This window comes from Natrix helvetica (genome assembly GCF_964273705.1).
Source record: "Natrix helvetica genome assembly, chromosome: 2".
Classification (NCBI taxonomy): Eukaryota; Metazoa; Chordata; class Lepidosauria; order Squamata; family Natricidae; genus Natrix; species Natrix helvetica.
The window spans coordinates 215,285,595-215,357,683 of record NC_138552.1 but is presented as its reverse complement, the minus strand read 5'-3'; the positions used below and the strand labels follow the sequence as shown (position 1 = coordinate 215,357,683).

General features: G+C 36.7%; 3 protein-coding genes across 6 annotated transcripts in view; 1 reads left to right on the top strand and 2 right to left on the bottom strand.

The window, feature by feature from the left end:
- Nucleotides 1-6,568, bottom strand: part of LOC309386748 (monocarboxylate transporter 10-like) — a 21,375-nt gene extending 14,807 nt beyond the window's left edge. The window contains exons 1-5 of the mRNA XM_081942500.1: nt 6,337-6,568; nt 4,853-4,906; nt 3,335-3,577; nt 2,897-3,112; nt 2,426-2,639 (exon numbers count right to left, since the gene is read on the bottom strand). Coding sequence (XP_081798626.1) covers nt 2,426-2,639; nt 2,897-3,112; nt 3,335-3,575 — 671 coding nt within the window. The 5' untranslated portion in view covers nt 3,576-3,577; nt 4,853-4,906; nt 6,337-6,568. The remainder of the gene's footprint in view (nt 1-2,425; nt 2,640-2,896; nt 3,113-3,334; nt 3,578-4,852; nt 4,907-6,336) is intronic.
- Nucleotides 6,569-13,057: 6,489 nt separating this feature from the next.
- Nucleotides 13,058-45,646, bottom strand: CEP43 (centrosomal protein 43). 2 transcript variants are annotated; one of them, XM_081944734.1, is made up of 13 exons: nt 45,439-45,646; nt 40,339-40,392; nt 38,893-38,947; nt 36,338-36,426; nt 34,604-34,741; nt 34,103-34,186; nt 27,039-27,095; nt 22,202-22,416; nt 20,680-20,789; nt 18,886-18,948; nt 17,996-18,029; nt 16,122-16,215; nt 13,058-13,901 (listed from the first exon to the last, which is right to left on the bottom strand). In XM_081944734.1, the coding sequence occupies exons 1-13, from the start codon at nt 45,532-45,534 to the stop codon at nt 13,827-13,829; spliced, it is 1,164 nt and encodes a 387-aa protein (XP_081800860.1). In that variant the 5' UTR covers nt 45,535-45,646; the 3' UTR covers nt 13,058-13,826. The 2 variants fall into 2 exon arrangements, with proteins under 2 accessions (XP_081800860.1, XP_081800859.1); XM_081944733.1 differs by lacking the exon at nt 27,039-27,095 and having other exon boundaries at nt 45,439-45,635.
- Nucleotides 45,647-49,943: 4,297 nt separating this feature from the next.
- On the top strand, nt 49,944-68,625 carry RNASET2 (ribonuclease T2). Of its 3 annotated transcripts, none has more exons than XM_081944730.1 (10): nt 49,944-50,099; nt 55,169-55,274; nt 57,118-57,178; nt 60,654-60,709; nt 61,268-61,325; nt 61,913-61,977; nt 64,824-64,937; nt 66,528-66,573; nt 66,929-67,003; nt 68,220-68,625. In XM_081944730.1, the coding sequence occupies exons 2-10, from the start codon at nt 55,186-55,188 to the stop codon at nt 68,424-68,426; spliced, it is 771 nt and encodes a 256-aa protein (XP_081800856.1). In that variant the 5' UTR covers nt 49,944-50,099; nt 55,169-55,185; the 3' UTR covers nt 68,427-68,625. The 3 variants fall into 3 exon arrangements, with proteins under 3 accessions (XP_081800856.1, XP_081800858.1, XP_081800857.1); XM_081944732.1 differs by lacking the exon at nt 49,944-50,099 and adding an exon at nt 50,125-50,425; XM_081944731.1 differs by lacking the exon at nt 49,944-50,099 and adding an exon at nt 50,126-50,449.
- Nucleotides 68,626-72,089: the final 3,464 nt, after the last annotated feature.

The window sequence follows — 72,089 nt, the reverse complement described above, 5'->3', positions numbered from 1 at the left end:
AATGCCTTAGAATACTGATTAATTTCACCAGAAAGCAATAAATACAACAGTTATGTGCAACCCGGATAACATAAAAAGTGTATCACAAATGAGCACAGGACAGATTTGTGTGATGTTTAAGCAATTATTTTGAGGATGATTTCAGGGAATGATTTTATATACCACAAGAACCTCTGCTAACATGTCTTGCTGGACACAGCTGGAGCAGGTACAGGCATTAGAGAGAATGAGTTCCTTGTACACAAAAAGTTTACTTTTATCATGAATAGGAATCACACTGGGTTGTTTTTTCTACGCTGGTGCCTACAATTTCCAAAATGCAGCCAGTATGTTGGGTGGGAAAGGCATAAGGGAATGGCCTAGAAAAACATGAGGAAAAGCCATTACCAAGGCAACCATCAAACAAGCGTGGCATACTTGAGATCTAGGGGGAGGGGGGGATAAGGATCAAACATGCTGACTTCCTTAAGTTCTAGCTATTGCCAGGCCATATGGGTCTGATCTTGCATTTATATTCAGCCTCTTTAAATAGCTTTATCCTAAAGGAAATCAACCCTGACTGTCCTTTAGGACAGATATTGAAGCTGAACCACAAATATTTTAGCCATCAAATGAGAAGAGAGGACTGATGCTGGGAAAGACTGAAGGCAAAAGAGAAGGAGATGGCAGAGGATGAGTGTCATTGATGCAGTGGGCATGGTTAGACTCCGGGAGACAGTGGAGGACAGGAGAAAACAGGGAGGTGCGATAGGCCATGAGATCACCAAGGGTCAGACGGGACTTAGCGACTGAACAACCTGAAATAATCCCTGATAGACAAGTGTCACTACAATCATTAATAACCAGAATCTGAATTTAATAAATACATGGTTGTGAAACTTACTTTTACAGAACACTTAATATGTGTCAAGTTCTTATCTACTCACATGTCCAATGAATTTATGACTTACAAGACATACATTTTCTGCTCTATTCCATATTATTAGCTGCTATGTCACACCCACATCCAGATGCAGAAAATTTGAATTAGATATTACAAGATGAGGGAAACTAAACATATAACTACCTTTTCAAAACAGTCCTAGGATGCATTTGTAATCCATCCTTTCGAGGTCGGTAAAATGGGGACCCAGATTGTTGGGGGCAATATGCTGACTCTGTCAATAGCTAAGAGATCTTTTAAAGCACTGTGAAGCAGTATCTGAGTCTAGGTGCTAGTGCTATGATTTCATCTATAGTCAATGGTTATATATTATCTTATTAAAGACTTGCCCAAATTTAAATAAAATAAAATAAAATTAGAAAGGGTCTTTGGAAAACAGTCTATGAAAGGAAGCAGAGATAATATAAGTCACTGATGGCGAACCTATGGCACGCATGCCACAGGTGGCACACGGAGCCATTTGTCAGGGCACGAGGCGCTGCCCTATCAGCTGGCCAGCGCGCATGCATGCACTGGCCAGCTGAGTTCACCCCTTTTTAAAGCCATTTTTCGCCCTCCCCAGGCTCCAGAGGCTTTATAGGAGCCAGGGGAGGGCGAAAAGAGCCTCCCCGCCCCCCCGGAGGCCCTCATGATCTTCCCTGAAGCCTCTGGAGCACACAAAAACGGCCCTACGGGCAAACCGGAAGTTCTGGAATGGACTTCCTGTTTGCTCGGAGGGTCGTTCTGACTGCTCCGGAGGCTTTAGGGAAGCCTCCTGAAGGTCCCTGAAGCCTTTGGAGCGCTCAAAACGACTTCCGGTTTGCTTGGAGCGTCGTTTTGACTGTTTCGGAGGCTTCAGGGAAGCCTCCTGAAGGTCTCTGAAGCCTCCAGAGGGCTTCTGGGGGGGCGGGGGGGCTGTTTTTGCCCTCCCCATGCTCCTATAAAGCCTCTGGAGCCTGGGGAGGGCGAAAAAAGCATGCAAAAATGGGGGGTGTCACACCTGTAGTGTGCGCATGCGCACTGGGTGGTCGTGCATTGCATTATGGGTACGGCACACCTGCACATGACCCCCCTGTGCTCCCCCCTATGGCATGCGAGCCAAAAAAGGTTCGCCATCGCTGATATAGGGACACATTTTAATTTAAGCAATGCACCATTTGATGTACCTTCCATATAATTTCCATTTGCTGTATGACACTGTCCATTGGGGCATTCAGTCTACAACTAGCATCCCAGATTGAGATCAAATTGCAAACATGGTTGCAATAGTTGTCCTAAATGTTGGATTTACTTTCTTTTTATTCCCATGTTGTTACTTATTTATTTTGGGGGGGGGGGGAGTATAGCTGTGTTTTGTCTGAGTCATTGTGTAGAAAAATTCAGAAGCCTGAAAACAACTCTTTGTGTTACTTTGTATCCGTATATTATCCAATATGGATTCTCTACCCCCACACACACACAGGAAAAAGGTGTTATTTAATTTAAAATGCCCAAAGCAGTTACATACGTTTTTGAAGAGGCTTGTATGCAAATCCAGCAAAAATACATATGGATAGAATTCCACTATATACACGCATACTATCTCTCCATCCAAGTTTCTGAATTAGATAATATTGAAGTTTATTCTGTACGAAAGTTCCTGCAGCTCCTCCAGCCATCACTAATCCAGTGGCAAATGAACGCCTTGTAGTAAAGTAAAGGCTAACCATTATCAGGCCTATCAAGAAATAAACAGTAATTTAGAGTAGTTGTTTTATATTGACGTCCAGTCACATTACACTCTGTTTTATTTAACATGAGAAAGATATCTGGGAAAGGAGAAAGCTTACACATTGCTTTTCATCTGACACAATTAAAAACCATGCTACTATTTTTAATGAGTTTTCTTGCTGAAAAGCAAAGCAAAGGCAAAGCAAAAATGTTCAAAAACAAAAGAAATGTGTGACAAAATTTGATTTTAATGTAAAGCATTACCTGGAGTGTAGGCCAGACTTGATCCCACACCAACAAGGATTCCATGAGTGAAAAACAGCATTGGTAACTTTTGAGTATATGATGACCATACTAGACCACCTATGGTCACTAGATTTCCAATTATCGCCACTTTTATAGCTCCATACTTCACCAGAAGTTTTCCAGAAACAGGACCAAAAATCATAATGAAAGCATAGCTGATAGATCCAATCCAAGCTTAAAAAGACAAATGTGTTTAATTAAACATATAAAAAATATTATCAAATCACTTGTATGTTTTACTGATGTAAATGACACTAATTCTTATGGATTTCAAGAGCATTGACATATAGTTTAAACCATTTGCTGAAAGACTGTTAAGCAAGACATAATTATAAGCAAAACTGAAGTACAATATATCAAAGCTATGCTGGAAACCTTAATGTAACAATGACCTACCTATCTGCGAGTTACTTGATTTAAAAGTGTCAAGAAGGGGCATCATGTAAACACCAAAGGCACTATGAAATCCACTGACAAACAAGCAGTGAGTAGCAGCAGCTAAAACTACAACCCAGCCCCAACCCCCATTCGGAGGGGGATGTAAAAAAGAGACATCTGTCTTGATCTCATCCAAAGTACATGTTCTTCTTAATCTCCGTTTATTCATCATAGCACGAATTTTATTTAAGGCAGGCATGACTGGGAACAAAGAATTGTAGAGAACAAAAAAAAAGCATTATTAATCTCTCAAATAGAAAAGATTCAGCACACCTGTCCAATAATCAGAAGTTTCTTACCAAAGCAGCATGCACATATAAGCATTATGACCATGTCAGCAACAGTTCAAATTTGTGACAGTGCTCAACAAGGGACACTTACGATTGGTCTGCACTCTGCAGAGTTCCAGCCATCGCACCGTCTCTGCAGTTACACGATTGAGATCTGGGTTCTTGGCACTTGGTTTGCAATTGCAATGTTGCAATTGCATAGCAAGCTGCTATGTTGCAGCAAGCTGCTATTGTGCTAGTGCAATTTCTGAAGTTTCCTGCTGACTTTCCAGTAGGAAAGTAAATGGGGAAGCGAGCAGGAAGTTGGAAGTCACTGTCATGTAAGGTCCGTGTTTAATGATCCACACAATGGTCTCTTAATGACGACAACTGGGATTGCCACCCCTAAGCAGCACAGTCACATGAAAATGCACCACTGCATTGCTTACCAATGGCAATTCCAGTCCCAATTGTCTTCATAACCCAAAAAACTACCTGTACTGCCCGCTGGCAAAGTCTTGACCGTTTATTTACAACTTTTCATAAGTGATCTAAAAGATGTTACAAGTGTCAATTCCTAGAAACGTAATTTCACAAATAATTTTATAAGACTATAAAAGCTATTATATTCATCAGTGAACATTTGACTATTTGACAAATGCAAGGTACAAGAGAATTTTTTTTAATACATGCCTTGTTTTTGCTAATATTGTCAAGCAGAAATCAAGACATTCAGGAAGTTCACATGAGTAATAAAGATTTATTGCAAGTTTAAGCTCTCTACAAACCTGACCCACTAACAGTCAAGGGAAATGAATAGAAGAGAAGCATTCAAGGTGGGCTGGACTTGCATGTCTTGTGGACATGCAGGGACTCGTAACTTATAATGCATTTGACCCTTCCCTCGGGCTCAGCCTGATTATCTCCTACAAATATTTCTGATACCAGACAAATGTTCTAAAAGCATACATTGAATCTAACTAAAATATCTTCTACTTCAATTTGCTAACTTTAAATATTTTAAAACTATAAATTGGTTTTTGATAAAAGTAGAGAATATAATTCTGAGAAAAATCTGTCCCTTAAGAAATCTTCTTTCTGATATTTTTCCCCTGAAACTTATGGATCAATATGCTTCTAAATATTTTGTACACATATACTCAAGATAAAAAATAGGGTTATAGTTTTAGTATATCAAGGCACTTACCTGGCTCAGCTTATTTACAGAAAAAAATATTTAATTTTATTATATATAGAATATCTGTACAAGGTGGAAAAATACAGAGATTATGAAATCATTCTAGTGCAAATATTGGGTCCTGCTTTTTCTTAAAATTCTTCTTGCCTAAAAGCAGATACGAAAAATTATTGAGGGAATAGATTTTATTAAAAACACACAAACACGTTCATTATCATGTTGTCTTACAATTTAGAAAGATGCAGCAATTTTATGCTCATTTAAAGTGGAAAAAGTATGGCCGCGCAGGCTTTTGAATAAAGAAGTGCTCTAGAATATGCCAAGGATTAAAGGGGCACTAATGCAGCATTGGTTTGCAAGTCCTTAAAACAGCTACACTTTATTCAGGAATCAATCATACAGCTGCTGCACAAAAATGCATTTAATTTGAAGAAGTTGCCTGCCTTCAAAAATCTGCATAGTATTTTTAAAAGAAAATTGTAGCAGTTTATTGTTTATTTAAAACCATCTGAACATAAACTACATTTAACACGTGGTCTAATTTTATACAACCCCCAAAGTTATCTTTCTTTCTCTTCTTTTCCAAGTAATTCATGGAAAACAAAGAGTACCAGCAGGTTGAAACTAGGATGCCTGTCCCAGATTGTAGTGCTTATATTGTTCACTGTTTCATGCCCTGCATAGTTTAGTCTTTCCAAAGAGGTATTCAAATTCTTTTCTCTACCCATATTCCTCACCCACACAATATTCATAATTTCAGGCATGTTCCTATACAAGCCTGCAAGCAATCATTATTACTAAAAAGCAAATTGACAGTCCTACAACCTTCACACCAAAATTAGCATTTGAATTTTTGAATATTCCAACTGCAGTTCAACAATAAAATCATAGTCACATTCTCTGATTTAGATCATAGACTAATAAGGTTGGAAGGGACCTTGAGTATCTTCTTGCCCAACCTCCTGTTCAAGGCAGAACTTAATTTACCTAATTAACACATTTTGTAGGTGCTCAAAAGCATCTTGTTTCAGTTTTCTGAATATGCTACTAGTTTAAAAGTATCATGGAAATAATCAACTGAACCAACTTCTTTCCCTTTCTAATCAAAGTATAGGAATATCCAATAATCCTTAACAATGTTAACAAACAAAAAAGCAATTGGACTTTGCTTTTCGTTTACAAAAAGCAATTGGACTTTGCTTTTCATATCTCATCCAAGAGGCTTCTTCAGTTTTGACCATGGATGAGAAGCGAAAGATCTTCAAGGGAAAAACAAAAGGCAGCTGCCTTTTGAAAAAGGACTTTGGGGACAACCATCACCTGGATGGCCGAGAATCTCCAAAGCCATTAAGCGTTAACAGCAGCATTTTTTAAATAACACATGCTTAAATAATGCCAAAAGCTCTGTGGCCAATCAGTTCACTTTCTCAATAAATGTGCTTCAGCAGAATGAATCCAGTGATCGTACGAAGTCCAATTCAGTTCCCATATACCTATTGTGTGCCTATCTTAATACCTCTTTTCTTTTCGTTATGCCCTACGATAACGCCACCGCTATTCTCCTTCTCTTGAGCTATTCCGTCTCTCTCCTTGTCCCAACAGTTAGCCTAGACGACGGTGGGTGGCCCCATTATTATGGGATACACAGCCCTCCAGCGCCTCCTCTGAGGAAGCTCGGGTCTCCCACCGCCCAATTTTACACTCCCTTCTCCTAGCCCAGCCACCAAATCCCCCAGCGGAGGACGCTGACCCAGAAAAAGACCACGGCTCCAGTTTTTTTTTCAAAAGCAAGCAAAAGCGTTGTGACGTGTCACGTATGACGTCGAACTCTCCGTTAGAACGCTCGCTGAAAAAGATGGGGGGGGGGGGGCGGAGGGCAGGAGAGCCTCGAACTTAAGCCGCGCCGCAGTTCCATAGTGAAGGCAGAAAGAAATAGAGCGGGAAACTGTGAAGGGAGGGGCGGGGCTTCTCCCGGACTTGCGGCCACAATAGAGGAAGACTCGAGGGCGCCACTTTTCGTTCTGAGTCCAACGATGGCGGGTGTTTCAAAGCGCTGAAGTGGAAGCGAGAAAGTGACCACCGTCCATATCAGTATTTCCCAACCTTGGCAACTTGAAGATGTCTGGACTTCAATTCCCAGAATTCCCCAGCTGGCTGGGGGATTCTGGGAGTTGAAGTCCAGACATCTTCAAGTTGCCAAGGTTGGGAAACACAGGTCTATATGGAGATTCTCAGTCATGGTTCTCCCGAAGGAGCTTTTTTTTCAAGAGGCAACTGGACTTTGGGGTGGGGGGAGGTGTTTCTCCTTTCCTTTGAAGACTTTCACTTCTCATCCAAGAAATGAGCTGAAAAAGCTTGGATGAGAAGCGAAATGTCTTGAAAGAAAATAACCAACAACAACCAGAAAGTCCAGTTGCCTCTTGAAAAGCAGCCACCATTCTGCAACGAGGGTGGTTTTGTGGAGGCAGCTTATATTCACTAGCTTGGCCTCAGTGGCATTCCAGGCGTGAAAGGCTGTCGGAAGGGCGAAACAACTGTGAGTGGGAAGTAGCTGGAGGTTTTGAAAGCTGCCTTGCAATATTGAGCCGGAGCGAAATTGCAAGGTCGGAGTGAACTGTTATAAAATCCGTCTTTCCAGGTGTTGCTGCTGCTGGCACCGTATCAAGCCTGCCGTAAGAATGATGGTGTAGACACCCAGCCGGAGGGTAGCACGAGCCTGTCAAATGCTCAGAGTGGGAGATAAAATAAAGGCCTTAATGGCAATGATATTCCACAAGAGTAATTTTGAGTTCCATTTCTGGAGAGCCACCAAGATATTTAAAGTCATAAACAGTCATCAACTATTATTTCTCAGTCCCCCCCCCCCCAATTTCTGTTCTTGCAGTGGGGATAATCATGAACTTTATTGCAAAGCTGTGGGTAAATTATTTACTTTTAGCTGGAGCTTCTTGGGGTGATAGAAATAGACAGCTTACAAAGCAATTTCTTAAGTGCATACACTGCCTTTATAAAAAGCCCAACAAAATCTTTTGAGAGGCTGCTTTGTACAGTCACAGTTGCCTCTTTCCTAAGCACTGCAAATGCTGCAGGTATACAGGAGGTCCTCAACTTACAACAGTTCATTTAGTGACCGAAGTTACAGTGGCACGCAAAAAAATGACTTATGACCATTTTCCACACTTACGACTTGCAGCATCAACATGGTCATGTGATTTACATACAGATACTTGACAGCTGGTTCAGATTTATGACAGTTGCTGTGTCCCGGCATCATGCGATCATCCTTTTGCGACCTTCTGACAAGCAAAATCAATGGGGAAGCCAGATTCACTTAACAACCATGTTATTAATTTAACAACTGCAGTGATTTACTTAATAAACGTGGCAGGAAAAGTAGTAAAATCAGGCAAAACTCACTTAACAGATTTTTCACTTTACAACCACAGTTGAGCCCAGTATTTATGTTGCTAAGTTTAGGGCTCCCTAGACATGTGTAGTCGAGAAGGCCCCTCTGTAGATAATCAACTTGTCAATTGAGAAATATGTCCTAATTATGTGCAAGTATTTGGTAGCACTTGTGGCAGATTGGGAGAAATGTGCTCAAACTGGTCCCAATCTTATCATTTACAGAAAACACTGCATGTGACATGGTGGGCAGGGTGGACTCAATTCTACACTTTCTCTGTATTACTGAAAAGGTGTTATGTGAGTGTCTTCGTTCACCAAAGCCATGATGGGCAACTGAGATCAATATCTGTGGGCCCAACTGTGGTATGCAGAATGCTTCATACAATATAGAATGTAGGAAGAGTAAAACGATAAATGACATGGATTAACATATGGAATGGAAAAAAGAAAGGGGAAAGATTTAATGTTTCTGATTGAAAGTGGTCTGATCTTGTGGAGCAGAGTTGATGTGGTGGCACAGTGGTTAGAATGCAGTATTGCAGGCTCTACTTCTGCTGATTGTCGGCTGCCAGCAGTTCGGCAGTTTGATCCTGACCGGCTCAAGGTTGACTCAGCCTTCCATCCTTCCGTGGTCAGTAAAATGAGGACCCAGATTGTTGGGGGCAATATGCAGACTCTGTAAAGTGCTTAGAGAGGGCTGTAAAGCATGGTATATAAGTCTAAATGCTATTGCTATTATTAAACTGATTCCCTGACTCATCAGCTTGCAGAATGCAGTAATAATTTAACAACAGTTAAAGCATCTACAGTAACCTATAATCCATATATTTGAAAATTCTAATGAAGATATAGACTTAATATATAAAAGATTTAAGTTGTTTTCAAAATTCAGCTTTAATGCAGGTTTTTTAAAGGAATTATAGGTTGATACTTGATGTTCCAGTGAAAAGTGTGAAGTGTTGTGGCACCTGTTACCATACACAAAGTCAGCACAGCATACGTTGTAGGAATATAAGGTTTGATCATATGTAATAGATTATATAAGCAGAAAAAATACCTTTTATTGTAAGAGGTATCAGTGGCTAGCTTACTAATTTATAAAAACTAAAGCAGGGTCAAAATTGGAGACCATCAGGAAATCACATAACTGTAAGTCAAATTACAAAATTGAAAACATACTCTTAAAGGAGGCAATGCCAAAACACTTCTATATTGTTACCAAGACCACATGGATATGTCTATGAATTTGAAAAAGCCTTATATTCATCTTTGTGCAATCCTTGGGCCACTTTTAGTTACCACTAAAAATAGCAGAAGTGAGGTAAGCCAAATCATGTACCAGGACAGGGCCTGCAACTGCCTTGGCTGGTTCTTCTTGTTTCCTGAGCCCTTTTGGGCTGCTGTTGTAGCAGAAAAAGGAGCACCTTTGACCTCCTTTTTCTTATAAACACAGTAGTTTAGATAATCACTGCTTATCTGAAAAGGCCACATTTCCCCCCAATGTTATTTTTTTAAAATGAGAGAATCATCTGAGATTGAGTGAGAATACAACAACAATCACAGTAGATAACTTGTATGTTTAAATTTCCTCCAGGTACATAAACTATTAATCATAGTTTATTTATAATTTTAGCATTGGCAAACATCTTTGTAAAACTCCTGCTGATTGAGAGAACTGCAAAAAGATAGCCTGGAATTGTTGAAATGGTGTCATGAAGATTAAAAGCTGACATTAGCCATAAATCTCAAAAAAAGATCTCGTCCTTCAAAGTGAAATTGCTGGAGCAGAAAAATGTTAACATTCAATGATTTCCCCCTAAGCTTAGCCAACAATGTGTAACAGCCAGCCGGTGGTGTTTACATTCATTTTTTATGCATAAGACAGTTCAGTTTCTTATTTGTAGTCGTCGTCTTTTCTAAGCTAGTACTTATCCCAGCACCAAAAACTGGATGCTTTTAACAAGTTTCTTTTTGCTACGGCGAGACTAAAGAGATAATTGGTATAGGAAAAATGTCTACTACATTTATTAATTGTTGGTTATTTTTCTTAAAATGAAAAATAGCTGTTAGAAAACGATTACTGAATCAGAAATACTGATTTCCTACTCCCCCAGGAGGAATGGACTTCCAGGTCCACAATGCCTTTTTATATGTTCTGAGAGTGACTCCACATTTAGTTTATGCGGTTGTAAAAAGAAACTAGCACCTCCTTGCAGGACATGACTACCAACTTAGACACAGACTAGAAAAGTAAGACTACAGCATTAGTGCTGATAAGACCAGTCATGTTGATTGGGAGTCACCCTCCTAACAAATTAATCACAACTGGTCAACATGTCTGACAGTTTTACTTCCGGTTCCGGCAGCTGACGGCGACAGGCAAGCTTTGCTCGCCGTGCGCTTTCCCGGTGGGCTCCCCACTCCTTGGGGGGCACAGGACGCCCCGTAGAGGCTCCTGCCGGAGGAGCGGCACCGCAGGGGATCCCCTGGATCGGCGGCGTCCGGGGGGGCGCCTCGCTCTAGGCACTGGGGAGCATGATGGGGAGGCGCTCCGGCGCCTTCGCTGCGAGGCTGTTGGAAGAGTAAACAAGCAGAAGGACGCGGCTGCGGTGTGGTGAGGCGAAAACTCCCTTCCATTCCCTCTACTAAGCTGGAGAAATTGCCAACAATTTAAATCTCTTGTTTCGGCTTCACTTGGAGGGAGGGGGATTTCCCCCCCCCTTGGACAGGCGGCTTGAAACAATTTTGCTCTCAGCCCCAGGAGAAGGAGGAGGGAGAGAGCCAACTAATGATGTCACGCCCTTACTAAAAGTGAATTTTTTCTGGACTTAACTTCATAATGCAATGATGATCTGGAAACTTTGGAAACTTTGAAAACTTTGTTATGCCTCTAAACCCGAAGCTGGCAGGGCAAGATGGCACACTTCCGTTGTCTTTATGAACTGTGAAATCTGACTCCACCTTTAAATCTTCAGGCTTCCGGTCTTTGTCTCCGTGCTACTCAGACAAATCTCTTGTTGATTGCTACCTTTTGGACTCTCTGGAGTGAAAAACTTTACTCTATTGCCAGGATGACTAGAAAAATTCTCTTCTGCCTGGACCTCCTGTCTCCTGGACTCTCCTGGCTGTTCTACCTCTCTGACTGATCATTCCCTGTACTGACTGAACTCTTTATTCCATAAACAATGTCTCCTAAAAAACCACCCCCTGGAAAGCCTGGCTTTGCTGCCTCTGCCCCGACATCTGCAACATCCAGTCCTAGTATACAATCAACAATAACAGCTTTGATGCAACCTAAAACTACAGAGACTGAGTTTCAACAAATGTTTCAGCAACTTCTACAGGGACAAGAGGAAATAAAAAGACAACTAAAAGAGATGAAAGAAGAAATTAAAGAGAACCATTCATCTTTTCCTAAAACCTAATAGCTAATGAAAGCATGCTCTATAAAACTCGATTATTTTTTGAGAGTCCTTTGTAGATATTCTTCTCATATTTACCATCTAACTATAATAAATAGTAGTCTAGGTAGGAATAGATCTTTGAAATTACTATTTATAAAAGGAGAAAATCGAATGAAAACACAATGTCTGCAAGTCTCAACACATTTTTTTTTGTTTTAAGTTAAGTAGGGACTCTTGTTAAACAGTATTTTATCCCATTTGACTCCAACCCACCAAAGCCCAAAACAACACTAGTAACAGTTGCATGGACTTCAGCACCGTAGTTGTATTAATTCATGAAAAACGACAGAAATCTATTGTTGGATTCACCAACTAAAGTGGCAAAACAGTACACTCAAGTGTTACCTTCTCTAGAACTCAGTCAAAAACAAGGCTTGGGGGGAAGGGGCAGGGAGCCCAAAATTTAGATTTTCACAATGTTTGCACCACAAGTGCTTGTATTGAAAGGAATCACTTTGTTATTTAATATACTCAACAAGTAGAAAGCAGACTGAAACTAAAACAGCCTTTCTTACTAATACCTTCCTCAACTGCTTGGCTATAATTCATATGAATTACAGGTATCATGGCCTAACAAGCACCAGAGTGGAAGGCAACCTTAAAAATAAAGTGCAAATCACAACCAATTTCAGTTTACTGATAGTAATTGGAATAATTTTAATAAAAAAAAATATTTCAAAAGAAAGTGGTCAATTTTTATTAAGGTGCACTAAGATGCTCGAAAAATGGTCAAGGATTAATATAACTATATCACAGATAATATATTGCTGAGTATCAATTAAAACCCCGAGTATCAATTAAAGCTTATGTGTAAACACTGTATTTCTATATGTATTTAAACGTAAGCATAGCCATATATGATGTTCAGACCACTTAAGATAGTTTTATAATTTAAGGTGTCTAGAAGCAGGCTAAAGAAGGTTCATACCCTCCATTAAAAGACAAGAATCTATGTGTTCCTTGTGCATTGATTTTACATCTCTTTTCGAGCCACTAATTCCATATATTGTAGTACTCTGTTTCCTCTCTATCTCTTAGTTCCATCCTAAACACAATGAAAAGAGATGGCATATACTTAGAAAGCAATAGAGCTGGAAATATTGTATGTAGATGTATATATTGTAAAAATGAGAAAGTATGAAACAAAGAAGAATATGTATAAGATAATAGAATGGAAAATTGAAAACCCAAAATCAGAAAAAAGAAATACCGATAATGGAAAGCTGTAAAAGTATAATTGTGATTTTAATGTTTGGAAAATGTCAAATAAAAAACACTTTAAAAAAATAAAAGACAAGGATCACAAAGAGAATTATTTTAAATAAAGGACTCATCACAGAACTTTAAAGTTTTTTGGAAATATTTTTATTTTGCATTCACCTGTGTTTCAAAGAAAAAAACATGCTAATAATCATTTCTAATTTTCATTAAATTAAACGAAATGGTAACAATGTTTTAATATATATAAAAATAGGTTTAAAGTTAAGGCTCATATTTCAGCGGCAATATTCAGAAGTACTTAGCAATCTTGGCCACAAAACTAAACACTTAAAGCTGCAAAAAAGGTCAACTTGCTAGAAATCCTGAGGGATTCAAAATTCAGAACATGTAATATACCTCAAGTTAGGTATTCTATTGCCATTTTGAGAATTTTGTGAATTATGCCCTGTCAACTAAAATAACTTCAGTAGCTAAAAGATAAATTATACTGAAAACTGAGTCAACAAAATAGCAACCTTGCTGAATTTTCTTACTTTCTTCAGCTAAAAACTAGATAGTTGCCATAACATCAAACCATGTCTGCCATTCTTCATATGCTTTATGGATTTCTTCCCTTATGAATGTTTATAAATCAAATGGTGGTGTGTCTGTCGCCTGCAACAGACATCTCTCTGGGACCTAACTACTACCTTAGTTGAACTAGTCAGCAGTATTAAACTCCATTCTTTGCGAGCTTAAAATCTTTCCCCTCTCCAGCTTTGTTGGGTTGTTTTATTTTTTCTCTTGAAATAAAAGGCACGATTTGTGAGGGGTATTTCAGAAGATTGATTGTCTCAAAATACAGTCTACAAAGGTCGACAGTCCCACCATTTAAGATTTCTGCTCTCTGCTCATGCAACATCCTCTAGGTAATCTGCTTCAATGCTTAACTGAGAAACAGTGAAGTCTTGTGTGAGGTCTTCAAGCTAGGAAGAAATAAAATGGGGAAAAATTTACTAATATTAAAATTTAGGCTAATGTATGTTGTCTGTTAAATACATTATTTTCTTTTTTAAAAGGCTGTATCAGAGACTTTAGGAAACATGCAGTGCAAAATATATATACAATAATACAATAGCAGAGTTGGAAAGAACTCCCTTTTCTTTGTGGCAACCCCCGAGATATTAGAACACTGATATGTTATTGAACAAAGGTCCTGTTCACAATGTGGCATAATCCAATCTTGATTCAGTTTCAGATTAGCTTCAATTTTGTTTTCGAATTGGCAGCCAGAAATAAACTAAACTAAAAGACTCATGCCTATTAGCAGCCATGGTGGTGCAATGGTCGGAGTGCAGTATTGCAAGCTAATTCTACCCACATTCTGGTTTTGATCCTGACAGGCTCAGGTTGACTCAGCCTTTCATCCCCCCAAGGTTGGTAAAATGAGGACCCAGATTGTTGGGGCAATATGCTGACTCTGTGAACTGCTTAGAGAGGGCTGTAAAGCACTGTGAAGCAGTATATAAGTCTGAGTGTTCTTGCTATTCTTCAGGTAAGTTTATCATACCCTGCATATCTTGAATATCTGGCCATCAACCACTTCAAATATGTTATTCTAGAATCTGGGACTGAGTTAACAAAATGAAATTCTGTCACTTGTGGCCAGGTTTTTCGGTGCAGCTTTTTCCTACTTTGTCAATGGAAGAAGTATGACTAGATTTTGTATTTGTCCCCCACGCCATGCCTTTTAAAGCAGCAGGGTTTCTTTTTCAAGCACTATATTAGAGCTGTGATGGCGAACACAGGTGGCACACGGAGCCATTTGTCAGGGCACGCAAGTGGTTGCTCTGTCAGCTGGCCAGCGCACATGTGTGCGCTGGCCAGCTGACTTCAGCCTACGGTTTGCTGGTTTGCTTGTAGAGCTGATTTTCGACCTCCGGAGCCTTCAGGGGACTTCAGGAGGCTTCCCTGAAGGCTCCGGAGGGCAAAAAACGGCCCTACAAGCAAACCAGAAAGATTTCTGGTTTGTCTGTAGGTCCGTTTTTTGCTCTCTGGAGCCTTCAGGGAAGCCTCCTGAAGTCACCATTCCCGAACTTCCGGGTTCCTCGTAGGTCCGTTTTTCACCCTTCAGAGGCTTCAGGGAAGCTCCTGAAGCCTCCGGAGGGCGTCGGGGAGTGGTGGGGGAAGGTTGTTTTCGCCCTCCCCAGGCTCCTACAAAGCCTTTGGAACCTGGGAAGTGCAAAAAAATCGTGGCAAATGCGGGGTGGGGGTGTTGCTGGTCACGCACATGTCCGCAGGTGGTGGTGGTGTCGCACGCATAGCATTATGTGTGTGGCACGCTAGCGCACGACCCCCCCTTGTGCTCTTCCCGCTTTTGGCAGGCAGCCAAAAAAGGTTCGCCATCACTGTATTAGAATATACAGATGATACTTTCGTGGTCATTGTTCTCATTAGCTTTCTCCCTATTGCTCATTTTGTTCTTTGTGAGCTTTATTAAAAGCTGCAATTGTATAGATCACTGCAAAAAACAGTGCATGCATTGTGTTCTCTTTTTCTCTAGCTCTTCCCATTCATGCCAACAGTTTTACTAATCAAAGATGAAAAATGTATGGTGGTGTTCAAACCGGAGTTATTACACTTAAGATCATAAATGAGGATTTGCTTTTTGCTTATAAATTGTGGATTGAAAATAGTAAAATCACCTAGGATCTTAGACCTGTGCATCATATTAATATTTGAGTTTCTGATCATTTAACACTGCTTGCACTAATGCAAAAAGCCACACAGAAGCAAACAAATGCAGTCCATATGCATTTGTAACAATTAGTATTTCTGCAATTCCTACTTTATATTTTTGTACAAACTTCACAAACAAGTATGGGAATTATTCACTTATCCTGGGGTAATATTCTCAATTCAGCTACAAAAATATCATCTTCCTTCCCTTTTCTTTACCATAGATTGTCTCAAACCTTTGTTGTTTTAAAACATATCCTATATTGAGATCTGCTAATACTCAATAGCCACCTCATATTTTATTGGGAACAGTTCTGGATCAAAAGCAATATATTGACATATATATATATATATATATATTTCAATTTGTGATATTAATTCCTTTGCAAGTAATGGTTTATTTTGCTATATACTACACAGATATATCATCAACCCCAATTAGAGTGTTAAATTAAAGCAAATCATACTTTTTCATTAGTAATGAAGTCTTCTAATTCCATAGAAATATCATCTATTTCTTCACCAATGCTGACTTCACTTTTCTCTGACCGATGACTGGTGCTAATAAAAAAAGTTAAAATATGAAAATTAAATGATCATATTACATAAGTATTACTGCACTGAAATTTGCCTTGAAACAGTACAATATATGATTTATAACATTACAATAAACATGGAGGGAAAGAATATTTAATCCCATTTATTCTTTTTTGAAACCTCTACAAGAAAAATCTGTAATCCAGAGATATAAGAAGCCAGAAGCATTTATTACACAATAACATAAATTCTGATTTCCTTTTGAAATGATTTAGTACTTGTGCAATGAAATTTAGTATAAAGGATTTATTCCTACATATAATACTGTGCATATAAAATGATACATGGACTACTTTAAACAAAGTTCATAATTTGGCATCAAATCCAATTTGATATTGATTTACAAATAATTTGCTCCTAAAAACTCATCTAAGCATTTAATCAGATGCAATGTCAACTGACGTTACAGTTAATGACATATGAATTGCCAGATATCAAAGAATTTATAAAATTAACCAAGCTTATTTATTTATTTATTTATTATTTATTACTTGAACTTATTAGTCGCCCCCTCTCCCCACAGGGACTCGGGGCGACGTACAAAGGTATTATATAGCGTATAGAGGAGGTAAGAATAAATAAATAAGTTACAATACTTAAAAAGTTAAAACCCCCGTGAAATTAACCCTTAAAAACTAAAATTACAATTAAAAATGCCCTGGGCTGGGGAGGTTGTAGAGTTATGCCAGGTCAGCTAGTCGAAACAGGTAGGTTTTCAGCTTCATACGGAAGGAGCGAAGGTCGGTTGTAGTTCTGATGTCTGGGGGGAGGTCATTCCAAAGGGTGGGGCCCACTACAGAGAAGGCCCTACTTCTGGGCGCTGCCCTCTGGCACTCTCTGGAGGACGGCACCCGGAGTAGTCCCTCTCTGTGTGAGTGGACGGGTCGCAGGGATGTATGGGGCAGGACGCGATCCCGCAGGTAACTAGGCCCTGTGCCATGGAGCGCTTTGAAGGTGGTAACCAATACCTTGAAGCGCACCCGGTAGACCACAGGAAGCCAGTGCAGCTCGCGCAGGATAGGTGTTATATGGGAGAACCTCGATCTCCCCATAATTACCCGCGCGGCTGCATTCTGGACCAACTGCAGTCTCCGGGTGCACCTCAAGGGGAGCCCCATGTAGAGAGCATTACAGTAGTCCAGGCGAGACGTCACCAGCGCGTGAGTGACTGTACGCAAGGCCTCCCGGTCCAAAAGGGGCCTAATTTTATAAAATGTTTAAAATATTAAACATAAAACAAATTTCCCAGCCCCCCTTTTTAAAGTGTAAAGCACTTTTAGAGTAATTGAATAGTGCTACTGCAGAAAACAATTATAACAATGAAGAGATTTAGGTGAGTTTTCCTGAAAAAAATGATCTCTATTTTGTATTCCTGTGCATAGCATGGCCAAGTAAGATTAGATTTCTAAAAGCAAGCTTTTCCTCCAGCTGCTTCTCTTAATTAGCTGTTTCCCCATCCAGTTTAGCTCAAGTGTTATCTCTCTCCTTTGGAAATACTTAATCAGGACCAGATAGGTAAAAGGGTCTGATTCACATAACATTTTTGATAATTTCTAGAGAGGAAAATATAAACAACGTAAGCTTAATTAGAAATATGTGAAATTATAAAGAGAGTATCTCTACTATAGAGTATAAGCTGGGAAAGTCCTCCTAGGGAGTGACTTCAATATAGACCTATCCTTGAATGATGCTATTTATATCCATCTTCCTGAAAATTAATAGTTTTAAATATTTTTCCTCTTACCTGTTGAAATCATCAATATATTCATCTTCCTCTCCTGTTTGTAAACAATTAAATGAAGAATTAGAAAACTTGAAATTGAACCTTACAATATACATGTATATTTGACATCATTAATAGTTAGTGTGATTGGAAGATATGGCTCTTTGCCCAGGCTTTGGCTGAGGAACATCTTTTCCTTGCTCCTCTGCAGGATCTTTGTTCTTTTTTTGTGTTGCTGCAGTGTGTATTGTTCTGTTTTAAAAGGTTTTTAACAATTGTGAACCGCCCACAGTCACTGAGAGTCAGGCAGCATATAAATGTAATATTTTAATAATAATGAAGTTTGAGAACAACATGTTTAATGTATAATGCTTACCGGTAATCCTTGACTTATAACCAGTTGCTTAGCAACCATTCAAAGTTAGGATAGACTCCCAGAAGGCACTTATGACCTGATTCTAAAGTTCCAATGGCTGCCTTTCAGTCATGTGATTGCACCAACCTGCATTTGTACAACCATCTGCAGTATCTCATATGACTATAATGTATTGGCAAAAATGTCATACATTATAGTCATAAATGTATGACATTTTTGCCAAAACCTTACATTTATTTCCAGTTTTTGGCAAAAATGCTCCATAGAAAATAATGGGTTTGCTTAACACCTGCAGAGTCAGTTAACAGCTATGGTTATTTGCTTAATAACCACCTCAAAAAAGGTAATAAAATCAAGTCTGCCACACGATGACCCATTTTATGAACATCATTATTTAACAACCATAATGAGCAGTATCCATTATATCTGTTAATTGAGGACTATCTAAAAGGGAAAACCATATTAATTCCTAGAAAAAACATTCTGCAACTACATATGCAAATGTTAACTGTGCTTCTGCAGACACGCTACTTGCCCAGTTCAAGTGATCCGAGTTTAGAATTCACCATCTTTACATCTTTCAAAACGGAATTTGCATCTGTAAAATAAAAATTAGATTAAAATGATGCTTGCACTTTACGTAGACCTGTTAATCAAAGTAAGAGTTTGAAAACATTATTAATATTAAATCCTATTTTAGGTGAATATATTGCTATTATGACTAGTAATGGGTACAGAAATCTATCTTTTACTTCCCTTTTCTCTACGTTTGTAAAAATCTATTCCAGAAGGGGTTTGTGAATCTTTTTAAACAATGGGAATTGTTCAAACTGGACAGTGATCTTTGCTTGCTCTTTACCACCTGCACTATTTGGGTGCGGAGAGCTGTAGTGGTAGAAAAAGAGAACCTACAAAAGGACTTTTCAAAGATTTCAGGCTGCACAATGTGATAAATAAAAATAATAATAATCTGGAAACTTTAATCAAGGCAAAGCACTAATGACAGAGCTGCATGAACTTTTTTCCTCTTAAGTTTATCACAGAATCCCGTCAGGTTCTCATGGAACCCTAAGGTTCTGCAGAACGCAATCTGAAAAACCTGGCCTAGAAAAGGGACTTTTTATGCGTACAAAGACTTGTGAAAAAGAGTTTATATGTGAATGGAAATTGGAGCATTGGTACCATAGAAACAGAAGGGAAATTATATTGGATGAACTTTTACCCATTGGGATGTCTCTTCCGACTGGTGGTACGAGGCCTCAAATCTGCTTGCTTAGGACTATCCATTCCTGCTTTTGGAAGGGAAGTATGCAGTGGGAATGGGAAAGAAGAAGGAATCCTAATGCATAAGTCAAAATCCACTCTTATGTCTTTGGGTACATCTAAAGGACAAATAGTACATTTTTGCTATCCTATTAACAACACTTAACCTAGCTTTTGGAGGAAAGCTACCGTATTTTTCGGAGTATAAGATACTCCTAAGACGCACCTAGATTTTGGGGAGAAAAACAAGGGAAAAATATCTGCTTCTCAGCAATTTGCCTGCTTGCAACAAACAGTACCGACAATATGCACTGTTTGTAGTGTTATATTTCAGACTATACTTGTACAGATGCTGCTAAAATAGTTATTCTCTGCTATTTAAAAGAATAGCACTTTTTAAAACAATAGCATGGGGCCTCTTCAGATCAAGCATTTATTTTAAAAAGCTTCTTCATTTTGTTAAGTTGTGTAGAATAATAAATCAGTCTTTAAAAAATAAATCTAATAATAGGCATTTATAGTTGTTGACTTACCTCCTTGCAGCAAACAGCCTGATAAGCATAAGAAAAAAAAATCTGCCTCCAAGCAATTTGCCACAGGGAGCAAACAGCAAGTTTCACTTTCAATTTCTCCCGATCATCAGCTGTTACAGGCTGCAGGGATTGCTATAGCTTATTGAAGCCTCTGCAAGCCCGTTTGCTGCAGAGGAAATTGGAGGCAGAGGCCAAAGGGTTGGGCCCGGTGGGTGGGGCTACATTCAGTGTATAAGACGCACCCAAATTTTCACCATCTTTTAGGGGGGGAAAGGTGAGTCTTATACTCCGAAAAATAGGGTACTTCAGTTCAGCAGTGAAACAATACATCTTGTTGCCAGCTATCAGTTCTGTATTTTTGGAATGCATTAGCTATCACAGGTCATGTGTATCCCATTCTCTCATTTTTCTTATAAAATAGGAATGACAAATGGTTTAACATCTGATCGTGTAACACAAGCTAACCAAGAAACTTAGGCCAATTCCCATTATATTGTGTTTACTACAGCCAAGATATCTATGTAAATACTTACTTTCAGACTCCTTTAATGGAGGTACTCCACTCAAAGAATTCAGACCACTCTTTATGGGTAATGAATCAGAAAGAGATGCAACATTTGCTGCTTTGTTGTAATCATTTTTCCTTTAATAAAAAGAGGTGGGGAATGCAATCATCAGCCAACTACTTTTAGCATTCACTTATTAATACAATATGACAACTAGCAAAATGAATAATGATTTTTGCTACAAAGTGAGGAATGCAAAGTTCTGTATTGATTTCTTACTTAATCTCAGACTTCTGCTGCTTTTACTTATAAGAAGATTCTTTAAAACAGTTGTTACAGAATTATTGATCACTAATATCAATAATTCTATGAAAAAAGAGATTACATTGTAATATAACCTGCATACAACTAAGCTAGAATTCTGGATTTAGTTACACATTTTCTTAACACAGAAGGCAATTCCGAGGGAACATAGTGTATAGACAGATTAATTCTCTGAATTTGTAAAAAAAAGTTTTCATTAACAGCCTTTTGACTGTTTCAATATTTAGCTGAAATTGAAAAAACTGCATATACAAAATGGAATCACCACAATAAAACTGCAAAATGAGAGGACAATTTAGTGTATGAAAAGGTTTAATAAGCATGCTTCATGGCGTATCATTCTGAACATATATTTTACACCGTGTAGATTGCTGTTCCAAGTGCCAAACTAAATTTCTAGAAAAGTTTAAATAGTCAGGTTTATATACAGGTAGTCCTTCACTTACAACTGCAATTTGATCTGGCAAATTCATTGTTGAGCAGTGTGGTCATTAAGCAAGAAATCATGTGACCTTGTTTTATGACCTTTCCTGCCAGCTTTCCTCTTTACTTGTCAGAAGGCAGCTGGGAAGTTTGCAAATGGTGATCATGTGACTTCAGGATGCTACAAGTATTATAAGTGTGAGCCAGTTGCCAAGTGCCTGGATCATGAGCATGTGACCATGGATGCTCTGACTGTCTTAACTGTAAGGACTGATCATAAGTAGCTTTTTTCAGTACCGTCATAACTTTGTAAAATCACTAAAGAAATCATCCTATATCAAAGAGAATCTGTATAACATATTCTGAAGATGCCTTACAAGTATACAGCTTATTACAGGATCCTCCAAGCTGGAGCACTAATGTGGCATCTTTTGTATGAAGAAATCATAGCTTCACTATGTTCAAATGTATTTCCATATATAATGTAAAAATTTCCAAGTCAAAAGATTTTTACTACAAATAGAAAATACTGTATATTTTCTATTCCTTTAAAAATGTGTTCAGTACTTTATTCAGGCAGGAAAACACTAGAAAGATTTTAGCAGTATAACCTATAGGTTGGATAATTTAAGAAAAGATTTTGCAGTGCAAAATAGGTAGTAGAACAAGCTACTCATCATTTGTTTTGAGCAGAAGAAAAGCTTCTAAAAAGCCTATCCTTTATTTACTGTAAAAGTAAATTCACTATCTTTCAACTAAAAAATATTCTAATAAATACATTAGATCAGTATATTTAACTTACCAACTATATGACTGTTCTGGTTTTGGTAATGGATCATCAAAGAAAGAATCACCCTCTGCATCCTCTTCTGTTGCTAGATTATTTTTTTCTTTGGTATCTATTTCTTTGTTTGGTTCAGAAATTATTTTTATTTCATTTGGTAAGAAGTGAATGCTGTCTTTGCTCTTTGCTTCTCCAGACAAGATGCTTGTATCACTATGACTGTTTTCAATAACCTTAAAGAAATTACGCATTCTCTTAAATAATGCCACATAATTTGTTTCCTTTGAATTGTTTATAATTTTTCATAACAGAATAACACAGATCTAACAATAGATCAATAATTTATATGTTATTAGGACTATGGTGTCACATTAATTTATATATATATAAATATATATATATGAAGGAGGGAGGGAGGAGAGAATTTTTTGCTGATAAATAAATGAAGGGATACTAGTATAGATCTATTTCAAGCTATTTAGCTCTCATCAGCTAGCCATACCCTTACTGGGATTTGAACATGGGCTATTTTACATTAGGCAGTTATAATAACCTCTAAGCCACAAACTCTCCTCCCTTATCAGATTAGATGTTTTGTCAAGGCACCTGGTATGCCCTCCCATATTTGGGGCATACCAGGTGCCTTGACAAAACATCTAATCATTTCCCTGATTCAGCTGATAAGGGAGGAGAGCTTGTATATATGTGTATGTACACACACACACACAACACACACACACACACAAACACACACTCAATACATTGCAGGTGTAAGAAGTGATCCCAATTACAGAGTCTTCAAAATAGTTTTCTACTTATTGCTATTATTAAGGTATTCAATACTCCCACAATGAATATAAACAACAATCTGTAATACTAAACAAATTGACATGTAAAATAAAAAACCAAATTAGTAGTACAAGAATAACAAGTAGAAGAGATTAAGCATTCTTTCCCACTCCCTTGTTAATTTTTCTCCATTATGATACTTCAATGGTAAACATAATGTCGTAAAATGTACAATTCTGCTTTGAATACTGGAGAGTCTGATTACTAGCAAATAGAAAAAAACTATTTCTAGATAAGGGAAAAAAGCAGCCACTGAGCGCCCGTTGCTACAAAATCACTTCATAAATAACCTTAAAAAGTTCTAAACTTCAAAAAAAAAATACCCATAGTCTTATTTTTTCTTTGCAAAGGGTATTATAAATTAGAAATATACTGCTTGAATATATTCCCTATTTTTGCTCAAGAATACCAAAGATGTAAAATTATTATTAACTATAGTCAGGCATAGCAGCACTAAACACCATGTTCAATTATTTCTACAAGTTATCACATCTTCATTGTTAAATTAAATTCAGCAAATATGTAATTTGCTGCAAGGAAAAAAGGGGGAAAATATTAACTTTATATACTACCAAGAATTGTGTGAGAGTGAGATGATTACAATATGGAAAATGTAAATAAATAATAAATAAGTTAAAAAATAAAATCCATAATCATATACCTGCTAAATATATCATTTCCCCCAACATAGATGTGTCAACTATTTTTTTTACATTAAAAATTACAATAGAAAAAGATAAATCTCTCCTTCAAATTGCAAGTTCAATGATAAAAGGTATTTATTTTATATAATATGGAGTATTAAAATGAAAAAATATTACTGTTAAGACATTCTTATCACTTAAAATGATGCATATCCACCATAACTAATATTCTTCAACTATTGGTAGCCCTTGACTTTCAGCCACAATTGGAACTGGAATTTTCATTGCTAGGCAAGTAGGTTGTTAAATGAATAATCAATTTTAACACTTTTGCTGGGGTTGTTAAGCAAATCACTGTGGTCATTAAGTGAATCACACTTCCTCCATTAATTTGGAGGTGAATCAGGCTTCCTCCATTAATTTGCTTGTTGGAAGCCAACTGGGCAGGTCACCAAGGGCAATTATGTGCTCCCAGGACTCTGCAATGGTCATAAATCTATACCAGTTGCCAAGTGTCCAAAGTTTGAATATGTGGCTGTGGGTACGCCGCAATGATCATAAGTGTGAGGACCAGCTGTAAGTCACTTTTTTCAGTGGCATTATAACTTCAAACAGCCACTAAACAAATGATCCTAAGTCAAGGACTTTCACTTGTGAAAAATGGTCAGTGAAAATATTCAGATCCATTAGCTGGATGGATGTTGTAGCTCCATCCAGTCACCCTGACTCTACTCCAAATTAAGGGATTACAGGATCATAAATAGGGAGCAAAAATTCAGTTTTAACATCTGAGAACAAGAACAGCATGAAGTTCAGTTAACCATCTGTTTTCATTTCTTCAGGTTATTACAACTAGATTCAAGGAATTGATTGGATAAATAAGAAAGTAAGATTTGTTTTATGGTCTTAAGGAGATGGTATTATAAGTATTTTTGATTAAATGTCTTTTGGGAAGAAGCAAAAATTAGAACAGGTTAATCGCCCACATTCTCTTCCTGAGCTTGCAAAGCCTCTCACTATAGGAAAAAGTTTGTATTACAGGTTCATTCCTTCAAGAGATAAGCCTGGTTTTGCTACTACATTTCATCTTTTTATTGGTAAGATCAGGCAACACTTAACCTTACTTTCCCAGGTTGATGAACTAAGAAGGAAACAATCCTGATACCAAATCCCTGATAGCTACTACCTGCAAAAATGTCTGCAGGCTACATTTTGCATATTGGCCATTTGAGCAGTTTTTGAAATATCAGAGAAGGATACAGTACAATTTAAAAAACACGCACACAACTGAAGAAAAACAACCCAAATTGCATGCCAGATCTTTTTGGGTGAGTGTTATCCCATCTAGAGTCAGAGATAGCAACTCTCCTGACACTAGGGAGCCAAAAACTCACAATCAATCCATCTTGATAGAGTTGAAACACAGTTAGTTTTCCCCATCCAGGCTCTTACAGCTTCTGGGCACAGAGCCAGCAACTGAACATCACCATTTGTTCAACATGGATTAAAGATGTGCAACTGGTAAAATCAGTTTACTGAGGATCTCTCCTAGAAGCTTTGATGTTAAACATGAAGGGACGGAACGTTGGTCCTACCTGAATGTTTTTCTCAGCGTGGCGCAGGACGGTCCAGGAGTAGGTTGTTCAATCTTTATTTGCCCAAGAGACTGAGTCAGAATTTAAGCCACGCCTCCAGCTTCCTTGCTGATATCCAATTCTGAAGAGGCGCAGCAAAATGGCTGCCGACCATATGACTCCCCCCGGAGGTTCAACAAAACGGCTGCCGCTGCATGGCCACTAACAAAATGGCCACCACCACGAGGACCTTCCCAAGATGGCCACCACCCAAGAAGCTCTCCCAAAATGGCCGCCCCCAGGTCCCCATACTCACGAGGGAGAAGCCTCCAGACAAAAACCAATGGTGTGGGTGAGCAAACGGCCCCGAGATCATCCGGTTGGCATGCAGCCCTCCGCAATTAATAGCCAGTGCCGATCGTGCCCTCCTGTCATTCCGGACCGTTTGCAACTATGTGGGAATGCCGGCGTGCCACACACGCGCTCCTTGCACTCGCAGTCTCAATGTCCGCCCGCTGCAGCCCATGAGAGCCAGTGGCAACGTAAGGTAACTACCCTGGCCTGCTCACGAGCCAGTAATCAGAAGCAATTTAAACGGAGCCGCAATGGACTCCGATGGCTGGCCCAGCCAGAGCTTGCCTGCGAGGAACCTGGGACCTCCAGCAGGGCCTAGCCCATACAATTAGCTAGTCTAGCACAAGCAGGTAGAAGAAAGAACTTTTGAGCCAAATTTAAACACCTTCCATCCAGTAGTGACATCAATTTATTTAAAAGAAAAAAAAATCAAACTATTCTAGGAAAGAAAACCAATTTTCACTAACAGCAAAAGTTTTTTACATCTCTTTTTGGGTAAGATTGAGTCAGAATTGGATATCAGCAGAGGAAGCTGGAGGCGTGGCTTAAACTCTGACTCAGTCTCTTGGTCAAATAAGGATTGAACAACCCACTCCTGGACTCTCCTGCGCCATCAGCTGGAGAAAGAACCCTGATCTCTGAGGTACCCTTGGTAACCTAGGAGTGCATATCACTTCTGACATCACAACTGACTGGTACAAGCCACAGAGAAAGGAGAACCACCACAAAATAGTGCCTCCCAATTTGCAAAGCCAGTCCAAAAAGTTACCATGGTCAGTGATATCAGAAGCTGCCAAGAGACTCAGGACAGACACACGACCTCTATCCCAAGCTTTCCAAAGATTACTGACAAGTGCAACCAATGCTGTCCCACTACTATAGCCCATCTTGAATCCTGATTAAAGAGGCTGTTTATCGAATCTGCTTCATTCAAGGCCCTTCGCAATCTGGAGCTTTCCTATCTCATTTCTAGGCCAACCTGCAAACAAGATTGGGGAAGTATTTCAAGCTTTTCCAGGTTTCTCTGCATTTGTTCATAATAAACTTCATACATGAATTAATTTACAAAAATCAAGAACTGATAGTATCCCTGAACAATATCAATTAAATTATATAAATATAGGTGTATGTTAAGGATTCAGATGTCAAACGGAACCAGCATGTAGAAACACTTAACTTATTAAGTTATTAGGGAGCCAGACAAATGGGCACTTCTAAGTATTTGTCAACCTAATTTAATTATAGACATTTCATTAAATTTTATATAATTGTGATTATTGTGTGTTTCAAAATACATGTTACACCTGTATATATGTAGAGTTAGTTTACCAGAATGCAATTTTGCCAGTTGCATTTACTTTTTAGTGCAAGCTGCTCTTTTATTCAAGTTAGAAACAGAGGTACTTGCCAGGTTCTTCTGCTCATGCATTTTACCTGTTCAGTTGTGTTCAAGCACCTTTTCTGTTTACAATGTCCTTTATACCTTGGTATCTGAACATAAGAATAAAATAATGGCATAAAAATGAAAATAAATCGTATTTGGGGTATATCATGTAAAACTAAATACTAATATAACAAAATTATATTGTGTTTACTAAGAAAAACCTTTAAAATGCTGGTATTAAAAGTATTGTGAGTTTTGTGGAATAGAACATGAACTTTAAATGAAATGTGCCATTTCTAATTCTCTTTCACTTGGAAAAACAATTGACTTCTTCAGTTGCAGAGTTTATTAGATATGGAATGAAACATGCATTTCGTTTTTGGCTGGTGATAGTCTCTTATCTAGTCAAATTTCTAATTTATTTTACTGTCCAGAGCACTTCAGTATTTCTATTAGACAGTGTCATGTTTATCTAGGATGACCTTCTGTAAGCAAAAATGAAATTAAATCCAGTATTACTAAAAGATAATTGACCATTCTCCATTTCTTTTTACATTTCATTATGGTATGCTGCTCAGAGTCAATTTATATGAGATGGATGGCCATATAAATTTGATTAATAAAGTAAATAAAATAAAATAAATCCATCATGCAAACTGGATATTACTTTTAATTAAATATTTTAAAAACGATACCATGTTTCCCCGAAAATACAACCTGTCCCGAAACTAAACCCTTGCCACATTTTTCGCGTGGGCAAAAATATAAGCCCACCCCCGAAAATAACCCCCCCTCCGGCCAGGCAGAGCACCGCTCACTGACCTAGCGTTATTTCGAAAGCGCCAAGTCGCAGGAGCCAGGGGGGGGAGCGCTCACATTGCTTGCTGCCTTTGGGATACCGCTAGGTTGGGGAGTGGCGTTCTGTCTGGCCAGAGGGGAGAGTTGCCAGGCGGCTGCTCCCTTGTGAACTGGCTCTATGGTGGGCCGGCTGCCAGACAGAGAGTCTTCCGGACAGTCTTCCAGCATCGGCCGCTCTAGGAGTGCTCTCTATGGTGGGCTGGCTGCCGGACAGAGAGTCTTCCGGACAGAGTCTTCCAGCAGCCGGCCCACCATAGAGAGCACTCCTAGAGGGGCCGATGCTGGTAGACTCGGCCCCGAGTTTTGGAGTTTGGAAGTTATGCTCGGAGCAGGGAGGTGGCGGGCGGCAGCAGCGGACAGCGGCGGTGGCCTGGGAGAGCTGCGCAAGGGCTTGGTGAAGCTGCGGGCGGAACAGGCGCTTGCGCAACCCACTTCTCCAGCCAGGCAGAGCTCCATGCACTACCCTAGGGGGTATCCCGAATGTGCCAAGCCACGGGAGCTGGAGGGCGGGCAGAGCGCCACATGGCTTGGCACCTTAGGGATTACCCCCTAGGTCAGTGAATGGCGCTCTTCCCGGCTGGAGAGGGGATTTGCCGGGCGGCTGCTCGTGGGCATGGTTACCTCATGGCTGCTTCGCCCTTGAGGCTGTGCCCGGCTCTTCGAGAGCCAGTTCACAAGGGAGCAGCCGCCCGGCAGCCCCAAAACAATAAGCCCTCCCTGATAATAAGCCCAAGGGCATATTTCGTGGGGCAAAAGAAAATAAGCCCGTCGCATTTTCGGGGAAACACAGTATTGATAATTTATCTTCTATATAAAGTGGAATGTCACTGTGATCTCTACTCTTTTATTACCCCAAACCTTTATAATATTGCTGCCATTTCTGGCAAAACACTGTAATGCTAGTTTGAGAGGGTTTTAAGTATATGATGTTTTGTTTTGTTAAGGATTTAAAATATTGTCCTGGGTCCACCACTTTTTTATTTGACTTTACTTTTCTATCCTGACTGTACCCTTTTTTGAATAGAATTTTCAATGTGCAACTCTATAATAAACTTGAGGAGAAAGGTTTCAACACTGAAATAGAGAATATGTATATTTTTCTGCCACAAAAACATACTGCTTCATGTTGCATTATATTAAATGTCTTTGATTACAGAGCTTCTATTACAATTTACGAAGTTATCCTTAAAATTAACATAACGTATACAACTAAGAGTTGAAAATTCAGACAGAACATCCAGGCTAATCAAACATGATTTGAATAAAACTTATTCATAATTCATTATGTAATGCTACTATACATACATTAAAAGCACCATTTATTTGCTTAAGGCAGCATAGGTAAGGTTAGCTTAATTTAGCAGTTATATTTCTTAAATACAAACATCCCTGATCATCATTGATTATTTAGAGCAGTTCAAGTAGACGTCATTTTTAAAGTGTTCAGTATCTTTCAATAAGTTATCAACCAAAGAAAGTAGGAAAAACTGAGTCATAAAATCTGAAATCCAAAAGCTCCCTGTCAACCAGCATTGCAAATGTTGCTGTCACAATAACACCAAGCATTTTATATGTAGAAAAAACATTACAACCATGCTAGATAATACAAGTGTTGCTACATAACTCTCCAATCAATGGAACAGACTTCTGCATTATGAAAACATTTCACATTAAAATGTATAGGTCTTCTTGAAAACTGAAACAAGCGGCTGATAAAAAAAATCTGGCTGAATTTCATAGGGTATAAGTGCCATCTTGCTTTCTTCTCTGCTAACATTTGGCTGACTGGAAAATGGAAACAGATACTATCATTTTTAACTGATTTTGATTGCTCAAGGCTTCTTTGCAGAAAATATGTTTTTCATGTAGACTGAAGGAATAAAAAAAAGGTTCCAATGAATTTCTCTTTCCTTTCTGCACTACAGAAAAGTGCTTAAAAACACGAGTTAAGTCTGGGAAATGAGGAAAATATAAAAAAGAAACTCAAATTGGCTCTATCTTAAGTACTTGGAATATAAATTGGAGGGAAGGGAATACACATTCAGGCTCTCATGGAGTATTAGGGTTTCTTTCCTTTTTTGGCTATTCCATGCTACAGAGTATTGTCGGATTTGCAATTACAGGTAGTTTTTGACTTACAATCACAATTGCACCCAGAATTTGCAGTTGTTAGTTGCAGTTCTTGCAGTTGTAACTTGAGTCATCACATTACCAAACTCACTTTTATGACTATTTTTATGGTGATTATATGGTGATTATAAAGCAAGTTATCGTGGTTGTTAAGCGAATCGAGTAAATACAAATCCAATTTACTCAATGGACATTTTTTCCCGAAACATCAAAAAAAAAAAAAAAAAAAAAACCCAGCTGGTTGACAAGTGCCGAAAATGCAATCTAATGACTATATGTGGTAAAAGGCTGGTGCAGCAGTTGTAACTTCAAGGACAAATAGCATTTTTCAACTCCACCATAACTTCAAAGAGTCTTTAAGTAACTAGTTGTAAGTCAAGGACTACCTATATACAGCTCAATCATACTTAACATATTAGTGGCAAATTCTGATCTATAGTATTGATTCTAAACAGTCACTGGGATCTATGTTCTCCATTCCCAAGCAAAAACAAGGTATCATTTGTTTCTCTCTTCAGAAATTCTCTCTGTTTTACATACAGAAAAAATGCTTCTGTGTATCCATCAAACAATGAAAGTTCAGTTATCTGCAATGAGATTTCTCGTGTCGAATTTAAGTTTCTCTATAGATTCATAGTAAGTCCCTCAGATAAAAAGGCCCTAAACCATTTTTATGCACGGAATAAAATCAACAGCTAAAACAGCAACTAACCCTGGTCCTTCAGTACAAGCATGACTTCTGTTATTATGCACTACTAGTGAGCAACTCAGCTATCATATACTGCACTAACTGAAGCTTCAAAGTACTCTTACATACGGCCCATTGGATTAGTCTGATATAACCAAGTTTATATAACTGTCAACAGCTGGAAATTGAGAAATATTCCTGGTCTGCTTTTCTAAGAGGAATGCAATCCCACATGTAACTATTTGTGACTATTTATCTCTTGTCTAGATTTCATTTGAACTTTTTCCCTTATACACATTATCCCTGAACATGATAATAGTGATTACATCCTTAGAGCCAGATGGTAAACATTAGTAAAACTAACTGTTAGTTATACATCTGTATTTTATATTGTGTGTGTGTGTGTGTGTGTTCTTTTTTTTCAAAAAAAACCCCTGCATTTTCTATATTCTTTTAAACCTATATTTGAATCAACATTAGGTTCCTCCCCTTTTTTTCTTCCAAATAAATAGAGAATGACTTGTTGTCAAGTTCTTTTATTCTAGATCATTTCACTTTGCAATTTAAGCAGATACAATACAAGGGCAAGAGAAAATATTGCAGGATACTAAAGGCCAATGTATACATAAAGCAGCAGGCTCACAGCAGCCATCACCGTATGAATATGGCCTGACCTAGAAAACTACACCTCAAAATAATATTCTCAAATTTCAGAAAATACTATCAAAACTCCCAAATACATACAGTTGTTTAGCTAACAAAATTGTGACTGGCAATTCGGTCATTAAGGGAAGTGGTACCTAAGTAGGAAATCACATGACAGAGACTGTGCTTTCCTTTTCCTCACTACCCACCCTTTGGAGCTAGCAGCACTGGGATAGCTGGCTCAAAACTGACAAGACTAATCAGTCTGACCCTTCGACTTTTGTTTGCCTTGTAACTACTCCTTGTCATTTGGAATGTTCCCCTGCACTGTGATAATGAACAAGAATGAGATTAATGTTTGTATTTACATTTATTGGAAAGGAAGCCAGCACACAATGTAGAATCATTTGTTTTTGCTAGTACATTGTTTTCAAAATGTATTCCCCATTATGTGCTTGCTTACAACAGGTCAAGCAAGCCCAGGGCAACAAGCAATGAGTACAATGGTGAACATGTTTCTGTGAGATGCTGCAAGGGTCACAACTGTGAGCATTGGTCATAAAGAAATTTTTTTCAGCACCATTTTAACCTCAAATGGTTGCTGAATAAGGCAGGTAATAAGCAAGGACTGAATATACTGAAGAAAATTAAAAGATAGAGTTCCTCTCATATAGATTCTGGTATATATCCCCCACCAAGGCAACCAAAACAAACTCAATCCAATATCCTGGCTAAAAGGCAGACTGCAATGGATTCAGATACTGGTAGTCAGTATCTTCTAAATACTATACATCTGGGCTTATAACTATTTCTTTTTTAAACACTTTAACTAGAATTGTACACTTGAGAAAGCAACCGCTTCATGATCAAAAGAAGGTTTATTTAAAAAATAAATTCCAACCCAATAGAATCATGGAATGAAATTACATAAACAAGGTTGGAATTTTTCTGTCTTGTGTGTCTATCCATACTCTAGCAATATAGGTTTCTGAAAATAAAACAGAATGGGGCAAACATTTGGTGGGAAAAACTGTGAAAAGGAAGATCTAGCTTTAAATAGCCCAAATTTGATGGGGGTTGTGGAAAAAACATTCCAAAAAACCCCTGTTCCATGCATCCCTATGGAACGAACAAAAAACTTCAAAAGAATTCCAGGAGCCTCATCTTCACATTTGCCCCATTTTCCTTTAATAGTATCACTTTTTATTTAAACATATGGGCATCACTCCCTCCTAAAGGGAAGCATTAATTAACTCTTAATCATATAATTAAGTATCCATAGCCAATTTAATATTTATTCAATGTTTATTTTAATGTTATACATTACTGGCATATTTTCCGTTTGAAAATCCTGTACTTGTTTTTTTAGTAAACCTACTAAACATATAACACTATTAATTACTTGCTCAGACATCACTATCAAAATCTGCCCCACTAAGTTTCTATGTATAATGCAAAACAGTATGCCCTAGAAAGAACTTCATCTGTATAATTAAACAGTGTCTGAATATGAGCATTGGAAATTTTAAAAAAGCTCAAGAATGGTTCAACAAGATAAAAATTAAATAGGAGAGAAATATGAAATACAGGTAGTCTTCGACTTACAGCCACAATTTAGCCTAGAAGTTGCTAAACGAAACATTTGTTAAGTGAATTTTGCTCCATTTTATGACCTTTCTTGCCACAGTTGTTAAGTGAATCACTGCACTTGTTAAATTAATAACACGGCTGTTAAGGGAATCTGGATTCCCAATTGACTTTGCTTGTCGGAAGTTATAAAAGGTGAGAAATATGAGTCAGTTGCCTAGCATTTGCACTTTGATCATTGTAAGGATAGAGATGCTGCAATGGTTTAAGTGTGACAATTAGTCACTTTTTTCAGTACCATCGCAACTCCAAATAATCACAATATGCATTGTTGTAAGTCGAGGACTACCTGTAGAGTGAACTTGGATAAAATTACTGAATAATTCTTCCAATAACATGGTACTTGAGAATCAGAAATAATTCTAAATTAGGGTATTTTAACAATCCAAGTTCACTCTACAGGTAGTCCTCGACTTACAACAATGCAATTGAACAGTCCATACCTGTTTGGTTCACATTTAATAGGAAGCTATAACAGGTGCTTTCTACCATCAGTTCTGATATTTGATTGTATAAAAACCCATTCATATGTTTTCTGCTAACTATACCTTAGTTTGTTTTGCTTTAAAATAGCAGGTTGACCCAGAAATATTTTCCAAATCAAACCCATTAAGCAATTTCTGGCAAAACTGTCTTATAACTTCATCCCTAAAAGAAATGTACAGAACCCAAAGCTTGAGGCAGAATAATTTTAACTTTTTAGAAGAATCTACCAGGATAGTTTCTGATTAAGCTGGGTGGGAGGTATTGAAGAGAAGGCGGAGCTGCAATTACAACTATGAAAATCTCTATATTAGGCCTCAAAACAGCTTTAAGCAGTAGGGTAGTTCAAATAATTTAAAAATAAAGATTTGCTAGGCTAAAAAGCCTCGCAAAGCCCTTCTCGTGTCCAATTTTGACAACCACAAGTCAGCAATTTTATGAAAACAGTGAAAGATCCACCAACAATTGCTCTATATGTGCATATATAAAGTTCCATAATTATTTCTATAAAACCATGTTTCTAGCTTTAATATATATATTAAATACTTGTGGTATTGCTATTATGGTAATATATGTTATATATTACAAATAATGTGTGGACTAGCATTAGATTCTAGAAATATCACTTTTAAAGATATGCTTTATTTTACTATTCCAGCTTACCTTACTTGGCACTGAAAGTATGTTAGACCTTTCATCTGATGATTTTGGAGGTGAATGTACATTTTCAGATATTACTGGAGCTACCTAAATAGAAATGTAGAAAATCAGTCAATATAAAATATGATTTTATTAGAATACAATTAAGCAATAGTCTAATGGCCAGTATAGTCTAATGGCTAAGATGTGTGAACAGGACTAAGGAAATTGAGTCCTGCCAGATGGGCAATTTGGAGACAGTCATTCTTAGCCCTAGGAAGAAGGCAAAGGCAAACCACTTCTGAAAATGTTGCCAAGAAAACTTAAAGAACTTGTTTGTTTAATCAATAGGAATCAAGATTGACTTGGACATGCACACAAAAACGGTACTGACATACTCTCTCCAAAGGAAACACTACAAAACATTTTAAATCAACATCACTATTTCAACAATAATTTGCTCTTCAAAGTACCTACATCAAAATGAAGAATTCATTAACATGGTTAGGATGTTAACAGTCTTACGTCTCCACTGTTAGAAAAGCCATTTTTCTGCTGACATCTTCTGACCACTTCCAGTAGCAAGGGCCCATCTACTGGGGCTTTAGGTTCTAAAATGCCCAAGTCTTGAGCTAAACTTTCTCGAGGTTCAAGTCCATTTGACTGCAAAAACACAAACACAGATACACACATACATACAACTCTAATCCAAAAGGTTCAGTAGTTCTCTATTTTTTTATAGCAAACTAAATATAAAACATTTTCATGTCAAAATTCATAGCCATACATTCCTTTTTGCAATATGTAGATGTGTGCCACAAATAATAATAATAATAATAATAATAATAATAATAATAATAATAATAATAATAATAATAATAATAATAATAATAATAATAATTAAATATCCTCTTTTTCTTTTAGCTTCCCCATTTTTCATTGGTCTTGTAGAATTATTTAATTCTATTGCTTTATATACAAATGAACTTGACATATAACAGGGATTATGTTCTTTCACCTTCCAAATTCTTCTCCATCTTAAATTTTAAGCTAAGTAAATGAGCTCTCTACCAGATACTATAAACCAAATTCATTATATGAACCAATATAGAGATATCAACATAGCCAACCAAGGTTGGACTGGAAAAAGTTTTCATTTATGCTGTGACTTTATTGTGGCTATTATAGTATAACTTCTAATTATAGTAAGTAAATAAACATACTTTATTATATTTTATATTTTACTACACTACATGTTATGTCACCTAGAACAATTCAGAAGTGGACTAAATATATATTTGCAAAATACATATATAAATAAAAGGTTTTAGTTTTAATGTATGGAGACTTCCATAATTAAGGTTAAAATTCATTTTAAAATTAAAATTATGGAAGAAAATAATTGAGAAACTAACCCAGAGGTAGAGAAACTTTTGATAGTCTTAACCATGGAAGATGTAAATGTTCAGGGGAACTGGAGGTTCTTCATGTTTCACATAGTTAAGCCATCAAATATACAAGTGGTTTGGTCAATATCAAGGCATAAAACCTATTTTTATCCTATATAAAGTTGCTTGTAAGCTAAATCTATTTTAAATTCTTTGCTTCAGAAGTACAAAACTAAATTTTGAATGCATACAGAAAATAAAAGCAAGATCCATTCAGTGTTGCTATTCAACTATTAAACCAATTAAGCGATCCCAAATCTGAAATTCTGTCATGCATATTAGCAAATAATACAAATGACAAAAAAGTATCCATAGTAAATATGATGTTGGTCTTTCTACAGCAACTAAAATGATACTGAAAATCCAAATTGTTTTCTAAACCGAAAAGCTTGTTTTTGAACTATCCAATGTTGTCAAGTTTAAAGAAATGTTACAATTTAAATCTTGCGTTAAATCTTGGGACTCTGTGGCCACTAAAGATATTTAAAGGGGGTCCATGGTGAAGAAAACATTGAGAACCACTGTGTTATAGGCTGAATATTCTTTACTTCTATCTTGGTCTAAGTGAAATAAACAAAAACTCAGAAAATTGTAATTTAATTATATCATCACAGCATAAATAAGACACTGAAACATTAGATTAAACGTCTCCTGCATTTAATCTATAGTGAGCATGACTATATTCCTGTTCAGGGTATGCCAATACAGCAATACAAAGCATACTAATTTTGTTTAAAAATGAATTCAGGTTCCATTAAACCAGAACTATGTCAGAGTATAACGTTGAAATAAAAATATTAAAAATGCTTACTGTGCTTGATTCAGGTTGAAACACAGCTAAAGTAAAATCAAGATTGAAGAACTGAAGAAATTCAGCAACAAGATTAGCCACCAATCGGCCTTTTAAAGAAATCATATTAAATATCTTTTAATTTCAATTGTTAACCATGAAGACACATAATTTAACCTAACAAAATACATTTTGGAATAAAAAACAAAAGATTTTAAAATTCAAAAGTTACTTGGGATTTTTAATATAAAAGAAAAGCATTTTGAATTTCAGTAATGCTCTACAGTACGGATAGAAGTGGATTGGAATTTTGAGAATACAAATATGGGCATGTTCATCAAATGTCTGCCTTGGGACACTTGCCTATTTGCAAAATATTTGACATGATGGGGCATGGGCATTCACAATTATCCATTTAAACTCCATGATATAACTCCAATGGAAATTAGGGTGGGTTGGGAGTTCTAGGCATTCTAATAAATATGATGCAAGAGCCTAGAATTTTGCTTTATAACAGCGGTGGGGAGCGATGACCCTTTTATGAATGTGCCAGCCATTCTGGGAGTTGGAAGTCCACATGTTTTAAAGGAGCCATCGTTCTCACCTCTGCTTTATAATATGACATCTTCCTAATTAATTTTTAATTAAATCTATTTTAAAAAGTCAGGATGGGAAATATGATAAGTACCAATAGTGGATCCCTCGGGCACCCTGGTGCCTAGTCTGATCTAGATCTAAGTATCTCCAAGATGCATTAAGTAATAAATATTTAATTCAAAGTTATTACTTGCAAAGCCCTGCCTGGTATACTGCCAGGTTATTTGCACAACTGCATTTTCTTAATATTTTCTATCCTTTACATGCGCCAAAAGAGATGATGCTCTGGCTCCCATTTTTGAAACAATGTTACTTTGTGAGGCTCAGGAAGTGTTCCTTCTTGGAGATGGCTTTTAGCCTTTGGAACAACCTCCTGCTATATGCTGAGGTTAAAAAAGAAATTGAGACCTGGCTCTTTCCCCTGGAACCTGGGTTGAGATGAGATGAGTTCCCATTTTGTGGGGTACAACAAATCTTAGTTTCTGATCACCAGTTAACTGTTTTGTTTTAGGCTCATGTTTCATTTACTTTTTTATTTTGGTGAGAGATTTTTGTAAGCTACAGGAAGTCATTTATTGCTTGAGTTAAGCAATGTTTATTACATATACATGTTCTAAATAAATAAATAACTTTGCAAGGCTACATTTTCTTATTGGCCTAGGTATTCTTAAACTGATGTATCTTAGCATTTAAGAGAATGACATCACAATTCCAACTGAATTCAATGGCTATTATTTGGCAAGTGGAAAAAGACTGTAGCCTAAGTTTTGAATTAGGAGTTCTCACTTTGAATGTCACTTTATCATGAACTACAGTATGTTATATATTCCCTTGGATGATTCAGGTAAACTTGATTTCCCTTTTTAGCAATAGCACTTAGACTTAAATAATGCTTGACAGCCCTCTCTAAGCGGTTTACAGAGTCAGCATATTACCCCCAACAATCTGGGTCCTCATTTTACCCACCTCAGAAGGATGGAAGGTTGACTCAACCTTGAGCCTGGTGGGATCTGAATTGTTAAATTGCAGGCAGACGGCAGTCAGTAGAAGTAGCCTGCAGTACTGCACTCTAATCACTGCGCCACCAAGGCTTTCTAACCCAGAAATCTCAATATACTACGTTATATTACTAAAACCTTTACATCTTTATATGTGAAGAACATGTGAAGAACCTGGAGTATTTTTAGTGCTAAATGTAAAAAATATAAAAAATACAAATATTATTATTTTTAAAACATAAAGGAATATATATTGATTTTCATAGCTTCATTAAGCTCCTTTCTTCCCAAATTGTTTTTCTATGATAAAGCCTGTAAAGATTACCAGCAGACTTGTTTTTTGAAATTTATTTTTAATACCAAGTATTGGCATTTCAAGTTTAAATTAAATTACATTAAATTTAAACTATTAGTTGTTTATGAAAAACATCTTCTCAAGTAATAACATTATATACATTATTACAATGACCCACATGGTTTCTACTGAATATCTATGGATATATTATAATTTTCATTTGCCATGTGGAAAGAATGTAAATAATAGCTTTTTCAAGGAGCCATAAAAGGTTAATTTCTTTTTTGAGCTCATACAAGAAAAAAATGAAATAATTCTGCTAAGTCAGTACAACAGTAATTCATTCACAAACATTCATTCAATCCATGTCAGTTCCACTATGTAGACCACACCAGAAATATATTCTGCAGAAAGGCAAAAACATCTTTACCTAAGATTGCCTATAATAGAATTCCGCTTCTCATATTCCAGTGAATTAGATAGAGAGAAGGAAACTGAACTCTTTTCAATTGCTATCTAATTTTTCTAGACTTCAAAAAAATGTTTCAGCTCTTTTTGCCTAGAAAATGGTTGCTGCAATATTTTGTCAATGTTGTTTCCTTATTCGTTAGTCTCCCTTTCATCGTCACATGATCATTATTTTAAAGCACATATTGTAACTTTAATGAACAGAAAAAGAGGCTTACCATCTTTTGTGCTTAAAAACTTTTTCAAACTTTCATTAACCAGAGGAGTTTTACTCTGCTCAAAAAAAGTAAAAAGAAAACAGCTTAAGTGATTTTCCTACACTGCAAAATAATCAGTACTTCAAAGCAATATAATAAAAGCAGTAAATCACTCAGAGTTACTTTATCAATGAGATAGACAGCATATTAATTTAATAAATATGTAATGATGGGATTTATACTGAAGAAGCACATAACAGGTATTGATATTTGTTAACTTAAATGAACCACTTTTTGGTCCATCATCAGAATCAGAGAGCAGCAGTCAATGGTTTAGTAGAAATACTAAGCTGATCTAAGTGTTCAATAACCATCAGAACTAGATAAATAATAGTGAATACTATACAGATAGTCCTCAACTTATAACTTAGAAACCATTCGAAGTTACAACAGATCACTCCCCCAAAGGTAGTTGAAATCTAATTATGATGCTCCTACGGCTAATTAATTATAATGTAATTATGATGCTCTCTGTGGTCATGTGAACACAATTCAGGCCCTCAACAATTGGCCCACATTTACAAGCATTTGCAATGTCCTTTGGTCACATGACTGTGATTTGGGGTTTTTGTTGCCAAAAACTGCCATTTACTTAGTGATTTTTGGCAAACATGCTCTATTAATGAACAATTAGTTTATTTAACGATCATGGCATTCACTTAATGACTGTGGATTCATTTAATGACCATGATGATTTGCTGATGACTGCTGGAAAAAACTCATAAAATTGGGTCAATCATGTAATGATTCACTTTACAATTATCTCAATTTATGACTATAATGGGCTGGCTCCATTAAGGCTGTAAGTTGAGGATGACCTGTATATGGTGGAATTGCCAGCTAAAGAGAGGGGAGTAAAAAGGCATTCTGGCATGGAGTTGCTATAGAAAGGTACTATAACAGCCTTAAAGATAAAATCAGCACAAGTTTTATTTCTGCAATGATGGTCCCATAGCAAATGCAGACGGGGTTGATGTTGCTGACATCCTGGGAAACCATACTGTGTTCATCTGGAACATTAAGCTTTTTCATATGTGGAATTGTCAAGCAAAAAGAAACCCCAGTCTTCTCCCTCCCTTTAAGAGTTAGCTGAGGTTGTCCCAAAGGTGCTTTTTCGAGAGGCAACTAGAATTTCCTGTTTTTCTTGAAGACATTTCGCTTCTCATCTAAGAAGCAAAACATCTTCAAAGAAAAGCAAGGAAGTCCAGTTGCCTCTTGAAAAAAGCACCTTTGGGACAACCGTGACCTGGATGACTGAGAATCTCCATAGACATTATCTGAGGATCAGAAATAGCTAGAGTTAAGCATACTCAAACAGCTAAGGTTCCTTTACTTAAAAGTGTCAACAACAAGAGATAATGTATACCATTACAACTAATTTAAACATGTATTACTTTGGTGCCTTACCTCAACTTTTTCTTGGTCTTCAAGTGCTAAAAATACAGCTGCCCGCAATTCTGCCTGTAATAAAAGTTTTGTGTAAGATGATGTATTGTACATTAAGTATATTGAGAAAATTAGATAATAAACAAGCCACATGTGAAGTGACAGAGGGACAAAAAAGTTGGATTTCCACCTGCTCGTTCCCAATTCAGTTGCTCATTGTTTGTGTTCAACTATAATCATTAGTTTCTCCACTGCATGTCCTGATCTATTGTCATCTCAACTACTTGAGATATGAAGTGAAACTTTAAGAACTAACATATTTCCACTAGCTTTTTATGCCTTACTTTGTGAGATTATAAGCCTGTGGGCAGGAATGACCTTGCTAATCTTACTTATGAAGTGTTCCAGGAACCTTTTGGCTGAAGAATAAAATTAAATGTTTTAAACACATACAGGTCTCATCTGAACAAAAGTATCATAGCAGTGGTGGGTTCCGGATCCCGTTGCAACCGGTATGGTGCAACGGGGCCGGGCACCCACCACATGAACACGCGCAGTGTGCGCATGTGTACTTACCGCCCGCAATGCTCCAGCTGCTCGGCGGAGCATTGCGCAGGTGCCATATGCATGCACGGAAGCCCCAAAAACCTCAAATATCGGTAAGGAGTGTGGGCAGGCCCTCCAGAGCACCATACCGAAACAGTGCCTGATGCTCCCGTACCGGTCATAACCCACCACTGTATCATACTATACAAAGTATAGCTCTCTGGAGAAAGTTCTAATGCTAGGAAAGGTGGAAGGAAAGAGAAGAAAAGGGTGACCAGCAGCAAGGTGGGAGGCCTAAATTGTGGTGGATATGGATGTATCATTGGAAGACCTGAAGGATCAGGATAGGGGCAGATCATCATGGAAAAAGTCTATGCCAGTGATAGCGAACCTTTTCGGCACTGAGTGCCCAAACCGGAATGCATGTGCGTGTGCCTGTGTGTATGCCCAAACCGGAATGCATGTGCGTGTGCCTGTGTGTATGCCGGAGCGCCGGAAACCTGAAGACCAGCTGGCCAGCATTTGCATACCTGTTTTTGGGGCGTTTTTTTGGGCTGCATTTGTCCCGAAAAGGCCTGAAAAATGGCCTGGGTTTTGGCTGTTTTGGGGGCCGTTTTCAGGGCATTTTCCAGTTTTCCGGTGTCCACGAAGACCAGCTGGCTGGCATACATGTGTGCACCGGAAACCAGAAGAAGAGCTGGTGATAGCCCACGTGCCTACAGAAAGGGCTCTGCATGCCACCTCTGACATGCGTGCCATAGGTTCGCCATCATGGGTCTATGTTGTACTCAGAGTTGAAGCCAACAATACTTAACAATCAAACTCAACTTTGAGCAAGAAATCAAATAATTATAACTTTATTATTGCAAAACAATTTCATTCAATTTTAATCTAGACATCAAATAAAACAATCATAAAAACTAACTTTATAGTTCCTGGATATTACTATTAAATCAGTCTCATTTAAAACCATTTTTTCAGGGATACATGACTTGCAGGAAATCTAAAATCTAACTTTTATGTTGAGATAACTACACCCATTTCTTATTCCACACATACTTTGGACAGATACATACATACATACATACATACATACATACATACATACATACATACATACATACATACATACAATCAGCAATTAAAGAAAATTATGATTACAACAAAACTCTTTAAGAAGAGACTGGACAGCCACTTGTTTGAAATGGTATAGGGTCTCCTGCTTGAGCACTAGAAGACTTCCAAGGTCCCTTCCAGATTAGATTAGATTAGATTCTACTCTACCTTTACCAAAGTCACTTTGATTTACTCTACTTGAACTCAGGCTATATAAATTATTTGCAGCTGATTGAGGCAGAGTCTAAATGGTTACCCAGGAAGAGTTTAAAATTGGATGGTACTGAAGAAATGCACAGGGTCCTTCAGACTATGGATGCAACCCATGGTAATTAAAATCTATATTACTCCTTTTTTAAGGCCTCCAAATAGATGTTGTTGGATTGTGCTGGTGTTAAAACATCCGTGAGGAATGGGATAGTTCTACCAGCAATTAAAGAGGCAGTGACCCATGCTCCTGAAGACATTGTCCCTGATCCAAAAATACTATACAATTTTTAACTGATCTAAAAATCTCCCATTCTAGGGAAAGTGCTGAGAAGGTAGTCAGTTTGGAGCTCCAGAATGTCTCAGAGAATACAGATTATCTGGACCCCTCAGTTGGGTTTCAGAATGGGTCACACAATGCTGAGATGGTATTGATTGTACTTGTAGATAAACTTTGTCAGAGCTGGGATGGGCGGTGCATTATGCAATCTCTTAGAAGTTGTCAATACCATTGAGCCTGGTATCCTTCTAGATCAGCTCTGAGGGTTAGAAGTGAAACATATTGCTGAATAGGTTCTTTATTCCCTGGGGCAAATTCAAATCTATGTTGGTGGGAGAAGAGAGATCAGCCTAAGAGAGATCCTGCTTTGTGGTGCTACTCAAGTTCTACTCCTAATATGCTTATATTTAACATCTACATGAAACCATTGGATGAGAACATCTATTTAGAAATTAGGTATCATCGATATGCTAATGATGTCATTATATATACTTCAGCTGATGCCAAGCAAGACCAAATGGTTAAAGGTTTTGAGGTTTCCTGGTTCAAGGCATTCTCCTTCTTTAGTACTGGCTGGGGTTACCTCAAAGTTTCCTCAAACAGAAATTTTGCACAATTTGGGGACCCCCTTGAACTCTCAATTTCTACTTTTAAAAGCAGTTGGTAGCAGTGACTAAGAGTGTATTTGCACAAATTCATCTTATGCACCAATAGTGCTCATTCCTGATTGGAAGACTCCACTCACGAACATTATGGAATTTATTTTGGAGTAGAAGTGATCTGGCATAATATAGTTTTGGCATGTCAAAAACATTTTGTTTTGACAAAGCTCTTCAACCAAACACAAGTAAACTTGTGAAAACAGATCAGTTTAGGACTGGGAATGAGTTAAAGAATATGAAATGAGAATAAAACTAAATGGAAAGGAATTATGTTTGAGATATGTAATAAATAGGATCACTTACAGAAACCCTATAAAACTTTTAAAGTTACAATATAACAAATGCAAGTCATATTAAATGTGAAATGGTACATAATGAAAAAGAGGAGTAATTTCCTATGTAAAACAGAAACAGAGAAAGAATTTTGCTAAAGTCAAAAGCTTCTTTATTTCAGTATAATATCACACAGTGGTGATTTAGATTCATCTGGGAAGCCTGTAAGCAATTCATGAAGGTGATGAATATCTTCTGTGGCTGTCTTTTGCAACTTTATTCAGCATATTGTGCCTTCAATTCTGGCAATAGTATAACTATTAAGACTAGTTACCAATGATAATCCTGTCCTCCATGAATGTATCAAATCCCCTTACTAATGGGTGAACCTTAATAGAATTGTTTGCCATGAATGAAATGATTAAATATGTACACTACTGTATAAAGAATTTTTTTATTGATCCTGGATCGCCTTACATCTAGATTTAATCAAACCAGATTCTTATGAAAGTAACATTTATCTACTTTCCCACAGCAAACAGGATGTAATATGTTCCCATTCTAATTATCAAATCTTTTATAAAGGGTATTGCAGAGTTGTCCAAGAGTAAGAAGATACAGGGTCCAGTCCTTTTTAATAGAAGAACACAAAAGATAGCTAAAATAAAAAATCGCATTGGATTCAGATTCAATTCCTGATGGCTTCATGTTACTATCCATGCAACACTGTCACAAAAGCTATACAGGTCTTTTCATGGAACATTTTCTTCTTTGGATTTTTTAAAAAAATTACCCAGCAGGCATGGTATTTCCTGGAATATAAAATTACAACGCTGGGACACAGTGGCAGAAAAGAAACACCTGCATTTTAATATCCTCTGAGACACAAAGTGTAGCAGATAATCTGGTGGCAGTTGATATTTTTCAGTGTAATTTACACCATGAGATTGTCCTGAGAGCAGAGGTAGCAGGGGGAGAAGCATAATCAAGTACACTACCTTGGGTTCCTTGGAAGAATAATTGGTTACCGTATATATGTGAGATGTAGAATGAATCTTTCTTTTCATTCTGAACCTGAGGCAGAATTTCTTATCTCAATATGGTGGAAAATATTGGGGGGGGGGGGCTCCAGCTCCCATATAATTCCAACCAGCTTAGTATTGTCCAACAAGGGCCAGGGCCAGGATAGAGAAGGCTGACCTTCTCTCATATCCCCCAAACTTTTAACCTTAAACTGTCTTCTATTGACCTCACCCCATTCCTAAGAGGTCTGTTACGGGCGTGCATAAGCGCACCATCGTGCCTACCATCCCTGCTATACTGCCCCCATTTATTCGTACCCATTTCATTCATACTCATGTTTGTTCTTATACCTATTATCTTGTAAACGATTGACAAATCAAATAAATAAATAAATAAATAAATAAATAATAAATAAATGAAATTGGACAGCCAAAGTGGCAAGAGGCAGACAAAGGGAAGCCCTTTCTTGTGTTAACCCCACAAGAACGAGTCGTTCTTACGGCGTGATGCCACCCACTTCACAACTTTAAAAGACGTTTCTTTAAAGCGTCCTGGAGATATGACTAAGAACAGTTGCCATTCTCCACCCATGACCATGGGAGATTTGAGGTAGCAGAAGTAGCGGCCTAGTGCTGCCAATGAACGGAAACCATGGAAACAGAATGTTGGGGCTTCAGAGGCCTTTATCTATTCCAGTCCAGTTTTCTTAACGGCCATTCACACCTTCCACCTCTCGACCCTCTAGAAAAAGTTCGACGCGTGCGCCTTTAATCGAGAGCGGCGCAAAGCGTCGTTGCCCCGCTCGCCTCCCTTGAAAGCGGGAATGGTCGCGGCAGGCGGCTTGGTACGGTTGACGTCTCCGCGACCTCCTCTGCGGCTCGCTCAACCGGCAGCTTCGCTCTAGAGTGCGCCCGTTCTCTCTCGAGCGTTGCAGCCGGGGCGCTTTCCCCGTCTCTTCCCCCCCCCACCGCTCCTTCAAACCCAAGGCTTAGCCCCGCCCTTCGCCTCCTTCACCTTGATTTTGTTAAGCACCCCACTCGTCTCCAGCGTCTGCACGAGGAGATCTCTCAGCTCTGTATCTTCCTCCGTCGCCGTCGCCGTCGCCGCCATCTTGCTTCTCCCTGACAACCGCCTAAACTGTAAACCGCGATCTGCCCAGCCTCGCAGATTCGTTCCTCTATTAGGAAGGGGAGGGGCTTCGCCGTAGCACGTGACCAACCAGCCTCCCGCCCCCCCCCCCACCCGATGGGGCCAGGGGAAGCGTCACCCGCGCTTTTTGGCGCCTCAAGCGTGCGGACGGGCAACTTGGGGACCCAGCTCTGCGATTGGCTGGAGAGGCTCGGAGGCGGGAGTTTATACAAAGCGGCGAAGTTTATACAAATCTGGAAGAAGTGGAATATTGATATTCAGCCCAGGGGGGCTGGGCATCAAAATGACAATCCCTTCCCTAGAAAAAAGAGGTTGGGGGGGGGATAACATTTTCCCTCCTCTTGTCCTGGATGGCCTCCTTCAGATGGAATTGTCGTTCAAATACACACACACACACGGGGTAGCATTTCCTACATATAATCTTGTGATCTCAAAACTAAAGTAAAATAAAATAAAATAAATGGGTAGAGAAGCAGGGTTGGATCTGGACTTTGGAACGGAACCCAGGAAATCACACTAGCCATCAGAATAGAACTTGGAGGTCTTCTTTTTTCAGCGCACCCCCCCCCTGCCCCGTGCTCAAGCAGGAGATCATACCTATACCATTTCAGACAAATGACTGTCCAGTCTCTTCTTAAAATCCACCAATGACGAAGCACCCACAATCCACAAGCTGTCCCACTGATTAATTGTCCTTCCTGTTAGGAAGTTTCTCCTTAATTCCAGATTGCTTCTCTCCTTGATTAGTTTCCATCCATTGTTTCTTGTCCTGCTCTCTGGTGCTTTGGAAAATAAATCAACTCCCTGCTCTTTGTGGCAGTCTCTCAAATACTGCAGTATTGCTACCATGTCCCCACCCCAAGTCCTTCCTTTCTCTAGACTACTCAAACCCAAATCCAGCAACTGTTCTTCATATATCCAGGTCTTTAATCATTTTCTTTGCACTTTTCTAAAGCCAAGTGTGGGAATCAAAGGGAAAAAGATACTAGCAAACAATTTTCTTGGCAATGATACAAAAGTAATGGCAATGTGGTCAATATATGTAGAAATCTTTTACCTTTTCTAAATATTACTTAGGAACTACAGAATGCAGATGAGAAAGTTGTTTTCCATCCCTGTTTCTTGGTTGTATAAGTCTTCAAAGTTTATGTCACTATCAGTGCTGGAGCAGGAATTATGGTACCCAGTAAATGAAATCAACTATTTTTTTCTAGAGTGAAGTACTTTGACCAGCTGCTATTTGGAATTGCTGTCCATGGTAGTTGCTATAATGATACAAGTAGTCCAAAATTTACAATCAGAATTGGGACCAGAATTTTCACTGCTAATCAAGACATTTGTTTTTATGACTTTGCAATGCCTGTCCTTTTTTGTCACAGTTGTTAAGTGAATCAATATGGCTCTTAAGTGAATCAGGTGTTGTTAAATAAATCTGGCTTTCTCCATTGATTTTGCTTGTTGGAACCAAATGGCAATCATATGATATCAGGACACTACAGCCAACCTAAATACATGCCAGTTGCTAAAGGCTTAAATTTTGATCCATGTGATCATGGAGATGCTGCTATAATTTTAAATGTGAAGACTGGTTTAAGTCGTTTAATTTTTTCAGTGCTGTTGTAACTTTACAGCATTACTAAATGAATGATAGTAAGTCGAGAACTACCTGTACAATATATATATCAACACATATTTTCAGCCCTCTTTTATCTTCTGTCAGAAGAATTATACTTTGATGTAATCAACAAATAATTCAATTGGACTTGTTCTCAAGTAAGTAGCATTCCAGCCTCTAATATGTATTTAATTGTACTATTTGTGATTTTCATTTTTAAAAAAGCGAATTAAATATTGAAAAATAATTACTTATAAGCTTATCTTAAAAGTATAGATCACAATTATTTGAACTTTCAGGTAAGTATGTTCAGAGACTTTTATGTTCAAAATGTGCACTATAATGGATGTGACATGTGAACATTTTTAATATACTTTCAAATATGCATAGGATTGGCTGTGTGTCTAGCACCTAATTTGAAAGTAGCTGAAGACCTAAGGGAAAAATGTGGCATCACAAAACAATAGTTTAAATTAAAGATCCATAAATGAAAGTTCTAATTGCAAAGAGCAGAAGTGTTCCAGTAAATAAATCCCTAATAGAAACTTAATTGAATATGAATATTATTTATCAGCTTGATCAACTGCCTTTATTTTCAAAATGTTCAAATTCCTTTGGATTTTGCTGCTCCTGAAGTGCACAGTCTAAGAATTTTCATCCATACAAACAAGCTTGAACAAACTTTTCTAAAAGATCCAACTTTTGCTAGCACTGTAAGCTCCAAGTCTTTAACAAAAGCTGAAATATTTTGTGTTAAACTGTGTGTCTCAATATGCCTCCCCCAAAGTCAGTAGTGCAGATTATGCTACTGGGATATGTCCAATTTTTCTGCATGATACTGGGTAATTAAAGTTAAATCTTTTAATGTGTTTTTATCTTTCTGATAAAGACTAACATGTGGCATTTATTACTTCCAGAATCATGCTGCAGGTGGCACTAAAAATACATGTCCTAATGTTTAAAAGCAACAATATTCAAAGAAATCTGACTGCAAAGGTTATTTACTAGCTGAAACTTTCTGTGACAATTTATTTTGTATTACTTTTTATCTGAGCTCTATGAGGTAGTAATGAGGTATTGTTTATTTATATTTTTCATTTTTCTAAACTATATTGTAAATAGATTGTTTGTAATGATACTAATTCTGTGTGTATGTTCTAGTGGTATTTCCTGCCAATTTCCTCAGAGATTCCACTAAATTTATCAGGATCTGTTATGTGCCTAAGTAGCTTTAATATTACACAATAAAAGAAAATAATGAAACATTAAGGCCTGTAAAGACTATGGCCATGCCTTAGAGTGGGCCATGGCCACACCCGGTTTAGTGAAGGGGAAAAAAGTCCCGATACGTCTCGTGACGACGTGAGTTTGACACTCCTGCCTTAGAGGTAATTCATGGGTTCTATAGGTACTTGGCTGTTTCATGTTTGCAACAATAATCTCTTAAAAAATAAAAGTTGAATACATTTCTCAAAATATTTGGAAAACATCTGGAAAATAACAAATATTGCTGAACAAACTCAGCATTTCTGTGTCAAAAAGATCTCAATTATAAAATATGAATTAAACTTCCCTATAATTCATTCTGATTTTGTGACAGGGGTGGGTTCCTGCCAGTTCTAATCTCTTCTATAGAAGAGGTTCCACAAATCTACAGTGCCGTTTAGAACAGGTTCCAGCTCCCTCACCCCGCCCGTCCGCACATCATCAAGATGAAGAGCGAGAGGAGGAATTCTGGGAGTTGAAGTCCACAAGTCTTAAAGCTCTCAAGTTTGAACACCCCTGGGTTTTTTTTTCTAAAGGGTTAGGGGTGCAAGCGTCTTGTAACTTGACAGCTTTAAGACTTGCACACTTCAATGGCAGAGTTCCTGAGCCAACATTTTGGTTGCTAAGCAAGAGCGTTGTTAAGTGAGTTTCACCACAATTTACAAGTTGGCCACAGCCACCCAGTCACATGGCTGGCAAGCCAATCCCACCCAGTCACATGGCCAGCAAGCCACTCCCACAAAGCAGGCCACACCTACAGAATAGGTTCTAAAAAAATTTGAAACTCACCACTGTTTTGTGAGCTTGCAAATAATCAAATAATCTGTATCTACACAATATACTTATGTTTAAGCTGAGTTTGTTCAATAATCAAACTGGCTAGGATTGAATAGTACATTTGGATACAAGGCATTTGTCTTCCTTTGGTTATTTAAATATTTGAAAATATTTATAGAATTTATAGAACATTTCCAATACTTCATTCTATAGATTAAACATATAGCCTTTAACGGTTTCACAAAAAATATCAAAATCCACATTTATAATGTCAGAGTAGGCAAATCCCATTGGTTAGAGTTGATGTGTGTGGTAATTAATTTTATGTAATCAGACTGTTTTCATTGTATGCTTGCTTGAAACTGCCACCAATTTTAAAGGAGATATTTTCTAGCATACACTCACTTTGGAGTTAAAAATACCCTTAGACTGATTTAATTTTTTTAAAAAAAACCTAGACTGATTTAATAAACTTAAGTTATCAATAGCTTAAAAATGACAATTGCTTATGGTATTACTGTGTTTCATAGTCTACTTTCTACCGCAGGGATATAAAAGTACATAGCTTTAGACTTACAAATATGTATGTACATATGTTTAATATCAATCAAACAGAAGGCAAGCGATTAGAAGCAATGTTAAGAGGCAGTGTATAGCGCAAACCCCTTTTCTTTGTCTTCTATCCAGCACCCAAAGTAAGTTAAATGGGCGGGATTTAATTCCGCAGCGGAAGTGCTGGCCCCTATAGGGAAGCGAAAGTTAACACGGGAGCGAGCTTTCCTGATTGGTTTTCGCAAGCCAGGCAAAACAAAGTCGCGAGGTTTTGACTGATTAAAAACTTCAGCTCTTGAAGTGTGCATCTTGGATAGTAAGTCTTTCTGTTTTGAAGTGGATTTTTAATTAGGGATAATTTAATTTCTTTGATTAGTGTGCGGCTTTGTTTCAAAACAAATCGGAATTCGGATTGGTTAACTGTACAGCACCTAAAGCTGACTTTGTATCGAAACATTTTATGACGGTACTTTGCCCTAGAATATATCCGTCGAGAAATACAGCGAACTATCCGGAAGAGGTTGTAAGAAATGGATTCTTAAATATTTGTATTTTGGTTTTTCTTGAACTCATTTCGGACGGAAGAGAAATCAGTGCTTTATTTATCAGAGATGACTTCTGAATGACCTTCGATAAGTCTCGGTAAAAAGAAACAGGGTTTCTCAGGTTTGTGCGTTTAGAATCTGTGAAATAGCCTTTGTTTAGTGTATAGCCCAGTTGCTTCAGTATAACTTACCGTATTTCTCTCATTTGAAGCAAAAAAGAAAAAACTATGGAAAATCAGAAATTAAACCTTTGGATAATATTTGAGAATTTACTACTTCAATCTGTTTTTATGTTTTTAGGAAATTAATTTCCATGATTTGTTATTAAAATATGCAGGATATTCTTCTGAATAAATATGCCTTGAATTTTTGTTTTGTATAATTTGACAGAACTCTTTTGTATTGTTTTGTTTAGCTGAAACCTCGATAAGAACTTCTTGCATGTTTAAGTTAATTTATTAGATAAATGACAATGATAGACATACTTTCATAAGATATGTGGTACACTCTACGAGATCTCTGGTTGCCTTATCTAGGTACTGAGTAGAGCTACACCAAGTTAGTTTTGAAAGATTATTTTACCATTTGTGCACATGAAGCAATAACCTTTCAAAACTAACTTGGTCTAACTACATTAACCTCAGAATCATGAAAGGCAGCCATATCAAAGGTTAAATCATAGCACTTGCCATAGCTAAAGTAGCATGATTTACTTAACCTAATATAGGTGTGGTGGTGGTTATACAAAGGATTGAACCATAAAGTAATCATACCAAGTGGGTTTGTATGATACACTGATCTAAAATTTGGCTGGCTAGTTTATTTCTCTGTGTGACCTGCAGGTACAGGTAATCCTCAATTTATAACCATATGTTTACTGATTGTTCAAAATTACAACAGTGCTGAAAAAAGTGACAACCAATCCTCACACTTAAAACCATCATAGCATCCCTATAGTTACATGATCAAAATTTGGGCTCTTGGCAATAGGCATATACTTACAATAGTGGTAGTATCCTGGGGTCATGTAATAACCATTTGCAACCTTCCTAGCAAAGTCCACAGGGGAAGCTTAACACCCACACAATTCATTTCACAACTGCAGGGATTGCTTAACAATCATGACAAAAAGTCATAAAATTAGGCATGAAAAACTGCCTTAAGCAGAAATTCTGATCTCAATTGTGGTTGTAAGTTGAGGACTACCTGTACAGCCAATGTAACAAGACTATCTGCACTGATTTATTATGCTTGAGAGGGCTCAGTAGTCCACTTTATCATGGCTTAGTGGCTCATGGACTGATTGGGGGGAGGGGCTATCTTGCCTATTGATTGACACAAAACAAAATTTCTTTTGGCAGGGCAGTTTAGAATTGATCATTGCAACAATGGACATCTGATAGTACCTTGCTGATGCTGACTCAATGCCACAATGTATAATGTTTCTATATGGAGTATTCAAGCTACTCAGGAGTAGGACAAAGCCTAGAGTTTTCCTTTGTTTCTGCAAACAGAATGATGAGATTGGCTTTTCCATTTATTGGAACACCTTGGGCAACAAGTAGCAATACAAATCAAGCCTCCCCTTGATTAACTCCAAAGCTGGAGCTGAAAAGTAATGATTTGGTTCAAACATAACATTTTTATTTCTATGCTATGCTTACAGTCAATGACCAAGCTATTTTATGTTATAAAGCATGTCTGATCAACAGAGTTGGAAGAGACCTTGCAGGTCATCTAGTCCAAGCCCCTGCCCAAGCAGGAGACCCTACATAAACTCTTTTGTCCTTTTAATCTATACCACTAAGATCTGCAAAAAATAAAATAAAAGGGACACTATACCACTCTGTATCAGTTCTGTCATTTTCCAGACCACATCATTCCATTTACTTTTGTTCCTAGTTTTCTGGCTCTATCCTAGCTTCTTCCAATAAGCAGTCAGTATTCTATATAATGAGCTTTTTCATTTTTTTCTTAATTAGTTTGAGGCTTCCTTCCAATCGGGGAGGTGCTTGTTCCATTCAGCCTACTGAGTTTTGTAAATATTTCTTTACAGTATTTTGTTCTGTTTATATATTGCTGAATCAAAATAATTCATAGTGGTTTAAAGCAAATCAGATAAAAATACTGTAGAATTAAAATGCAGGGGCAAACATCATTGAAATCAAAATAGTAAATAATTTAGAACAATAAGAATATAAAAGGTGAAAAAAACAATGCGGGCAAAATTTTTTAAAAAAACCCAAAGTATTATACAGGTATCTTATAGAAGCAAAACGAACACACGAGTGGCCTTAAATAATTATTGAGCTCCTTGACAAATTAAGAAATGATTGAATATCCTTTAAAGATATTAAGTCTGTAGAATTTATTCAATGAACCTATCCAAAACAGTGCATTAATAATCGCACTCTTATTAATGTTTGTCTTTTTTACCATTTAAGACATAAACTATATTGTTACATGCAACTCAAGGAAAAAGAGGAAACTGAATGCTGAAAGTATCAGGATGAACTTCTTTGCACAAGAAAGGGGAAGTTGAAACTTTCCTATTTTTTTAAGGAATCAGCAAAACAATAGTGAATGCATGCCTCAGCATTCCAGTATTACTTATAGAAGCAGTACTAGAAATACTAATTAAGAATAAGGTCCTCCTCTCTTCAACCCATAAAAAAGGTAACTCATGCTCTTCTATCTGTGAAAGGCTACTTGCAAGATCAAGTCAGTAATGTTAATATTTTGAGGAAACTACTTTTAGTATAGTCAATGCACTAAAGGTCTGTCCAATTAGTGTAGACGGACTAATAGAGAACACAAGAATATAAAAAAAAACTCTGCAAACAGCACCGAAATAAGTGAATAAAAGGAATTGTTTCTGCTCTAATATGTTTCATTGTGTTTGAAAATAATTCTGTTCTAGCATATGTTCTGATCAGAGGTTGACTGCTAAACAAAACAAACAGAACATCTGTTATAATTGGTATCTGTGTTTGCATGCTTACAGTGCTATTTAAGTGAAGTCTGCCAATACCCAGGAGACTTAACATTTTTCTCTACATCCTTTCAATTAAACCTTTATTTATTCTAACCACAAACCTGATTACAGATATGTTACAATCTGTTCCATGTACACCATGCATAGATAAAATTTCTGTTTTCTGAGCAGTCTGCTGTCCAGAACAGCAGTGGAACCCTAATCAGTTCTCTGCATTTCATCTGAAAGCCATATAGTTACAAGTATTCTACACAAATCAGATTATTGTTTGGGCCATACAGGTGTGATATCTGATGTGTGTAAGAATGCTTTCTCCTTTCTCACTATTGGTTTGGGATATCTTCCCAGAATATGTCAAATGATGAGAGTCCTTATAGCATTATCCAACTCTGCCAATCTCATCTTCAATGCCTATTCAAACACTGCAATTCTATATTGTCATATCATTTTCAGGACCTGTCTGAGCAAAGCAATCAGAGATGTTTGCAATTTTTTTTTCATGTAAGTACTCCATAACCTGCAAAATGAAGGAAAACTAGAAACCTAATATATTCCATGATATCACTCTACATATAAATTTGCATATCTGCAGTAGGATTGGAATATGTACCAATACAATGATGCTGAAATAACATTTCTGAGTGTCTAAATAGCCAAGAAACTTATAAAGAAGGGCATTGCCCTTCTGTAATATATTTCTAATAAACATTATTAAGTAGATATTACTATTAATGTATTTTATGAGAAAAAACTTTCTGTTTTATTTACTGTCCAGAAGAACCTTTATAAGTTGTAAGAAGTAGTGATGTAAATGATTCTTTTCCTTATTTATCAGTGTTCTTTTAAATACTTATGTACTCAGATAACTATGGTAAAGTGTTAAAATGTTCTTGCATAAATTGACATTCTAATTCTGAGTTAGCAGAGATTATTCGTTGTAGCAGTACAATTATGTTAATCTATGGCAGCAAAAAAATCAGTCATCTGACTGTACCTTTCAGACTAACATACCTTATTAAAAGGCATAATCTTTCCCAAGTTACAGCTTATTTCATCAGATACCTACTTTGCCCCAATATCTACACCAACAGCACTGTTTCAGACCCTTATGTAATCTGTATCCAGATAACCAAGCTATCTTCACCTCCACCTCACTCCAATTTAAATTTGCATCTGATAAAATGCTGCTCCTGAATGTTTATACAAGATGGTATTTGTTTAACAACAAATCCAGCTAACTCTTCAAACTTGTAACAGCACTGAAGGAGTGGTAGTTATGACCAGTTCTTGAACAATCACAGCACTTCTGCAGTCAGTCACACGATTGTGATTTTAGATTATCAGTGTCCCATGGTCACATGATCACCATTTGCAAACTTCCCTGATGGATTCCCACAAAGTCAATGGAGAAACTTTCAGGAAATCAGAAGTTGTGATTATGTGCGGTCTTTATTTAATGACCTTTGCTTAATGATGATAACTAGGAACTTCTATCATTAAGTGGGGCAATCACATCACCCTTTATGACACTACCTTATGATGCATGACTTAACTATCAAGATTACAGTCCACTTACTATCTGTACCTTTTAATAAAATCTGTTAGTTGGAAAATATGCTACCAGACTCCTTCAGATTTCTAATGTTATAATCCTAATCATTGTTTCTAATTAGAAACTTAAAACATGTATACCTTATATAATTTTTTAGCTTTTTTAGATATTTTGTTTAAAAAGTAATAATATAGATTTTGTTGATGGAAAGCAAGCTACTTGCTTTCCATCTCCTGAATGAATGAGAAAATAATCATCAGTATTACATTTTTTTCTTTTCCTTTCCTTCATAGATATATTGCAAATAAACATGAAATCAGTGACTACTTATGGTTTGCTTGTTGAATGTTTTTGGTTTGCTCTGTTTTGTGGATCTGCTACACATGTATTGGCTGATAGGTAAGTAGCCTGAAATGAAAACTTTAAAGACAATGACATTTAATTTTACAAGAAGTCCTGAAAATGTTTATCCAGTATCCAAACAGATTAACATCCAGATAGTTTGCCCATTTTTGGAAATTAGCTCTCCTTTCCCTCTGCCTTTTTCTTAAATATAGTTCGGGGATTTATCAATCTTCCATTGTAATTTTGAAACATGGAAAAGGGCTCCTTCCTGTTTGACTAATGGAAGTGATTCTTTTGGCAGGAATCAACTGGTAGCAGTTCTGTGCTTCTGCCTGCTATTTCAACTAAGTATGTCTGCATCATGAACTTAGGAAAAGATTAAAGTTAGCTCCTATACTCCAGGATCAGAAAACAAGGTTTATTGGCAAAAGAAAAAATAATAATAAAATGTTAAAAGGTACCCTCTAAAGATCCTGAAGTCAGTAAAACAGTTCACTCCTCTATCAGTCTCATCAAATGAATCTGGGACTATATCTACAACACAATTGGCTGATCAGACATTATAGGACTAAACTAACATTATGTTCTTAGGTATGCTAGTTAGATGCTAGAGTTCAACAATATCTGAAGGCTATGTTTTTATTCCTTGTTTTCAAGAGGCCTTGAAGGAGGAAATAATTGCTTTTTGTGGTTAAAACAATTGGCTGTAAACTAAAATATATTTAATATGTATCCAGTTTACATTTTCTGATACAATGCTCATGGTTTCTCCAGTAAGGGTATTTGCAATTGTATAATGGATTATTATTAAAGTTGTTTTAACACCATAGAACAAATGTAGTTATACTTTGTTTAGAAGTACAGTATTAATTTCACCAAAAACTATCAGCACAGAAGATCCCATAATTATTGTTTTATGAATAAGGCTCATGTAGAATTGAAAAAAATGTGTTTATTGAATTGCATTATGTTTTTTCCATTCTAAAATGAAATACCTCAGGGTTTTTTTTCAGTATATGACAAATGCTTGTGACATGATCGGACAACATTAGTCTATGTTCATACAATATGATAATTCACTGTATAGTTTTCTTAATCTCACTTTTATTAACAAACTGCAGTAAGATTTTTCATACAACATGAAAACAATTAAACATGGTTCGTAAGACACTAGGGAGGGTTTACCTACAAGCTAAGCCAAAGGTAAATATATGTCAAACTCATTCTGGCTTAGCATATTGAGTACATTCAATTATATCGATCCATATAGCGCTAAACTGCATCTTCATCTATATCTTTGTGGTTTCCACTGTAAATGTTGACTTTGTTGGAAACTGAATATGAAGACATGTGTAAGTAGTCCTTGATTTACAACTATTCCTTTAACAACTGTTCAAAATTGTGCCCCCACTGAAAAAAATGACTTATACCCAGTTCTCAAACTTATAACTGTTCTAAGATCTCTGTGGCATGTGATCAAAATTAGGCTACTTGGCCACTGGCATGCATTTACAACAGTTGCAGTGTTCTGAGTGATGTGATCATGATTTACACCCTTCCCAAGGCGCTTTTGACAAGCAAAGTCAATGGGGGGAGCTGGATTCACTTAATCACCATGTGATTCACTTAATGGCCATGGTGATTCAGTTATAAACACAGCAAAAAAGGTTGTAAAACCGAGATGAATACAATTTAAAATACTATTGCCAGAAAGAGTTTAGTAGTTTGGAGAGAAATTGTTGGGTTTGTTTGTGAACTATACCAGGAAAATGTTACTACAGAAGTGTTATGCCTTTGGAATGTTAAGTATCTAAAAAAATAATTTTAATGTATGTCAATTAGTGTACATTTAAAGTGACAATAAAGTTATTCTAAGTCTAAATATTTTATGTTTCAGTATTCATCATAAGTGGGAAAAATTATACTTAGTTCATCATTGGCCAGTGACTGTATGCATGGTAAGATCTTCTTAAATGGATGTAGTTACTTTGCTATCTATAAGCCTATATTAAAATATTTATTTTGCTGTATCATGAAGAGGGTGCAAGAGATGAGAAGTATTACTGAGATCTTAAACTTTTGGCCACTGCACATGACTAAAATATCTATATTTAAACATGAGGAATTGTTTTGAATTTTCAAATAATTTTAAAAAATCAGACCTTGCAAGTTTCATTCCGTGAACACATCTATTGTCTATGCAGAGAGCACCTTTATTTCTTGCTTGTCGCTTTTGACATGGGCAGTCTAATGTCTTTCAAATTACCTCTTTCTTAGGAAAGTCTAGTTTTCAGGCTCAAACAAATCCAACTATAAGCAGCTTTGATATGCTGCAGTGAAACCTACTTATTTTATTCGTGGGTGAAATTAAAAAAAGAAGGCCTGTTAGAAACTTCTTGGTTTCTTTACATCATAAAAGGAGAAGCATATACCGTACAGGGAAAATCCTGTCAGCTTAAATTAAGACATTAAGATTCAGTCATCGTGTACTTCCTTTTCTTGCTATAAGATTTGAAGCAATTTAAAAATATGTGAATTTCAGGTGAGCAGAGAATAATCTTGGGGATTGCTAATACTAAGAACTGAAACACTTAGTGAGTATTTCAATGGGGAATTTGCCAGAATCTCCATTATAAAGATACATATACCACCTAACTTAATACAAAAGCTGGAATAAAAGTAGAGTCTTCACATTCTTTTGGAATAGACCTCCTGCTGTACATTGACATTTGCCCTACTGTATTTTTCTGCACTGATAGACATTGAGATCCCCAACATCTACAAGGTACCATGTGATAATATTGGTTACTTTGTAGAAAAAGCCAAGCTAATATCTCCGTTCACTGGCTATTGTGAGCATATCTTTTCCATTAGACTTTTTGTTAAGCTTCAGAACTGCTTCTCTGAATTGTACTGTTGATCAGAATACTTGGAAATAGCATGAAGGTTTTCTGCTTTTAAGTGTCTCTGATGCCATAGTCAAGGACTGAGCTCTTGAAAGCAATGAATTTTCCCACTTATTTCCTACTGCACAATTGGCTGAATTCCTGCTCTTCTCTTGCCAAAATAAATGTAACACTTACTGTTGACTGCAAATTGAGTTTGTTTTTAATGAAGGGTGTTCTGCTAGTTCAATGAAATATTGGTGAATATGAAAAATGGCAAGCATTTTATGACTCATATTTAAAGTAGCCTAAAAAAATGTTTGGAGGAAAAAACAGTTGTGATGGGATTTACAACATTCTTTTTATCATATGAAGAATTGCCTGCCAGAGGGTTTTGTTAAGCAATTACTACTTTTTATAGGACTCTGTAATTCTAACATGGGAGTATTGCCTTCCTTAAAATCAGGTAACAAGATCGTTTACTTTTAAACCATAGCTTTTACTTAAATATTGCCATATTCTAAACCAACTTAAATCATAATGCAAAAGTAGGCTTTTGGTAGCTAGATGGTACACTGCATGTTCTGAAAGGGAGGGGCTTCAATGGGTAGTAAGATGGAGTTGAAGGGGGGGGGGGTTTAAAAAAATGACATAGTTTTTATATACTGGACCTAGATGGGATTCTAATTCACTCCTCCCTACCAAAATGGTTTGGATCTATATGTTCTCCATTTCTGGATTTCAATTAAATTGTCTTATGTGATAGTCTTCCACATAAGAGCCAGCTACAGCCATTTTTAACAATAGGAAAGCATTTATATTTAGGAAAGAACTTTTTAAAAGAAATTTAATAATTTCATAGAAAAAAAGGATACAATTTCAAAGCATTTATTTGCTATATCTGTATGTTATATCAGAAAGTTTTGCAAAGCTAGCAGTCAATATTAACATAAAATAAAAAGCAATCATTTCAAAACTAATAATTACCTTTCCAATATTATAAACAAAATTGACAACTTCAGAATAATGTGAAAGAATTCAGAGACATGCACCTGTCCAATTCCAACCTTCATTCAGAACAAACATTGTAAGGGTGGTTAATTTTTATTTGGTCCCAGATGTCATCTTACATGTATGATGATCATTGCAGTGAATATGGTCGGAAAAAGTTTGCAAAGCTAAAAGGGTTGTTTTTAATATAAGGAGTAAGTAGAATATTTTACTTATCTTAGTAAGATAAATGCTTCTAAAAGGTGCTAAAGAAAAAAAAAACCTTGACAAATATGAAACATGTCAGAATAACACAGGGTTGTTTTCTTAAAACCAGAAATATACAACTGGTTTCAAACACCCTTGGCGTACCAGCCCATTTTGTCATTAAATGGAATACTTCATATGACAAAGTATTGATTCAAAATAAAGATAATTTTAGATAAATTGTTTATTAATACATTTTAGATACATTTCAAATTACTCTGATTTTATCAACTTTTTTTTCCTAATACTAGGTATTTTGAAGAGGCTATTTTTAAAAAGTTTACCAGTGTTTCATTTTTATGAAAAGGGGACCAACCTTGCGAGGTTTCCAGTATTAGCACTTCTTGATGAAATAAAGCTTGCTAATAGTATTTCCATATAATTTTGCTGGTTTGAGATTATAGCACAGCAGAGGTAGAACCAAATCCTTCACCACTCAGTCTCTATACACATTCAATGTAACATTCCAGAAAGAATGGTAGCTGGAGAAATTGCATCAAACTGTATTGTTGGTTCTTTCTCCCAGTTACAATATGGCCCATGAATAATTATGAGATGAACACTATTTATCAACTTCAACTATTAGGCCATTTATGGGAAGGTATTTCCTAAAATAATCCACAAAGGCCTGCATAACCTAAGTCCAGGTTATTGGTTGACTGTCACATTCAGTGTCTCACTGAAGTTTATTAAGCGTCTTTTAAATTAATAAGTAAAAAAGGACTGCTGTGTTCCAAAATAAAACATTATTCTTCCACACCATCTTTATTTACTTGAGCACTGTTGAACTACATCAAGACCCTGTAGATTGTAGATAAAAATATATCATGATGGATAAGAACATTCCAGGAAGAAACTTCCTCTTTCTAATTCATCAGGAAACGATTAGCTTAAATTACTTTCTGCTTTTTCTTCTGGACAATGTGGCAACATTTTGGAATACTCAGCTTGGGATTGCCCACCATCATATTTATCTTGTGAACAGGAACCTCTGCTATATTTTGCAGATGTTGTGAGGTTGTCTGTCAGCCCAATTGGATATTGATGATTTCTTCTTTTTTTCCTTAAAACACTCACCTTCTACGCTTGTACAAAAGTTTGACTCCAAGATCTAAATCAAAACAAATAGATTGAATTCATGCTGAATCATTAAAACAGATGCCTCAATCAAATCTGAGACAAATTGAAACAACAGTCAGAATTAATAATTTGAATCACAGCTGAATCAGACCCTATTTTTCCCATTCTGCATAAAAATGGTTTTCCCTCAATAACCCATTATTTTGTCTAGATGAATGAAAATGAATGCAAAGAACCACCAATGTACTGGACAATCCATGGATTCTGGTAAGGTATAAGTTTGGGAGAAAAAAATCTTGTATTGGTAGTCTTTCTAAGTTCATAGTATCTTATATTTGAAATATTCTGGTCTGATGCCCACAGAAGGTGAAAGTTTTTATTATATGATAAGCGATTTTTTAAATAAATGATTTGTTATTATAAATTGTGGTAATCCATGAATCAAAACACTTATATGAAAATACCAAGATTTCTAGGTAAATTAAAATTTAATATTCCTTTTACATTTATAAATAGTTTGGTTTATTTACTGGGATTTGTTTGTCCCCAAAAAAAGGAAGTTATGGAATCACTAATTGTACATCTCTATGCTAAATTGCTATGATATTACATTATATAATTTTTTTCCATGGTCTCAATTTTTTTTTAACCTTTATGATATCGAATAAGGTACGTACTATATCATCTGTCCTTAACTCTTCTCAAAACAATCCTGTGATGTCTCCCATTTCACAAGATATATGTTAGAGAAGGAGAATGCATTCCACTACCATTCAGAACAGTTGGTTTTTCATCCTTTGCACTCTTGTTCTGCTTCTTCCCCAGGCCTGATAAAGCTGCAGAATGTAATAGAAGTTGGCACTTCAATATATCTGAAATTAAGGTATGAATCAAATAAATTGTAGGTACTGAATACTTGAAGAAAAACTATAATAATAATTAAGTCAAGAATTTGACTGGACTCAGAAAAGCTTTAGGGTATTCTGCCAAAGAGGTATTATTTATTAATACACTTCAATCAGCAAACGTTTATTACCAAACCAGGAACTAGAAAAAGAGGATGACTCCTTCATTCTTGAGTCCCTTTTTAAATAATTTGCAGAGTTGCCTACAAATTCCAATATTATCATAATCACATGTTAACTAAAGCTGTTATGTGAAGTATTTTATAGATAAGAGGCTATTTTATACAGCCAGTTGGATGTAGTGGTTAAAGTTCTGGTCTAAAAATCAAGAGATTATGAGTTCTAGTCCTACTTTATGCATGAAAGGGGGGCAGTCACTCTCTCTCATTCCAGCTCACCTCACAGGGCTGTTGTGGAGAAAAGGTTATGTTCGCCATCTTCAATTATTTATAAAACAATAAAGGGATTAAAATCTAATAAAATAAAATACTCATTGAAAAAAATCTAGATGGAGTTTGCATCATATACTTGCTTTTTAATTTTATAGGATTTTTTATATTGCTAGGATTTCATGGAAGACATGAACGAATATTGGCCAGATATACTACATACAAACCATACTTATTTCTGGTGAGTTGTGTCACATTTAACCCTATTGATAGCTTTGTATAAATGCTTAATTTTAGTTGCCTTTCTAAATGAAACACATTAGGTAACAATAGGAGTCAGATATGCAGATAATACAAACTATGGATTTCTGACGATTAGTTTGTTTCAGCATTCATGCTTTCTCAAATAATATACTGTATTTAGGCATATGGATGGTATTTTTGACCCTCACGGGAGTTCAACTGTAAAATTCAGTTTTAATGTTTTCAGTCAAACTCATCTTTAAAAACATTTAGTTAAAAATTATGGCATTAATTATGTCCTGTTACATTATTTTGTAAAGTATCCAGTATATTGATTATTTAAAGAAATCTATTAAGCTTGCATTATGTGTAATAGACTGTACTGTGAGTACTTTGGCTCCAATTCCATAAAGCTACTTAGGAGCATGACAAATACTATCTTGGCACATTAACATAGCTGTAACTTTAACTAGGATTATAAACTGCCCTTTGCAGCTACTGCACAATTCCAGAAAAAGATATAACTCATATGTTTCAGAAAAAGGTGCTATGTTCATATCCCTGTACTCTTCAAAGCTACTTTTTGGAATCGAATTTGAATAATTTCAGAGCTCTAGTATGCAATATCCATTGATTCCCAGTAAAGAAAGGTAAAAGCTTCCCCAAGCCAAACCTGATTTTAGGAGACTACATGAACATATCCATGTAAGATTTCTTCTAAGTACAATTTTGACTGCACCTTTTTGTGCTTATTTTTAAAAGATGAACAGATATATTGTACCAATGGCAAGTAATTTTTAAGCACTTGGGGAAGTGCTTAAAAATTGTGAAGAAGCAATCTGACTGCATCATCATTCAGATCATTAACCCTAATTTGCTGCATCATTATGACTGCCTTTAGCTTTTCTGTTTAAAATAGAAGTACATATAACAAAAGCCCAAACTAGGCATTAAAGGAAAATGAGTTAATACTTTATTATATTCTCTCTACTATACAAAAATCACCCCAGACTGCTTGCCTTTTCATGGGAACAGATAAATAAGGTTCTATGGCGCTTAAAAGGGGGGGCGGGGGGGCGGGGAAGAATCTCTTGGACCTGTGCAGCAATTCAAGGCTATTCCCCCATTTAGACTCCGCTCTGCCTAGCTAGGCGTTTCCCAATAATATATAGCCTATTAGTATGTAACTCTTTAAAGAGCCACAACTTTCCCAGAATCAGAGTCACTATAGAGCACACTCACCCAATCCCTGGAGGATGTGCTTTGTTGAACACAGGAGTGTAAATGTAACACCTATTTCCAATTTACTGAAGCTGCTTTAAACACTGCAAACAGGTACTATATTCATACTCCTGTAAACTGCAAAGCTCATTTTACAAATCATTTCTAAAATATTACATAGCCCTAACATGAAATAGCAATTAAGCGAAGATTTTTTTTTGAGAAATGGCTGTTTATGTATTATGTATGCAACGTCCTTGATGTGCTACAAAATGAATATTTGTTAGACACAAGGACAAGATTATTTTTTTTTCATTTGATAAAATAAAAACAAAGATAGCTTTTCTTCACAGTTTGTGGTTTCCATAGTTTCCGGTTCCACATGAAACATGATTGCAGCATGTCTTCTCTTAAATGCTAAGCTTTCTTGCTTTTGAAAAGCAAATTCAGAAGACTCCAAACTGTTTCTGGTGTCTTAACCATCACACCTTCACTTCTCTTGTCATTTAATTTAAATTATTCATAAAAAGAAATCCTTTTCTCAGCAGAAAGAGACCTTTTATCCAAGACATTCGTATATACTAGGGAGATAATTTTATATATACAAAGGAGTTTGTGAAATACACATTTAGAGTTCCATTTATAGCAGGGGTGTCAAACTCGATTTCATTGTGGGCTGCATCAGGGTTGTGTTTGACCTTGGGGGGATGGGTGGGCATGGCTGGGATGGGCATGACCAACGTTTGACATTATTCATGTTGGTGGCCCGGGCGGGGCTGAGGGGACCCATTGCCTCCAGCGAAGGAAGGTGAGACCAGGGAGAGCGCCAAACTCTTGTCCTCCAGAGGACCCTTGCCGTCTGCTGGTGGCCAAGTGCTAAGGCAGGACTTCCTCCTTCCTTCCCTCTTTGTTCTTTCTTCTTCCTTCCCTTCTTTCCTTTTGCCTTCCTTTCTCTCTTCCCATCTTCCCATCTTTTTCCTTGTCTTTCCTCTTTCCCTTTCTCCTTTACTGTCCGTTCTTGGATGCTCAAATGCAAAAGGGGAAACATTTCTCCTTTTGTTTTGTTTGGCCTTTGGGTCCCATATTTGGCATGGATGGCCTTCTGAAACCCTTTGCCAGCTAAAATGGAGCCGGGGGGCCACACACATTTTCACTGGCAGAGGCACTGTGGGATTGTCCTTCACTGTTTCCATGGTTGCCCTGCGGGGCCAGAATTAAGCACCCCTGATTTAGAGCATCCCTAAGGAATAATAGTTTGAGTTGCGCTGAGTTCATTGGAGTTGAGCAGTCAATATATTTAAATAAATAAGTAAATAAGCTATAAAAGATGTTGCAGTTGCAAAACATGCATTATCATACAGAAATGTAAAGATATTACCTATTATTAGATCTGTTTTATCTAATTGTCTCTCTTAGGAAGAACAGTTACTAAAGCTGGCTTTATGCTTGAATTTTCTAGATTTCCAATGCAATGACCAAAGTGGTAGAATCTTGCCTAGACTCACAATTGAGATTTTCTTCTCAAATAAATATTAGACGATTACAGAATTTTTGTATAGTTTTCCAAATACAATGGTGCTTCAAGATACTAGTTATTTTTTTAACCTTTTTTTCTTTACATAGGAGACATGAATGGGAAAAACATGGGACATGTGCAGCTGAGTTAGAGGCTCTTAACTCACAAAAAAAGTATTTTCAGAAGACACTGGAACTCTATAGAAAAATTGACCTTAACAGGTGGGGAAATTATTTTCTCAGACTCACTACTAATCTTACTACATGTAAGACTCTCTGTTAACGAGTATGCAATATTTCATTTATTTACAGAAATAAAAGTGGTTCTTATATCCTGAGTTTGCCAGGTATGTAGGGCTTAGCCTAATGCTTCCTTAAAGGTTAGAAGTTGAAAAATATTTGTTCAGGGAAGTTGCTGATACATAACAAAAAAATTATAGCATCACTTAGTCTTGAATCTATTGGTATTGCTGAGATCTCTCATGAGTCTCTGTGTTGGTGGGAATATCCCAACTCTAGGTATTATAGCAGTGATTCAACCAGGGATAACAACCGGTACGCTGAGCTCGCACTTTGCGTGCTTGCGCAGTAGGTTAAAACAAAGCTAAAAAACTTACCTTCTACTGCAGCTGAGGCGTGCCAAAACAGCTGAGGCGCAGCAATCTGCTTTGCTGCGCCTTTCAGCTGGGCTAAAAAACAAGTAACTATAGGTGAGTACAGCCCAGGGATGGGGGGGCTCACCTGAAGTTTGGAGTGAACCGGTTTGCTCTCAACTGATCTTCGGAGCTACCAGTTCACCCAAACCGGGCTGAACTGGTAGAATCCCACCTCTGGATTATAGTATACCATGTGTCTCTGTTCTCTTTAATGTAATGAACTTCAAACATCCATGAAGTTTGGAACCAGGAAGGATAAAAACAGACAACACTAAGTGCCAGTCCAAGACAATTCTGGCTGAAAGCATTTGTTCTGCATGTGATTATCAAATATAAATATTAAATGAACATGAGAAATTTAGATACCGCGGATCAATAAATGAAATGCAATTCCTCAAATTAGTCATCAATATCAAACGAGAAACTATTATATGTGTGCACATACAGTATCCTTGAGACAGATAATGAAGAAAACCGGAGATGAGGGACACAGCATTTTGGAAAAATAGTCTCAGTTGGCATAATTTGAAATATTTTGTAAATATTCAATTCTTGTAGGTTGCTAGCTATTTCTTTTCAATTTCCCGTCTGGTGGGTCATCGTAAAATATGCACAATTACTTGACTAATGCCTGCATTTGGTCAAACTACATAAGCTAGAAGCTTTGTCTAGCAGCCTGTCTGCCCTAACACATTTTCCTAATAAAGAATCAGTAAAAGGGCTTTCAGGGCTCCAAGCATTCCCTGAGAGATACAGCGGGAATCTGTTTTTAGAAAATTGATGTCATGTAATGTTAGTCAGTGTACAATGTATAAGTAGCCCTAAAATGAGTGGGTTATTTTATGAACATTGTAAGGTTTCACTTATTCTATGGGTTATCAATTCAGCATTACTACCCCAATGTTCCAGCTATATACAATAGGCCTTATAACAATTTTTAAGAGAAAGTGAGCAACAAAATGTAATACTAGTCAAACAATGTTGGATATACTGTGTAGACATAGAAGACTTCAAGAATTTGACTTCTTGAAGTCTTATATGTCTTTTCTATCTAATCTTTTACATGTGGGAAAATAATGATGAATCTCCCTGTTGTGTAATTGTATATAGTGAATTCTGTCTTTTTAATGCTTGATAAGAGTTCTTTCTCTTTCAGTGTTCTCTCGAAAGTTGGGATAATACCAGGCTCTACCTACTATCAGGTGAGAGAAAAGGTCACTCTGCATTGCATTCTGCAAAACTGTAGCCTTTAATTGTCGTTGTATAATACTTAGTGGTGATGAGAATCTAATTAAGTCTTTCCACTGAAGAATTCCATTAGAAGAACAAACATATCTAATCAAAATTCATTTCAGGAAATTTAAGGGTTAACTTTGGGAAGAAGTATGAAAAGAGACAATTCTATTACAAATGCAGACTTTCATCTCACAACTTGTGTGTTATTATTTTTCTTATTTTCATACAGAGTTTTCATAATTCTAGACTATGAAAACACATATTTTGTTAAACAGATGCTTGATTCTTTTTATGTTATTTATTTCATGTTTAAATCTTCAGCTGACAGTCATCAAAGAAGCCCTTGAAAGATTTTACAATATAATGCCAAAGATTCAGTGTATTCCTCCTGAAGAGGTACATATTTCTCTTAATGCCTGTCTAGTTAATATTTAATCATTCTTTTTTAAAAACATTGTTTTAATATTTGGAAGTTGAAGATTAAACACATCTAGTTATTTAATCATTCTTTCAGATACATATTCAATACAGACTCATCAGTCTGCCCTCAATAATGATGAAAATCCCTTCCTTCCTCCCTTCCTCTGCCTTTCTCTCTTTCTTTCCATCTGTCCAGATTTAGACTTTAAATGGGAAGTAAAAAACGAAAGAAAGTTAAAACTGCAGGTAGCTAGCTTTCATATGATTTAGGTTTATGGCAATATGTAGATGAAATATTTCCTTTTCAAATATACCTTTGTATATATTTCAGATCTGTTAGTTTAAAACAACTTTTAGATGATCTAGAAAATATGAATGCTGAGGTCTTTTTTTGGACTTCACCCAGTGACATTTTTGGTCACTTTGTTTGGCTGTTTCATTGATGAGGTGGCAGCCAATGCCATTCGGAAAACTGATTCTGTCAGTTCTCATTGGTGGTATATTTGATGAAACTTGAGAAAACATTTTCTAGAGTTCTACCTAAGTAGAAAATGCATTGCCTTTTGCATCTGTTGACAGAAGCTATTATTTTTATGAGATCTATTTTAGGTGTATGGTTTTTAAAATATTTTCAAGGAACAGCTTCATTCTGAATACTTTTAATGCCATTTAACAGCAATAAAATATAATCTAAGAAATCAATATGCATTTCTAAGTACAGTTTGTTTATGTAGAAGATTGCTGACATCAAATTGTGCTCATTTTTTTTTTCTATTGCTGGGAGTTCTGTTTTGAGCAAAATAGTTCATAAAATTTACTGCTATATGTCAAAATAGACTTAATTTATATCTTGGCCATCTATTTCCGATCTGAAAAAAATCAGCATTATTCCAAGTAGTAGATATTAAGTGGTGCAGGGTTTCCTGCCTAAGCAGGAGGTTGGATTAGAAGACCCCCAAGGTCCCTTCCAACTCTGCTATTCTATTCTATTCTATTCTATTCTATTCTATTCTATTCTAAGTTTATTGTGTTCTTTGGTAACTATAAATGTAGTATATCATGCAGCTGCAACTGTTGGCTTTTGAAGATTAAATTCATTCTGCTGAACTGCCAACCACTGAAATATCAATAATTCCTTTATAAACTTTCCTATATACGTTTTCTACGGTGTTGTTTTGTTTTCCTTCTTCAGGGACGGCTACAAGTAATAGGCCAGATTAAATTCTGCTTTACCAAGGAGTTTACTCTGAGAAATTGTACAGAGGAAGAATCTGGTTTATCTTCTGAAGACAACTTTTTCAGACCAGAGGATCTGTCAATTTGCAATGATACTCTGACTTATTACCCTTCACATATGAAAACTTACAAACATTTTTTTGCAAACGATGTTGTAATTTAGGAAAGTTGAACTTTTTAAAGTTCTGGTGGGGAACAATTATGCATTGGATTTATATAGCAGGGCCATCTGTGAAGCTAGTATTAAGAGCTTTCTTTGTGTTTTGATTGATGACTGTGATGACTGCTTGTTTCACTAAAATTGCTGTCCATAGTATATGAAGTACTCTTTCTTCAATAAAATTGGCTTATTTTTCACTTTTCTCAATTTTATTGGGTGTTGTTTTTAAATCAATATCAATTTCAAAATAATTGCAATCTGTTAGTGATCTGCAGTGTTTGTGTCAAATTTATTTATCTGCCTTTTTTTTTTTGCATAAATTTGTATCAAATACAAGATTGTAGGAATTCATTAAGAAAAAGTCAAAGAACCAGAACAGTAAATAGCCATCCTTTGGAGCCGTATATTATATATTTAAAAAACCAAAACAAATGGTAAGCATATAACTGCCTGGCTTGGCACAACAACCAAACAGGACAGTTAGGATTTCAGAAAAAAACAGTTGCAACCAGCCTGCCTTCCATTGAAGACCTGTATCTTTCACGAGCCAGAAAAAAGGACTGAGAAAATATCTACAGACTCCTCACATCCTGGATATAAACTGCTTCAACACCTCCCCGCAGGATGCTGCTATAGAGCATTGCAAGCCAAAACAACTAGACACAAAGATAGTTTTTTCCCTTGTGCCATCTGCTAAATGCCTTATAACCACAATACTGCCTTATGTCTAAGGATATTTATCCATGGCTATGGGTTTGCCTATATTATTATTATGCTTCTCATCTTTTCTACTACTTTCTCCTATTCGTATCTTATGATTATATTACTTTGCTGTTTATATGTACACTGAGAACGTATGTACCAGAGACAGATTCCTTACGTAACAATCATACTTGGCCAATAAAGTCTTGTCTTCTTCCTATTTATATTATTTCTATTCAACATCAACATACAGCATCAAAAAAACTGCTATGCTATAATGTGTATGTAAGAGTAAAATACTCTAGAAAGAACAGAGTGGTGGAACCTTATCCTTTCATTTTTTTTTTCTAGAAGTACCTTTCCTAAAAATTGCTCATGATTATATATCATTAAAAATATTCATTGATGCAATGTGATTCAGGCTTTGTACTTTACTATTGAGTTGATAATTAATCAGCCACATACTATTCAGTTTTCTTTCTATTCATATTAAATTATTTGGCGTTACATAATTGAACTGAACGCCATGTCATTTTCCAGAGAGAGGAAAAAAATTGGTCCCTATAGCAATAATTTTCTTAAATGTCAAGCTTCCCTGAAATCAAAAACTTTTAAAGTAGACCCATTTATCTCTCAGTTTGATAGGGCACTCTTGAGGGAGAGCTCATTCCTGGTTTTAACCAATCTGACTGATCAATAAAACAAACCGATAAAAGTTTATTATTTAGAGTTACAGGTAGAACTTGACTTACAACCATATGTTTATCCAGTGTTCAAAATTACAATGGTATTGAAAAAAGTATCTTATGACATACAACTATTGCAGCATCCCCAGTCATGTGATCAAAACTTGGGCACTTGTCACGATGGTTTCAGTGTCCCAGGTCACGTGATTATCTTTTGCAACTTTCTCAGCTGACTTCCAACATGCAAAGTCAATGGGGGAAAGCTGGATTTAGTTAAGTGTTGCAATGATTCACTTAACAACTGTGGAAAAAAGCTCATAAAATCGAATACATCTCCCTTAACCACCTTGTTTAGTGTAGGAATGAGAGGTAAGGCTTACGTACAGGTATGCGTAGAAACTACCATGACCTCAGTGGCTGTTTATCTTGGAAACCTACAAGCTCACCTAATTAGCAGAACCAAATGCGGGAATAAGGGGAAGGTGATGCACAGTCTGTTATCTTTTAGCCCACTCTCTCACCAGAGCATAGGCAGGAGTTAACCTTGGCCTGAATAGTATTCTTGATTCTCTAGGGAAGATTTGGGGGAGTGAACCTGTTATTGCAATGTGTTGTTGCTCTGTGCTTTGCTTGTAAAAACTTTATAAAAGCCAAATAAACTCTGCGAAAGGCAGACAGATATTTTGGACACAAATTGCGTGATGGATTTCTGAAACCTACAGTTTAGCAATAGAAATTTTGGTCCAAACTGTGGTCATAAGTCGAAGGCTACCTGTATTTGTTATATCTAATTATTCTTTGGAGGAATCCAGAAGGAAATATATAATGTCCCTTTACATTTAATCAACACATCAGTTTAGTAGGGCAGATTAGTATGAGAAATCATTAAAACACTGCAATTCTTATGTATCAGTAATCAAAATAAGAAAATTTACTCTCAGAAAAATCCTCAGAATAAAATGTATGCAAAGCAGTCTAATAATAACAAATAGATAGTTCAGAGCCTAAAATAATGACTACATTCTTTAGGCTTTTTCTTCCCATCATCCCGAGTCAAAAATATTTGGCCATTTCTTGTAAGTCTTGGGAAATAATCAGATCTCTGTTAACCTAATGGGGCTCTTTAGCCTGCGAATTGCTGATTCCTAACTTGCATATTCATCTGGTCTCTTCCAAAAATATGTGTAATTTCAAAAATAGATGTTATGTTTTAATTTGTTGCAATATCGCAGGGTAATTTTGCTTACCTTGTAGGAGTGAAAAGATTTCAGTTTTAATATCAATGTGCTTTTAAAATTGATTTTTGTGTGGTGGTAAAGAACCTATTTAAGCACACAAGATTCGCTACATAAATGGGGTTCTTGTCACTGAGATGAGTGAATAAATATATATCAAGATTTATGTACAGCTTTCTACTACCTTATTTTTTTTTAAGTTTCCTGTCTGACCTACTGATCACCTATCTCTGTTATTAATACTTTTTCCTGTTTGCACACCAGTGGTGGATTCAAAATTTTTTATGACTGGTTCTGTGGGCGTGGCTTGGTGGGAGGGGAAGGATACTATAAAATCTCCATTTCCTCCTGATCTGCTGGGACTCCGGAGGTAGAGAATAGATGGGGCCAGTCAAAGGTGGTATTTACCGGTTCTCTGAACTGCTCAAAGTTTCCGCTACCGGTTCTCCAGAATTGGTCAGAACCTGGTGAATACCACTTCTGTTGCACATGTATTCATATACACAAGGGGCTTTACAAACATAAATACATGATTGGCAACACCACACTAGGAATTTCTACATTTCTATTCTTTAAAAAGCAGCTGCTCACAGCATGGTGAATCATCACACAGTGAGTACAATATGCTACCAATTCTTACTCTGTTTTGCAGAGACCTTGAGAAAATTACAGGGTCTGGATGTTTTACTACCTATGGCATTTCTTAAATGGTATAATTTAAATAATCGATCAATTGTTTGTTACCCCATTTTTCCACACAAGCAAGTGCTTGAGATTCAAATAATGTTAAGTGTTCAGATTCCAGCAGAAACATGTTATTGTTGAAATCTGGCCCATTATCAGATTCCTAAACATTTTCAAAAGGAACAGGTGAAGTAAGGGTCTGTTTAGTAGGATTTTTCCAGATAACTTACTTTTTCTTGAGATCTACATCCAGGAGAATTCTTAAATATTATGTCTGCAAGGCCCTACCTAATTTCATTAGTCATTTTTCATTTATAGTGAAATGCAGTGACATGATTGGAAAATTAAAATATCTTAAA

Bases quoted from the DNA above. Each gene is read 5' to 3' on its own strand.
- CEP43 (XM_081944734.1), bottom strand. From the start codon at position 45,534: ATGGCGGCGACGGCGACGGCGACGGAGGAAGATACAGAGCTGAGAGAT. The intron at 22,417-27,038 runs GTAAAATGCATG...AATTTCTTTAAG, and splicing joins GCTTGAACACAACTGAACAG to GTTATTGAAAACAGTCATAG. The intron at 18,949-20,679 runs GTAAGTATTTAC...TTTATTTTACAG, and splicing joins TCCATTAAAGGAGTCTGAAA to ATGCAAATTCCGTTTTGAAA.
- RNASET2 (XM_081944730.1), top strand. From the start codon at position 55,186: ATGAAATCAGTGACTACTTATGGTTTGCTTGTTGAATGTTTTTGGTTT. The intron at 60,710-61,267 runs GTAAGGTATAAG...CTTCTTCCCCAG, and splicing joins TGGACAATCCATGGATTCTG to GCCTGATAAAGCTGCAGAAT. The intron at 61,978-64,823 runs GTGAGTTGTGTC...TTCTTTACATAG, and splicing joins ACAAACCATACTTATTTCTG to GAGACATGAATGGGAAAAAC.